The sequence below is a fragment of the Theobroma cacao genome, chromosome 9 (assembly GCF_053813885.1).
Source record: "Theobroma cacao isolate CCN51 chromosome 9, ASM5381388v1, whole genome shotgun sequence".
Taxonomy (NCBI): Eukaryota; Viridiplantae; Streptophyta; class Magnoliopsida; order Malvales; family Malvaceae; genus Theobroma; species Theobroma cacao.
The window spans coordinates 38926950-38999038 of NC_142647.1; the positions used below are offsets into that span (position 1 = coordinate 38926950).

The 72089-nt window shown below is 34.4% G+C and overlaps 3 protein-coding genes across 4 annotated transcripts; 2 read left to right on the top strand and 1 right to left on the bottom strand.

Annotated features, from left to right (window-relative positions):
- The first annotated feature begins 9541 nt into the window (after window positions 1-9541).
- ARP4 (actin-related protein 4) lies at window positions 9542-24811 on the top strand. Its single transcript, XM_007014818.3, has 20 exons — window positions 9542-9765; window positions 9891-9982; window positions 10105-10260; window positions 10365-10519; window positions 10604-10664; window positions 10741-10790; window positions 11317-11371; window positions 12525-12602; window positions 12719-12772; window positions 17761-17814; window positions 17896-17956; window positions 18337-18388; window positions 18655-18721; window positions 19968-20030; window positions 20134-20196; window positions 21627-21689; window positions 22901-22965; window positions 23959-24027; window positions 24226-24303; window positions 24382-24811. Exons 1-19 carry the CDS (start codon window positions 9753-9755, stop codon window positions 24269-24271), a joined length of 1317 nt encoding a protein of 438 aa, XP_007014880.3. The 5' UTR covers window positions 9542-9752; the 3' UTR covers window positions 24272-24303; window positions 24382-24811.
- A 1413-nt stretch (window positions 24812-26224) lies between these two features.
- LOC18589723 (beta-glucosidase 12-like) lies at window positions 26225-30702 on the top strand. Its single transcript, XM_007014820.3, has 13 exons — window positions 26225-26383; window positions 26562-26631; window positions 27151-27209; window positions 28029-28104; window positions 28457-28534; window positions 28637-28724; window positions 28835-29090; window positions 29181-29296; window positions 29453-29670; window positions 29784-29815; window positions 29929-30031; window positions 30206-30314; window positions 30407-30702. Exons 1-13 carry the CDS (start codon window positions 26225-26227, stop codon window positions 30594-30596), a joined length of 1554 nt encoding a protein of 517 aa, XP_007014882.3. The 3' UTR covers window positions 30597-30702.
- Window positions 30703-46989: 16287 nt separating this feature from the next.
- Window positions 46990-52765, bottom strand: LOC18589726 (linoleate 13S-lipoxygenase 2-1, chloroplastic-like). 2 transcript variants are annotated; one of them, XM_088809593.1, is made up of 9 exons: window positions 52368-52765; window positions 51917-52185; window positions 50515-50752; window positions 49477-49797; window positions 49160-49245; window positions 48725-48835; window positions 48326-48627; window positions 47980-48246; window positions 46990-47899 (listed from the first exon to the last, which is right to left on the bottom strand). In XM_088809593.1, exons 1-9 carry the CDS (start codon window positions 52708-52710, stop codon window positions 47131-47133), a joined length of 2706 nt encoding a protein of 901 aa, XP_088665719.1. In that variant the 5' UTR covers window positions 52711-52765; the 3' UTR covers window positions 46990-47130. The 2 variants fall into 2 exon arrangements, with proteins under 2 accessions (XP_088665719.1, XP_017983404.2); XM_018127915.2 differs by having other exon boundaries at window positions 46990-47890; window positions 52368-52762.
- Window positions 52766-72089: the final 19324 nt, after the last annotated feature.

Genomic DNA, 72089 nt, shown 5'->3' on the forward strand with positions numbered 1-72089 from the left:
GAAGCCAGCTGGGAGTGTTTTGTGGACATCGATGTCCCGTTATTTGAGAGCCAACAATGCATGCCAATAGGGCACATGGAGGATCGGGCGAACTAGGGCTTAGGTGTGAGGGAAATAAGGAAAAACTTGAAGTAGAAAAGAGCCACTAGTGCCATGAAATGGAGGTGCACTGCCGCTGTTGGAGTCAATGAGCTGTCGGGCCCCAAGTTGATGAAAGAAGGGGACAACCATGGCAATGGCAGTGAAGAGCCAATAAGGACGGTTCTAACAGTTTGTGTTCAACAATTTCATATGTGATTATCGAATAACATATCTGTATTTGCAGTTTGACCATGCGACGATAACTCCACAACCACTGAAAGGTCCTCTTTAGACTCACAATGCTAACGAGCCTTCGATAAGATCGGTTCTAATGGTTTGTGTTAAAAAATTCCATATGTGATTATCCAATAACATATTTGTGTTTGCAGTTGGACCATGCAATGACAGCTCTTCAACCACCAAGAGGTCTTTCTTAGACGCACAGTGCTAACGAGTCGTCGGTAAGATCAGTTTTAATAGTTTATGTTTGACAATTCCATATGTGATTATCGAATAGCATATATGTGTTTGCAGTTGGACCATGCGACTACAGCTCCTCAACCACTGAGAGGTCATCTTCAGACGCACAGTGCTAACGACTCGTCAATAAGATCGGTTATAACGATTTGTGTTCAACATTTCCACATATGTTTATCAAGTAACACAGTAATTTCTATTATTGCAGTTGAGGGAGTCGACGATAGCTTCTTAACCACTGATTGGTTCTGCTCAATCGCACAATGGTAACTAGCCGCCGGTAAGGATATTAAAGTTCTAATAGTTAATGTTCAACAATTCCATATATGATTATTGAATAACACAGTAATATATGTTATTGCAGTTGACCCATTCGGCAATAGTCAATGACGAAGTAGTCACGAAGTGTCAGCTGCGACGGATCATGCGCTAGTATAAAAAAGACATATTGGAGCTGATGGCTTCAATTCAGTCATTGACTCTGGCAACGCAGACGTTTGAGAACTGTATCGTTGCTCGGATTCTAGACGGCCTAAAATCACAGGTACATTATTCTATCTTTGCTCATATATTGGTTATTTACGTTTAGTACGTGTAGTTTTATTTTTTGTTTTTGGTTTATGGTTTGTGGTATTTTATGAGCTAACAAATTTTCCCATTTGTCTCGTTCTGTAGGGCAGTCCTTTGTTGGTTCCATTAGTTTTTGATGATAATAAAACATTTTCATTTCATTTGTGTCTAACATTTCTACCTAAGTGTGCAAGACAAAAAGTCATATGAAAATAATAAATCAACCTTTCAAATGTATATATCAAAATTCATGAAAATGAAGAAAAACGATTGATCAACCAAAAGAAAGGTCTTTAGTTAAATAATGAAGAATGTTGGTTGACTAAAATTCAAATTGGAGAAATGACGGGCTGAAGAATATTGAGAAACATAACCAACTTAGTAGACCAAGATGAGAGTTAGTCGACTAAAGAGCTACTGTCAAAATTTGGACTTCAAGACAGAACCAGCTTAGTCTACCAAAAAATGAGTTAGTCGACTAAATGCTCTCTGCTAGATTTTGCGACCAGAAGACAGAACCAACTTAGTCAACCAAGAAGAAAGTTAGTCGAATAAGAGCTCTCTGTCTGCAATTTGAACCAGAGCACTAAAAGACAGATTAATGGCTAGAACCAACTCGCAATTATTTTTAACAGTCATAAATTGCCAAACTGCCATCAGAGTTGTTTCTCCTTGTATAAAAGGGTCTTTCAATTGTTAGAAATTAGTTTTTGGAAGTGTTGAAGAGATTTGAGTCATATAGAGCTAAAAAACCAGAAAATCTCCTCTGCACCTTTCTGCACTTAAACACCAATCTTTTGTATTTGTATTTTGCACTCAACCTTGTACCATTTAGATCAACCTTGTGATCATAGGTACTTTCTTTTACTTCTCTTTTTGTATTCTTAGAGTGAGTGAGTCACTCTAAGTGTTTGTTTCAAGCTAGGATTGCTTGAATGTGTTAAGGTTATAACTTAGCCTTGAAAAGTTAGGTGTTGGATTTTAGTTTAACCCGTGAAAAAATATTGTGAAAGGTTTTAGCTGAGCTTGGCAAAAGCCATTGTAAAGCTTGGTGGAAGCTTGTGAATTTCACCGTTCATAGTGGATTAGTTTGAAAAATTCTTGGTTGAATAATCAAGGTAATGGATGTAGGTCTTGGACTGAACCACTCTAAATTCCTGCGCATTGTCTACTTTGTTTTTATTTTTATTGTTTTTAAAATTAGTTCCCCATCTTGCCAAGATCCAAAAAGTGCTATTCACCCCCCTCTAGCACATTTGTTTGGGACCAACATCCTTCATCTCACAATGATGCTGATGATGGACAACATGATCAACCTGGTGTTCACATTCACGATGACATTGTTGATGCTGACGGAGACCCTATTCCTGAGGTCAATTTGGATGATGCTATGGCAAAGGATGTGACCCTTCAATCAAATGATACTGAATGAGACCCTGTTCTTAAGGCTGATTCGGTTATCGATGCATCTACGAGAGGTGAGGGGGACCTTCACTCAGTCATGGCTGAAGGAGAGCATCTTCCTCAAGCTGATGCATTAGTCGAGGCAACAACGGTAGGTGATGGGAACCTTGCATCACTTCAAGCTGAAGGGAACTATCTTCCTCAGAGCACTCTTAAAGCCAACGGGTCACAATTGCGGTCATTAGAGTTGTCTGATGTCCATCATCATGCTGTAGAAATTTCAAACCAACTGAGCGGGCACGGGTCAAAATGGTAAGCAAATACATGGCAAGCCCGTACGTCGACCTCTCATTGAGCCGTCGGGATTTAAAGAACTCAATGGTGGAAGCATACGAAGCTTTCAAGAAAGACGAGTGTAAGAGGCAAGCTCATAAATAACATTACAAATATTGTTTTTTAATGAAACATTAATCCACCAACGCTTTTGAAATTCATTCTGTTACATATGGAGGCGTAACATCTGGATCTTAAGGGATCAAGGGGATGACTTTTTCACAACATTAGAGGATCCCAAAGAGGAAATGACAAGTGAACAAATAGACGCATGCCTCAGTGTACTCTGTAAGTGGATGATAGGGCCAAAGTCCAAGCTGTACAATACTCGTGCATGCGTGGTTGACACGATATTCTTCGTAAGTTTATTTGAAACTTTTTCAATTTTGTAAATACTAAGTTTTTGATTGCATTAAGTGTAAGCTAATGTATACATGTTTTACAGGACACCATCCATATGCTACAGACCACATTTCCAACTGAAGATGGCCAGTCCACTAAACTAAATAGCAAACTTTTTATGAAAATTAATTAATTAAAAGCCTATGATTTATAATATCCCTTAACACTTCATTTGAATTTTATCTCTTTCTCTTGACTTGCTTTTAATAAACAAAGTTACTAACCTAGAGATCCTAAATTATTTATCTGTCTCCGTCGAGTTTTTTATAAAAAATATCCCTCTCAATCAAATTACTATAGGTCTATGTAATTTAAATTGAAAAAAGATTTATTAAGTTTATGCTCCAATCTTAGTTACATATAATATATAGGTATATGCCTATCTTATATGCTAATAAAATCAATCATCTCATGCAATTGATATCAAACATATGCTATTCCATTCATAGTCTACACCAAACTCCCTCTATCAAGTTGCATTTAGGTTTCTAGATCAATCTAATTGGTAATTAGGTAATTAAATGTATTAAACACAAAATTAAAATAAACAACTCAAATTCCATAAAACTTAAACAAAGAAAGATTAAAAATTTAAACTAAAATTTGAGTTTAATTGTAATCTTAGAAAAAGTAAATTAGTTCTCCATAATAATTAAAAACCTCATTTGAAAAAATTTAACCATAATAGCAAACAAGAAAAGTATAAAGACAATAAAAGAAGAAAGGACTCGAAGGCTTGTCAAGCCTTCGATCTTCAATCGCCAAGAATTTCTTTAGCCTTCTTGCTTGCTTATTTGGCTTTTCTTTAGGGAAAAACTTATATAATTGTTGCTTAATTCATATTCCATAAGTGCTTTGAAAGGATGCTTAAATAGGCTCATGATTATGTCAAAATAGAAGTCCAAGGGCACAATAAGTCCTTTCCTAGGTTTAATCCTCTTTATATTTTTTTTTTTTGCTTTTTCTCTTCGGTGCTGTTATACCTCCTGGAAGCCCTTACAGCATTGTTGGACATCAGAGCACCGTGGCATTGGTCCCATGGTGGCCGTGACGCCGAGACGTCTGACTTGGTCTTCAGGCTTAGTTGTAGTGTTCCAAATTCCAATGCGATTTTCTCTAACTTCAAGGCCAAATTAGGTAGAATGGTAATTATGAAAATGATAGCTCTACCTCTTATCTTTCCATAAGTCAAGAATCACATTAATTGGACTTCTATAGTGAAAGATATGCTTAAAATACCAGAACATATCCAATGGAAGTCTTCACCTTAAATGCATTTCCTTCAAAAATTAAACCTCTTTTGCATTGGTTTCCTACAAAAGCAACAATTCTTAAGTAATAACAAATGCAAATAACAAAATAACATAAAATAACTTGCATTAAAAGAACTTAACATAAATTACCAAATTAAAATAAATAAATAGAAATACTCAATATTGAAATTAAATCTCAAGGACTTAGCTACTTTAATAGTCAAAATTGTAACACAATAACTCTATAAAATAGAGTTATCATGCATAAGGTGTCTTTTTTCCTTCTTAATAAAACCCACATGTTTCCTTCTTAATAGAATCCCTTTTTTTTTATGCAGATTCTATCATATTAGTAAGATTTACATTGGCCTATTGATTTAATTAAGTTGTTTTCTAAATAATTAGATTTTTCAATGTGTTAGTTCAAATGTCCCAAAAGGCATACATGCACTTTTTATCTATTAGTTCAATCAATTCAACACCATAGATCAGACACACAAAAAACAATCAACTTAAACATTAACCAAATGCTCTCGTGAGGTTCAATTTTTTTATTGGAGAAAGAACATTTTGAACCAACTCTAAATATGCTCAAGTGTCTTTTTTTTTTCATTGTTTGATGTTCTAAGCTTGCTTTGCTACAGTCCTATTTTTCTTCTTTGTTTAATGTCTTGGGCTTACAGTTGTGAGTTTCAGTTTATTTGCAAATATATATATATATATATATATATATATATATAAACAAATGTTTGTTAGGTGCTCAACATTTAATATTCGTATTATTTATTAAAAATCTAACTTGACATATATTGTTTTTATTATTATATATGTTATATATTGAAAAAAAGCATATTGTGTTTTTTTGTTAATATTTAACATGGGGTCAATAATAAACTATAAATGGGCTACGCAAGGTATTTTGTTTAAAACTAAAATGGCTAGATAAAAGTGTATATAATATTGTAATATATATATATATATATAAACAGCATACTATAAAAGGAAAATAGAAATTTATCTAAAATGGATTGTGGAGCAATATAAGCATCCTTATCTAGGATAGGCACTAGGATGTTGGTCTTTCTTTTCATAAAATGATTAAAAATAAATGTTTCTTATTTGATGTACCATAAAACAAACCAACCTTATAGATTGGTCATTGACTATTTACAACGCTTGTTTTATTTGTAGATCCTATCAATTATTACCATTGTCATGATATTGATGAAAATATAAAAGAGGCTGAAATTAAGTTCAACAAAAGTGTTGAAACTTACGTAAACATCCAACAAAAAGCTCAAGAGTTGAATGGGATGTTAAATCAGATAGAAGGATATGGAAAGGGTTCTTGCTTCAATCAAACTTCTTGAATCTCAAACTCTTATGTTTGTGTTTTAGTATTTCACCTGATCGAAGACTTGAATGATTGAGAATGTTTCTTACTGACCGTTGAGCTCGAATAGTGTTGAAACTTATTGTGAAGGTAAGTTCATGAAATTGCAACTTTTTGACACTTGTGGTTGATATTGATGTTAACTATGAGGTTCATTGGTTTGAAACTTTTTGAGCTTATTGTTGTGCTATTTGGTTGAATACCCCATAAATATTTGATGGTTGATTTTTGCTATTGTTGGTAGTACAATGATCAATTTATGCATGATGTTATTGGTGCTACCTTGTTGGTTTTATGTTGATTTTAGAATATGTTTAGGAGATGGCTAGTTGTTTATCTATTGTGACATAGTTGTCTTCAGGTGTAAGACGTAAATTAGTGCAAAAGGATGACTATTCATCCATTTTTTTTTCCAAAGCCAGTGTATTTTTGTAAACTGGACCTTGGCTTTTGTATCTTGAATTTATAATATAATGACATGTGGGGGTGTATGTATTGAACAGATGGTGTGGAATTTGGTGTTGGTGTCATATGTATTAAACAAGTGACTAGTATGTGCTAGTAATTGTTAGTGTAAGCCCTGCAAGCCAATCGGTTTTGTGCTTGTAAAATAGTACATTAATTAGTCATATTTCATGTTAAATACATTATGGATATTTTATATAATGTGTAAAGTATTTCTTTATCCACGAGTTTATTTATAAAGTGTTATGAGAGACTTATGTAGATAAAGCCCTGGGAACATAATAGCTTCGCAAATAATTATAAGGGTTATAATTATGAAATTCTTGTGCATCAAAGCCTTCTTCCTAAATATGTTCCTAGTAATTACATTGTCAAGAATAAAGGCATTGACAACGCTCAAAGACTAATACATGCTAAGCCTCTTTACATTGGAAGTAAGCAATCGATCTCATAGGTTGAAGTATGTGAGATACTTGGGGATAGTATGTGGGTGCTTGCTAAATAACAAGTTCACTGAATATGACTCACTATGAGAGTTCCATTTAGTATTTCATTTAAGTGTATGTGGAAATACTTTTATGTGTCAATAGTGTAAGTAATCCTTAAACTTGTGATACCGGATCATCTTGTATGTGAATTGTCATGCTTTGATTTCACTCGTATGTGTCTAGAGGTGACTATATGCCTAAATAAGGTGCTTTTAGGTGAGGTATGAAACATGCGAAGATGAATAAGTAGTCTAGAGAGGATTTATCACCCCAAATGATTTGAAAGGAATATATTTTATTTGCTCTTGACTTATATTGATTGAAAGTCCTTAACCAAGGCAATCTTGACAGGTCAATATGAAAGTTGCAAGACTAATATAGATATGTTAGAAAATAGACACCGTGCCAGGGTTTTTATCTATCAAAGATATATGATGAAAGGATTGAATTACAGAAAGATACTGTACATTGAAAGATTAGTCAAACCATATTGACTCTTTTAACATTTGAATAGTCATGACATGTTGCTAGATGTTGTTCATGATCTATAAATATAAATATAAATTCTTAATTGAATTGATTTATATTTATTGTCAATATGTTAGGGACCTAATAAGTCACACATAATAAGATGATAATGTGAAATTAAAATGGGACTGATATTTAATTGAAAATTAGGAATTCCAATATGGACTTAATTAAATTGTTTAATTAAATGAAAGGATTAAAATGGAATAAACCAAAAGTTAGATTAGCATTTTAATTTAACTATAAATGCCTTTTATATGTGTGCCGCACTTGTTAAGAAAGTAGAGAGAAAAGACGACAGAAAAATAAAAGAGAAAAAACCCAAGCCTTAGTAGCCATTTTCTTAAGAAAAATTGTTCTTGTCATCTTTTCAAGCCAAAAACAAATCATTTTTGAGAGGTGAGAATTTTCAAAAAACTTAGCTACTTGCATAGCATCACAGCACCACATAATCCCAAACTAGTGTAGGTTTTCAATTGATAGTTGTGTGGACACCATTAGAGGTTGGAAACATAGATAGCTTTGGTTTGTGACAATCGGGCTTTGGTGTACAATCAAGTGAAGGGATTTTGACACGTGATTTTCAAAAATCACTTATCAAGGTGTATGGCTGAACATATTTTTGTTATATTTGCTTTAAATAGATAAATAAAGTAACATAAATGATCCAAGGGTGGTTTTGGTTTTGCATGATTATATTCCGCTGTGTTATATGAATGTAATTTCTTCTTTGAGCACGCCCTAAATCCTTTAGTAACAAGGCTGACTTCATTTCATGTGCAAATCAATTTGATGTGAATTAATATGTTACAATTATGATTTTGCTGTATGACACTCTACTGTTGGAAAAAACTTGGATTGAAAGAGATGGATTTGGAATATGAGAAACATTTAAAGGTAGCCTTTTATGGCTGGTTGATGATTGACATTATGGATTAAATTGATGTTATTGCTCGGGCCACAGTTCTAGGGTAGTGATGGTGTTATCTTAATTGAATTTCAATCACAGTAATGAGAGACCTTCATGGTGCACACCTCGTTCTTCCATCATTTTTTCTTTTCAACTTTTTCGCTCCACTACTTCAATTTATACTTTCTTTCATGTGCTATCTAATTTTTTTTTCTTGAGAAGATAGGATTAAGAATTGTTCTATTTGGTTATAAATATATATATGTTCTACCTAAGGAAAGTAGATTTAATATTAAAATTTTCCAATCATGTAGTTGTTGTATACTAGTAATTTTACTACACAAGGAGTAGTCTAATCAAATTGAATGGTGTGGAAATGGTTATTTGAAGGGGGACGGGAGGGAAAATCTTGGCATTGCTAGCACAATGACCGCCGTCTCGCTCTAATAAATAACCCAATGTGGTTTTCACTCGACTATTGTCTTAGTCAAATACATTGACATTTTTGGTTCTTGTCTTCATATTACACAAAGTTTTTTAACCTTTCTTATTACTTATTTGCCCTTTTTACTGTTATTCGGTAACTAACAAGTCTAATTTTATCACTATTAATCTATTTTTAACTTGTTGCACTCATTAATGAAAAGTGAGCACAATAATTAAATTCTAATTAATCAATCATAATTATAAATAATAGAAGAATTAAGTAATCATAATTTTATCATTTGGCATAAATATGTAATAAAAATATAATCAAAAGTAATTTTGTCTATTTGTAAAAATATGAGAGTAAATTATAATTAAGATTATTTCTGACATTTTAGGATAAATATGTGATTAAATTATATCGAGGGTTTAAATTATAATCAAGGTAATTTTGTTTTTTACAAAAATAAATTCTATTATAATAAAGGTTTTTTTGTTATTTTTTCATTTATTTTTTTATTTTAATGCTATTCTTACTAACCATAGATTGAAATAAATCATAAAAGTAATTCTTACCTTATTATACTTCATAAATCAAATTATATAATAATTATTTTATTATATTCTCACATAATACCTATTGTATCCCAATCCTACCTGTTTTGCAAATTCAACTTTAACTTGTGTTAATTTTGCAGCAGAACCTACAGTAAAGGCCGTAAAAGGGTTCAAAGAAAAATGGTTTGGGCCTTGTTCTGAAAGACTGCGAAGTCAAAACCTAAAAGCCCAAATCGAAATCAAAGAAAAATAAAGAATACTTTCTGCCCCCTCGCTCTACGCGGCGCCTTTCTTCCCAACGCTGCCGACGACCGTTCCTGCGCCGTTGCTCCCTTTCTCTCTCTCTCTCTCCCGTCTCCCGTCTCCCCCGTGCCTAAAGACGGCTCCTGACTCTGCGGCTCTTCTCTCTCCTACGCGCCTCTCTCTTCCCGCCGGTTTCGCCTCCGTCACTGTGAGTTGCAGCCATGTACGGAGGGGGTGAGTATGGACAAATTTTGTTTTCATTTTGCTTTGTATTTGTTTGTTACTGTGTTACTGTGTTGGTTTACTTACAAATTTATTAAATCTTGAAATTGAGTAGTAATACGTTATAATATCCACAGATGAAGTGTCAGCTATAGTCATAGACTTAGGGTCTCACACTTGCAAAGCTGGTTATGCCGGCGAAGATGCTCCCAAGGCTGTTTTTCCTTCTGTAAGTCGAGTCCAAGCCTCTTTCTGTTTAATTTTCTGCATTGCGATTTTCGACCGACCCACATTATTCTTCATTGGTCATTTTTCATGTTCATTTATTTTTTTTGGTGTTTGTTTGTTAAGGTTGTGGGGTCAATCGATCAAATGGATGCCGATGATGACAATGAAAACAACGATTCTAAGACTAACAACAATAATGTTGACTCAAACAAACCAAGAGGGAAACGCAGATTGTATGTAGGATCTCAAGCTTTAGGTTTTCGCCGTGACCATATGGAGGTCAGCTCCATTCTTGCTGCTGCTGGTTTTACCTTATTAGTATTTCTTTCTTTTTTATTATTTTTTTGGTGATTAGTTAGTTAACAGCTGCTTGCTTAATTCAGGTGCTGTCTCCTTTAAAGGATGGGGTGGTTGTTGATTGGGATATTGTTGACAGCATATGGGATCATGCTTTCAAGGAGTGTTTGCTCATTGATCCTAAGGAACATCCGATGCTACTTGCTGAGCCTTCTTTCAACACTCAACAACAGAGGGAGAGGTCAAAATTTCCTCATACTCAAGCTTAATCAATCTATTTGTTGTATCTGGATATATGATGTTTGACTTTGATACTATCTAACAGGACAGCAGAACTTATGTTTGAAAAGTACAAAGTTCCTGCTTTGTTTTTGGCCAAGAATGCGGTATTACTATTTTCCCAATTTCCAATTCCTTCTGCTTTGTTATTTGGTTTCTAATTGTAATACTTTTAATTGCCAGGTTCTCACATCTTTTGCATCAGGACGTGCTACCTCTGTAGTTGTTGATAGGTAGGATTTATATCCTTAATTTGTGTATATTTACATATATACATATGTGTATCCATTTGGCAATGCATTTTGGTTCATTATGTTTTCGCACAATTTACATATATTAGAGAGTGAACTTGCTTGAGCATTGAGATCAGGGCATTTTACCTTAATGCTTGGTTGATCAGGTTGAATAGTATTTGCGTCAAATCATACTCCTAACTTTGCCATCCTTCTCTTTCGGCTTTCTTTGGGACTTGTGCCCAGCTGCCAATAGTAGTCTGTCAAATGTTGAATATAGAACCACAGGAGGTTTCATGGAAGAGTAACAATCATTCAGCTTAACTAGTAAACAATAGGAAAGCAAGAGAACCATGGAAGATTACTTATTTTCAAAATTTGGACACTTAATTTTGAGAAGTTGAGTTTTGTTGATAAGTTGGCTTTGTCTACTTCCGTTTAAATAGAGTAGAGCAGAATCTTCACTACTTTTTTTCCCCTTTCTGTGTCCTAACATTTTATTATGTGTAATTATCAACTCTTTTAGTGGTGGAGGATCAACTACAGTTGCCCCGGTGCATGATGGTTATGTTCTTCAAAAGGTATTTCTCTTTCCTGGAACAAGGAAAATGAATGATTTGCCAATTAATATAACTTGTTATAATATTCTATTGACCTATATGCTAAACTTTTGTCCCAGAATTGCTTATTAAAGAAATTGATATAAAATTTTTAAATGAAGTCATTTTAAAATGCATCCATCATTTCAAAGTGCGTCCTTCATATCAAAATGCATCAATTTAAAATGCAATTGTGTTGTTTGCATAATTACCTTTTAGAATGAAATGTTAAGTATTGGAAGTTGATGAGATAAAGAAAATAATTCTTATAAAAAAGGAACAATGATATTAGTCGATAGAAAAAGAAAAAGATGGAGAAAACATGTGATATGGATATCAATAGATTTGTGAAAATGGGTAGATGCTACTAATGATATGAACAAAAATAAAAAATTATTTTTAAAAATGAGTTTTTTATGTTTAGAGTGGACAAAAAAATACAAGTTACATCAAAAAAGGAAAGAGAATAAAAGCTGATATGCTGGTGAATAACCAAGGAATTTTACAAATTCCACCACGTGAGGTATCATTTGAAATGAGAATTTGGGCTCTTCAAAATCCCTCATCCAAATATGAAGAATTTGACAATTCTAACTTTATTTTGCCAAATAAGGTAATTTTATTTAGAATTTTGAGCTTCTCCCTATGAATGAAATCTCTCATCCACACTCTAAGAGAATCAAATTTTGATATCAAGTTTGGTACTTTTGTTGTGGCTGTAGGAGATTTTTTGGGAAATTTTCTAACTTGATGTGCTTCATCGGAACTAGAATAAAACTTTTTTTCTTTTGAACCCACAATTTGACAATGCTTTGGTAGCTATGTTGAGTTGCAAATTCCTTTTTTTAAAATGTTTATAACTGAGTCGAGAATATGCACTGTGGCTTTATAAGTTGATTGTTGCAGCCTTCCAGTTTTTTATGCCAAGTATTGATATGCTAGAAAAGTAAAATTGTTCAATGTTGCAATTGATTATTCTGAAAATGTGTTTTCTGTTTGATGGAATAATATTTCTCTGTGACCTTTATGCATTTGAATTGCTTCTTAGTTCTTACCACAATGTTAGCTTTTTCTAGACTGATGATCCCTTTCTTTGTTTCTCCCCTTTACCCTGTTATCTTTTTTGCAAAAATAGGCAGTGTCGTCTTCTCCTATTGGAGGAGAATTTCTTACTGATTGCTTGATGAAAAGCTTGGAAAGCAAAGGTATTGTGGTAAGTGATGTTGTATATGAGTTTTTGCTTTCTTTGAAAGAAAAGTAATTGGTGAGATTTGCTGTATGATTTCTCATTGATTCAATTTAAAAATGTTTCGTCACTGGTGTTTGTAGATAAAACCTAGGTACTCTTTTAAGAGAAAGGAGATACAACCAGGGGTGTTCCAGGTATTTTATAATGTCACTGGCATGTATTTGAGGTTCATGCCATTCTTTGCTTTTGTTTCTCGAATTTCATGCATACATATCAATCCCAAATTGAACTTGTACCTGTAGGATCAGTATGTGTTGAAACATAATATAAAAATTCAATAATAACTTATAAAAAACCTTCTTTGCTAGAATCGAGATTTGTGTCCATTACTATTAAGTAATCAAATTTTCAATTGTGTTTTTGTGTAATGGGTGAAAGGAAAAATGGTATTTCTAGTCTAGTCCAGATAGCAATGTTACATGGGCTTGGTATGAGTATCCGATATGGGTATGTGTACATGTGTCAGACTCATCGTTTGCTAAAATGTTTGGACTAACGGATTTGGGTAAGAAGTGTCTAAAAAAATGATACAGATACGGGGATCCTTCTAAAGTTTGTGGGAAATATAATAATACTGCTTGTATAAGTTAGAAAATTTGAAAAATCAATTTGACTCAATCATAACCTTGTGTTTATAGGGTCCTAATATGAGAAGAGTAAAAACAAATTGGGCCTATCTTACCCTAAAACCAACTTAAGCTCATATTCTTCTTTACTTTCATTTTCTAAATGGGCTTATGATGACATAATAACAATGCTATATGGGCTTGAATTGTGCTTTTCACCTATCTAACAGAAACCCAAAAACTAATTATAAGGCAAAAGCCATAAAAACCAACTATGTGCTCCCATCTGTCATATGTCTGTCTAGAATTTTCTTCTTGTCTCTTAATCTACCTTCTCTTCTCTATAACAATTTCATTTCCTTATTATTTTTCTTTTGTTTTCCTCCTTTTCTTAATCTTCTTTCTCTCTTTTCCCAGAATGCTTCCTCTTATACTTACTCTCGTGCTCTCTTTCACTGTGCCATTTGGTTATCCTTTTTTTGGTCAATTTGTGGATTGGGTTTTTGTCAATTTGCTTCTTATGTGAAAGAGCCAAGTCTGAATAAGCAGTGCTATATCAGACACGTATTCTGCACCCGAATCCATGTTGTGTCGCGTTGACTCAGGTATGTTGCTCCAGATTGCTGAGTCCGTGTAACACGTGGAAAAAATTATGGATTGGAATGCTCAAAATGATTTCCATTTCTCAAGTTTTACCCAAAGAATTGGAACGGAGAAACCTCAAATCATAAACTGCTCCAATGGCCGTTTCTGCTACGTAGTTTTTAATCCCACTGTCCACTTCGTCCTTGTCAAGCTTCCACCAAGTCTAGGCATAGTACTTCCTCAACCAAGATGAACATCACCCTTCAGAATCTTGTCTCACTTCTGCAAACTTATTCTTCTGAAACTAGAAAATTTTCTAGTCAGTGTTGTTTCAAATTTGCATATTCTTTTCCCAGATATTGTTATAAATTTGACAAGCCTGCCTGGTGTGAAGGCCTAAGATAATACAATCTCTTTGTCACTTTGTTTTGTGCCAATGAGCATATGTTCTTCTGGACTGAAAGAATTTGTAGACTCAATATTGCTGCAAATAGATGGGTCTTGTTTTGGTGAGATACTGCCTGGTGCTTTAGTGCCACAGATGATTGAGTGGGAGGAGTTGGTGGTTGGTGGTTGTGGAATCCCTCATGCTGCTTGATTGTGGCAACTGGGAGATTGCATTTCTTCCCTGCGATTTGTGTGATTAAGACATATCCAACCTACTGAAGTCAAAAATAGCAAAAATATAATGCCTTTTAGAAGTATTAATATTAACTAGTACTGAGTAGTAGTTAGAAAAAAAAAAAAAAGAAACCCTGGTAAAACATCCCTTCTGTTTCATTTTGTTATGGTATGAAAAAGATCCGTTACATAAAAATATATAATATCTATAACTCTATACAAAAGGAAGCCCTGTTGGTTTGGCCACGTCATCATAAGGGGGTGGGGATTCGGTGAGTGAGTTCATGATAGGTGAAAATGGACTTACAATTGAAATGGTCTAAAAGGATGAGAACCATGTCGAGCTCCCTTTCCCAATGGGGATTCAAAGAGATTGAACTCAAGTGTTCCATGTATTTCTAATCATGCCTCTCCCTTTTTTATTTATTATTGTAATTTTGGTGAAAGCTTCTCTCGTTGTCTTTTCATTCTTTTTGTTTTTTGTACAGTTGGATAGAGTTAATTTTAAAAATAGAATAATTATATTTTATATTAGATATATAAAGAGAAGGAAAGAAATTGCTTTTCCTTATTAGTTATATTAGTTTTATATTGCTACATGAGATAAAAAAAATGGAAGTAATAAAAATAATTTTAATTGTAAAATTGTAATAAAATAATGAACTTTAATTAAATGAGTGTCCCTTTTCATTGACGATACACCTCATCTCCTTAACTTTTTCTACTTAAAAGTAATCAAAATTATACCATCACCATTGGTAATGATTATTAATAATACCATAATTCAAAGGTAACATTGCCAAAAAAAAAGAGAGTTCTAAAACTAGAAACTTATTTGGAATAATTCACATATTATCAAATAACGAGAGAATTAAAGAGAAAGATTACAAGATTATAATATTGATTTGGTTCCTTGATCTTAATTCACTACCTTAATAGCTTTTATTAAAAATTTTAAATTTCAACTATGTTTATATCAATAAAGTTAATAGTGTCAACCAAAGTTTTATCATATAATTTATTTCAAATCCAAAAATCCAAATATGAATGACATGTTTAATTCGGGGAATGAAATTGTCATTCTTCCTTATTTTTTATTTTCTTTCTATAATATTGTTTATTTCAGGAAATGATCATTTGTTAGAATGATCTAAAATAAATTTCGATTGAATTTAGCTCTATAAATTATAACGTTAAAGCTGCTAATAATCTAGATAAGTATATTCAATCGAGAAATTTCACATTTATAACACATTTTAGACAATTCTAGAGATTTTCAAAATATTGAATTTGAAATTCACATGATTGAACAGACTTTACTTGAATTAGGGTTTAGGATTTAGGGTGGAAGTTATTTATTTTTCCAAATCATATTGAATATGCTTTGAGGTTTAGAGAGGATATCATGATATTTTCTAAATAAAATTGCTTTGACTTAATAATGCCAATATAGAATTGCTGGATAGCCCTTACTACATATCAGAAGGAGATGAAGAAGATGATGACATGCCATTGAATACTGATGTTGGGAAACCTGATAGGGGAGGAAGTGCTGACGCGGAAGATTCACAGCAAGAGCCAAGAGGGAGATAGAATGATGGAGATAATATTTGAGACAGATAGCTATTTGCAACTTAAAAAATAAGATAGCTATTTGCAAAGAATTGACCTAGCAAAAATAGTTAGGAACATGGTGAGTAGGGATACTTGCACACATAGTAAAAAAGATTTGGTAGTTGGTAGAGATTTGAAAGGCCACTCGAATGTGAAAAGATTTGAAAGGCGACTTGGATGTAAATAGAAGGGAAGCTATAAGAGTTCAAATGGGAAGATGAAACAAAAAGTATTTTGTTTGTACCATAAATACTATTGAAACTAAATTTTTTTTGGGTTCCAAATTAAATATCTATCTTTATCTAGACAATGTTGAAACTAAATTCCTTGCGTTTTGTTAAAAGCTTATGATTTTTATTCTTTCAAAATTTCATATTTTTATCTTTAACATTAATGAAAGGAAGCTCCATAAGCCATGGCTCTTCCATCAAAGGTTATAATGTTTAACAAATCGGACTATCAAAGTCTTGCTTGCTTGGTTTCTTTACTGGTTGAAATGCAGTCGTATCAAAGTCTAACATTCAATTCATTATCAATGTCTAACAGTCAATTCATTTTAACATATTTATCTTCACTCATTAATGGGCATTGAAAAAAGATCACTTGGTAGATTTTTCTCTTAGGGTTCATTCTCTTCTTGCTTCAAACCTAATGCTTGATATGGCCTTGATCTGGGGTACTACGGTTCCAAGCATGATAGATATCCTTGATACTTCTTAATTATATCCTTGATTTGTAATGTTATGTTTTCAAGCATAATGCTTGATATCCTTTATCTGAGGTGCTACAATTCTAATTATAATGCTTGATATCCTTGATATGTCGTGATATCTACTTGATATCCACTGTTTAATTAATTATCTTTGATTTGTAGTGATATGATTTCAGGCAAAATGCCCAATATCCTTGATTTGAAGTCTCATGGTTCCATGTATAATAGATGATATCCATTACTTAATAATATCTTTGATCTGTAGTGCTACGTTTCCAAGCACAATGCTTGGTATCCTTGATCTGGGGTGCTGCAATTCCAAGCATAATAGATGATATCCTTAATATAGGGTGTTATGGTACCAAGCATAATGCTTGATGTCTTTAACCTATAGTAATATAGTTCAAATAATTATACTTGATATCCTTGATTTGTAGTGCTACGCTTCCAAGCCTAATGTTTGATATCTTTGATCTGGGGTATTCCTGTTCCAAGCATAATAGATGATATCCTTGATACTGCTTAATTATATCCTTGATTTGTAGTGTTATGTTTTCAAGCATAATGCTCGATATCCTTGATTTGAGGTGCTACAGTTCTAATTATAATACTGGATATCATTGATTTGTCTTGATATCTATTTGATATCCATTGCTTAATTAATTACCCTTGATTTGTAGTGCTTGATTTGTCGTGATACCTACAAAAAGTTGTAGAATGAAAAATATGATAAACACTACATGTATTATTGTATCTGTGTGCAACGCATGGGTACATTTCCAGTAGTTATAACTTAAATCTAACTTCACAAGAGTTGCACTTACAGTGGAGAACTATGCTTGTCTTCTCTTCTTAGTTCAATTAATTTGCCAAAGTGGAAGATTTCTTCTCTTGAAACTGCAATGTTCTCTGGTTGAAATTTACCCCAGCTGCTGTTGCACTTTTTCTTGTTCCTATTAATTTCTAGGTAATTACCTACATTGCTTTTTGACAATTCTCTTTATTTTTGTTTTGGGGATCTCAGACTGTAGATATTGATTTTCCAAATACAACAGAATCCTACAAGCTTTACTCCCAGGTCTGTATTTGATCATTGTTACCCCCTTGCAAGTGGACAAGTTTGTGCACCTAATACCTGGTGTTTATCGTTTTCCAACAGAGAGTAATTGCAAGTGATATCAAGGAATGTGTGTGTCGAGCTCCAGATACTCCATATGATGGTTTGTGTTACTTCATCAGTTTCTTGTTTTGTTTGTTTACCATGTGACCTTTACTTTGTCATCCTATATACATACATACACATACATAGATGCATACATACATATATATATATATATATATATATTAAGTTGATAATTATAGAAACCGCCTCCAATAATATCTCAAAGATCCTTGTTTGCTGTAATAAGATCCTACCAATGATATTAATGCTTTTTAAAATCTTTTTTGAGTTAGGTTGTTGATGTTGTTTCTTCTACAGCTTTATGGAATTTCAAAATCCTGCTAGTTTTCAATTCCTGAATAATTCTAAACATTTGATTTTGAAGTTTGCAAATGCTGACTGCTCTTAGCAATTAATATGATTGCCTTTTCTTTGCAGAAAGTGCATATTCAAATATCCCAATGACCCCATATGAGCTTCCTGATGGCCAGTAAGTTCTTTACAAGTTTATTAGCATGGTTTCATTATGTCATGATTATGTTGCTTGCTATGCATCCTTAATTTGTTGAGTGATAAACAGCTTTGCTATTTGCTAGTTGCTTCTTTTTGTTTTGCATTATAACACTGCATTCACCAGCCAAACAGGTGCTTTGTCTAGCCCTGTTTAGCTACAAGATAATTGTCTTTGGGTCATTGCTCCCATTTTATTATTACTAATATTTAACTAAACCTGCATTTTCTATTATGTTTATTCAGGACAATTGAAATTGGTGCTGATAGATTTAAGATCCCTGATGTTCTGTTCAATCCACCTTTGGCTCAGGTGGGTGGCCTGCATACTTGCAGGATCCTAGATTCTTTTGTTTTCTTTCATACTGTTGGAGCACTTGTCAGTGTCTTTTTTTTTTTTAAAAAGTTAATATTTATCTTTATCCAAACTTTGTTTTTGGCATTTGGCATGAGCATGTGATGTCAGACATGAATGGGTAAGAAGCTCAAAACAGAGATCAGCGGAAAAATTAGAGATTTAAGAAATTAGGGAGAGCTAGAGGAAATTGGGGAAGAAATTGAAGAATCAGGGAGAGGATACCAGATAGAATGAAGGTGGAGAGAATTCTCAAACTCAGTATGTCAAAATGTCAATAATTCATAATTCAATGCCAACTAGAAATTGAAGTAGCATAGGTAGCCAAACCTGAAACCCTAATTTAGATGCAAAATGCTAATATAACACCAAAGCCCTAATACTTAGGAAATAAGTATAACACTAACAAATTTAAAATTGCCTACGTTCTCTAAGAAATCCTAGATCTAGTTTTTTAATACAATTAAACTCATAAAATATAATAAATAAAAAATGTCTTGAGGAGTATAATCCATCAAGCAGCTTCTATCCATCATGCTTCATCAGCATGTTTCTTGTCAATTGATGTTCTTTTGGATGTGTTATATTTGCAGTTTTTTTTTTCCCAAAGGTTTATGCATTTTGCATATTGTTGATGGGAATTATAAGATCTTGTCTATTTTTTTAAGCTGTTATTATAGATTGATCAATGTATGTGCTTTTGAATTTTCCTTTCTTTCTGTTGTGTTTGCTTGGCAAGATTCTTTATTCTTGTATTGGTGGAATCATTGGAGTTATTGGCTGTAACTTGACTGGTCTACAATCCTTATTCCTCTGGGAATGATGGGTAGCCTTCGTTATCCTTGCTGAATAATTAGGTTGACGGAGTTGTGGAATGGTGATCCTGGAAATTGTTGCTATAGGAGCATAAAATTTGGAAGCTTAGTTCTAAGTGCTATCAACAGGCCATTATATCTTTCAAAATTTTATTGATTTATTGATGTCATTATCTGGAACTTCATTGTGCCCTTGTCAATTGTTCACTTCTGGTTTTGCAGCGGAGCTGTAATTCTTGATAATAACATGAATATTGCAATCAAGTTGTTGGATTATTTTGTAGTTTATTTAATATTTTTGCAGACATAACCTGGCTATGTTGTTTCGTTTCTAATCAGAATTTCTGTGTATATGTTGATATCATATCTAATTTCCTGTTTATTATTAGACAATTCCCGGGATGAACAACTTTGCAGAGATTTCTCCATCGTTTCGTGGTTTGCCACAAATGGTATGTTGATTCTTGTTGACCTCTATGCATTGGCCTTTAAATCTCTCTCTTTCTTGTATTTTTATAAGGATTAGTTAATTAAGCATTTTTGTATCTTTTGCAGGTAATAGAAAGCATTAATAGATGTGATGTGGACATTCGGAAAGAATTGTTTGGTAGTATACTGGTAAAGTCAATCACACCCAAGCAAGCCTTTACTTGAGTGCCGGGATCATTTTTCTGATCCACTGTTTCCTTTTTTGAGTATTAATATTAGAGGTAGCAATTGGGCAGACCGGGCTGGGTTTGGGCCGGGTCACTTCGGGTCGGATTATTTTAGGTTGAAAGAAGTCTGGGTCATTTTTGGGTACGGGTCATTCTGGTTTTAGGTTATTTCAAGTTCGGACATCAACGGATTCGGGTCATTCAGGTTCTAATCATTTTAGGTTCACGTGGTTGACTTTTAGAGTAAAAGCAATTTAATTTCAGGTTGTTTTGGGTTAGACTTTCAGGTCGTTAAAGTTTAGGTCATTCAGGGTTCAAGTCAATTCGAGTTCAAGTAGACCTGACAATTCGTGTTAACGTGTCGTAAACGTGTCAGACACGATTAGATATGAAATACGTTAAGGCTAAACACGAACATGACACGTTTAACATTCATGTTTTAAATTTGAAACACGTACACGTACACGTTTAATACACGTGTAATACGACACGATACGATTAACACGTTTATGTAACGTGTTAATGTACGATACGATACGATTAATAACATGTTTAACACGATTAACACGTTTAATACAATTAAATAAAAATATTTACAATTAAATATAATTTTATTATTTGAATTTAAAATCTATAATTATAAAAATAATTATAATAAAACAAAAATAATAATAATATCAAATAATCACTAAAAGTTAAAAATTAGAATTGAGCATGTATAATTACATTATACCCTTTATAAAATTAAAAAAATTTATTAAAATAATTATTTAAAATTATTTATATAAGATTAAAATAGTTTTTAACTATTAATTTTTAATAGGTTAATAAATGTGTCACATATACACGTTTAAACACTATAACACGATTAAGTAAATGTGTTTAAACGTGTTTGTCGTGTCAGACACGTTAAGACACGGAAATTTCGTGTCTTAATGTGTCTGACACGATTAGACACGAAACACGTTAACACTAAACCCAAATCCTGTTTAGCCTGTGTCTTCTCGTGTCGTGTTAACGTGTCGGGTTCACAATTGCCAAGTCTAAGTTCAAGTTGTTTCAGGTTTAGGTCATTTTAGGTTGGAGTCATTTCAGGTTTAAGTCATTTTCGAGTTTGGATTGTTGCGGGTTCAGGTCAAACGTGTTCTGATTGTTGATTTTTCTTGGTCAAATCAGGTTGGGTTGGGTTCAGGTTAAGACCATCTTTAGGTTTTGAGTCAGGTTTTTCAACTCTAATTATTATATTAAAAATGAGTAACTTATTCATGTATGGTGAGTGGATGGAATTTACCTGCTTATTAATAAGCTAATTCATAAACCTGAATTATATTTTAATTCCTTAGTTCTTTCTTGTAGCTGATATCGTTACTTCTATTCTCCCTTATAATGCAGCTTGCTGGTGGCACAGCATCAATGCAACAGTTGAAAGAACGTCTTGAGAAAGACTTGCTGGAGGTAATCTTTTCCTTGTTTTTCATTTATGCACAATGTCAAGTCTTGTACACTTGTTTAGACCTTAAAGCTTGATTTATTATGTTGCAATTATAATTTCTTTTGCACTACTAGTTTTTGATGGTTTGATGTAGTCCACTAAAACTTGGTTTCATATTATCATAGTTTATGGTTTTGTTCACCTTTAATGCCATCCTTTAATGCCATTTTTGTTGCTGTAAGGGAAAAAAATGGAAAAGTTCATTGTATCATGAGTTAGGAAGCAACGACACATGACAGAGGTACAATGATATGGATATGGTGATGCAGCAACTTTTAAAAAATAGGATATGGCAATAAAAATACACATACAGACACAGGCACACATTTGTGTGTGCAATTTTTGATTAATCTTAACTAAAGATACACTTAAGTCTTCCATTAAGAAAAAGTTCTTTCCAAATTAGTAAAATTAAGCTAGTTATTAAGTAATTTATTATCTTGCAAATAGGTTTTCTAGTTTGAATAGCTTTTAGTTTTGGGCTCTGTAGAAACTAAATGCAGATGCTAATATATGAGCTCGGCTCAATGAGCTTAAAAATACACCCTGCCTAAGTTAGATGCCCAAAGTTATTTTAGTTGTTGCAAGCTTCTGTCTTCTCTTGCAGACACAGCTGACTTGCCTTCTCCCTTTCAAATCTTGTCACCACTGTCCAGTGTTTCCTCTATCTTCTCCGATTTATGCTAAGATCAAAATTATGGGAGGAAAATGATGATGACCGTTGTGACACCCCTGCCAGCCTTTCTTCTTTCCCCTTCGTTGCTTTTATTCCTCTGCATGCCATATTTGTTTCCGAATAAAGGATATAATTTATTTATATTTTGTCACTGTATCCATCCACGTTGGATATGTGTCCCGGTATGTTGAACTTGTATCCATATCCGATGTGGATATGACACTGGTATGAAGGGGGCTGCAACTGGTCCTTGTGTCATAGATCATGAGGTAGATCTCTCTTTCGCTCTGTCACAAACATGCATGCACATGCTATCACACAAATTCACTCACTCTTGATACTTAGAGGCCTGATTTGAAATGAGTTGTACCAATAATTTTCATGGAAAAATAATTCTCATGTTGAATGTATGAGGGAGATTATTTGAGGTTAGATTGAATTTAGTAGAACAAACTTAATTTTTAGTAAAAGAATAACTCTATTGTTGTCTCTCAATAGGAGTCTCCTCAAGCTGCTAGAGTTAAAGTATTAGCAAGTGGAAATGCAACAGAAAGAAGATTCAGGTTGGTTGGGTTTTCTTTTATCTGTTTTTTTGGTGTTTTTTTTTTAATTTCATTTCTTTTTTTGCTTCTACATGTTTTACTTTGTCTTTTGCTTGGCCGAGTTTCTAATCTATTCAAGTCCTGAGAAATGTTTTTCTGAGCATGGGTTTATTGCTTTATTCCATGTATGAACTCACTTCTATCAAATTCTCTAAATTCTTTTATACTGGTCTGGTAAATATGTCAAAAAAGGATGGTTGTGTATTTTTTTCCCACGGTTGAATCTGATCAGTGGGTTTCTGTTAAGTGATTGCAGAAAGCCTGAAATGTATGATGCAGGTTGGCTGTTGCCCTTGTTAGAAACTCAAGACTTGTACCTTAAGATCGATCATATGTACTCTTGGTAATGCTAGAGCCAGTAACTACTTTCTGACATTTGATTTGGCCATCAGCATGATTTTAACTAAGAAACCAACCAGCAATTGGAAAGATTTAGCGAGTGGGAAGACGAATAAGGTTCCATTTCTTGATTTATGTTGAGTGGAGATGGTCAAGAAGATAAACTTGGGAAACCAAAAATAAAATCTGCTATAAGTTTTGAAGTGGGTGCATCCACCATTATCATTGCTAGGGTGTGGTGCATTTGGCTATATTAACTGGGTGAGTTGAAAATACAGGGAAAAGCAGCTATTGTCAAGAAGTTGCTGGCCCCATCTGTGAGGATTTTATTGAAAATGGAAGTGAGAAGAGGAAAAAGAAAAAACAATGAAAAAAATATTTAGAGTTGTTGCAGCTATAAGATGAATGATTTAAACAATAGTGATTTACCATCTATTGATTAACATTGCCAAAGCAAACAGCATTTTGTCCACTCATTGCCAGATTATAAGAAGGTTATACCTTGTCTAGTTTGCTACATTGTCTTATGCATAACCTTGTGTGCTTGTGTAAATTTTCTTAAAAGAATTTTGTTTGTCTTGCTCTCATTAAATGCTGCTAACATGTATAAAACAGTGTTTGGATAGGAGGCAGCATATTGGCATCTCTTGGTTCATTCCAGCAAATGTGGTTCTCCAAGTCTGAGTAAGCATCATGTTTCACATTCAGATCTCTTTTGGACAATTGCCCCTTTTTTTCCTTGTTGCAGATGCATATTTGTCTAGTTTTTCTTGTGTTCTTGTCATTGCAACCTGTATCAAAACATGTACCGGTAAATACATAGTTGATAATAGTTTTATCTTAAATTATTTCATTTTAATCTTAAGTGGGTGCATCTGACAGGTATGAAGAGCATGGAGCTTCATATATACAAAGAAAATGCCCTTAAGATGACTCTAATTGGCTGCATTTCTTGTCATGGTAAAGTCAACGCTTTAGGAACAAATAAAAACTTTTGTGTCTCCGATTTGCTAATAAGCTCTTTTTCATCTTTTTTAGGTATGAGACCCGTTTTGGCTCCTAAGTTGGCCCGTTTGTGCTTAACAGTAGTCAGATGGATGTTGCTTGTAGGTCTGTAAAGTAGTTTACGTACAAAAGAACTCATTAGCTTACACTGTGCCATTATCATCCTACTGCAGCTGATGTCCCTGTTTTCTGTTAAATTATTTAATCCTGTAGCCTTAATGACCATCTTTATTATTATGTGATGAGCTAACATATTTTGCATGAACTAAAAAAGTGGAAATCAGTTAAAAGAGTGTAATACCTACTAGCGTTGATGGGCATCAGGAGAGAGGGTTTTTTCGTATTCAGTTTTTGTTAGTATCTAATTTATGTTGATACCGGTGTCTGCTTCCGTCCTTGTGTATTTGGGTTTGTGTATGTTAAGCATGGTTTATTTTGCACATAATGATGGATGGTTGGTTAACATTGTGGGCCTTTCATTAAGAACCGAAAGTGATTGAATACAAGTGATTTATGAACTTGCATTAATTAGTTTGTGTTGAGCAGGTAAATAGTCATAGTGATTCAATCACCTTCCCCCTTTTTCATTGTGGGGAGGGAAACAGGAAAAGAAGTTATTTGTACTAGTTTCTTTAGAAAATGATATGGCTATTATTTGTATGTTGTTCTAATAATACTGGGCTCACTTTAGATGTGGCTTGCCTGGGCTGGGCTGGGCTGGGCTGGGCTGCACAACAACATCGTTTTTAAGTTAAATGGAGGTGATCTTTGTTTTCCCATGCTTTTTGCAAAGCCAAGTCTATCAAGAGTTTTAGATTCATTGTTTTGCTTATGGAATATATAATACTAGCTGTGAGCTTCCTTTTGGGCCTTGTTGATATATTAAACAATTTTTTCCCCTATTTTAAGACTAAAGTCAAAATATCTTAACTATTTTACAAGCATAAAGAAATGTTATACACTGGCTATTCAAAGGGATTACAATATTAGCAAAATTAAAGATAGAAGAAATAAATAGTTGGTAGAAAATTTGAATGTGTATTTGTTTTTAGGATGATGAAAATTAAAATATTGTTGACGGCAAAACACGTCAACACAGAATTGGATATAGTTTGAATTCTTGAAAAAGGAAAAAGAGGAATGGGAATGAGTAGAAAAGTCACGCGAAATTGGGCAAAGCTGGCTGGTAAGCCTCATATATGGTGTTGATGAGCACAGGATAAGATCCTTTGATTTTTCTTCTTCTGTTGTAATTTTGAAGACCCAATTCATTTGGGAATGAAGCTAGTGGCAGTAGCACGTAAACACTTCCGAATCTAACTACCATTCTTTTTAATGAACTTACATTTTCAATTAAAATAAATCAATTCTCTATACATATAACATAATTGTTTTATTTGTTATCAAAAACTAAATAATTTAATAAATTAACAACAAATTAAACGAAATCATACATAAGAGAAACTAAGATCATGAGATATCTTAAAAACATCAAAGACTCTTTCTTCGTCATGGAAACAATGTGCTAAGCCCGAAGGAGGAGAAGTAGATAGATTTGGTTTTTTTTTCAAAAGCTATTATCCAAATAATCCAAGCAATTCGATGGTAACACGTAAACATGAAATAAAAAGCTTTCTACTTATGACTAGTGGCACAATTTTTGTTTCCCAAGTTGAAGAGCAATTAAAGCAAGGCGTGGGAATTCCACCTTTCTCAAATCAAATCTGACCTTTTCGTGGGAGCTAATTAAGCCTGTTTTTTTTTATACCAAATTAAAAATCCTTCTTCTTCATTCCAATAGCCTAATGTTATTGTCTCTTCCTAGCTAGGTAGGAGCTCAAATAAATAAACCCATCATTTCTTAAGTAGTTTTAGAATGGAAAGTGAGGGATATCAATGCCTCTACATCCTCCTACTTGTTCTTGGATCAATCACTCACATCAATGCTGTAACACCTCTTAACCTCATCGCTTCCCTTAATCGCACTAGTTTTCCTGACGGCTTTATTTTCGGAACTGCATCCTCAGCTTACCAGGTGAACCCTTGTTTTCTTTTCTTTTTTTGTTAATAAATTTTTGATTGGTATATTATTTAAACTCGACAATAAGTGTATATATATAATGTAGGGTACGAGACTATTTGATAATTTTCTCTACATATTTTGAGCTGTCATGAATTAATTATTTATACGTCCGTACGTATATATATTTCAGTACGAAGGAGCAGCAAGTGAAGGAGGTAGAGGACCCAGTATATGGGACACTTATACTCACAAATATCCAGGTACTCTCTTTCAACCATTAATTTTTGATTTGTGTATTTGGGCTACAAAAAATGGAATGTTTCTTTGGAGTATAAAATGAAGCGAATAAAGCGTAGAAGTATATATCGTTGTTGTTTTAAAAGAAATATGTGATTTTGAAAAGTAAATGAACAAACCATTTTTCATTTATATTTGTCTACAAACAAGGTATATAAAATATTGTTCTTTATAATTTTATGAAAGTATTAGAAAATACAAATTTTGAAAGAAGAAATGAAAGTTGTTTCAAGCTATGTATTTATTGGAAAATTTAAGTATTATTGTTATATTAAAAGAGGATAATATATATTATATATTTGAAATGGAATAAAAAATAGAATTACATATAACAAAAAAAAAAGAATGTAAGTGTATGACTTTGCATTTGATGAAGCTTAAGTAATAATGTGTTCCATGTCTTTTTTAAAATTAATACTGGAAAGTAATACTGTATTCAATCTTGTTAAAATGTTTGAACATAATTAATTAGCTCTTTGCAGATAAAATAGCTGATGGAAGAAATGGAGATGTAGCAGTTGATTCCTATAACCGTTACAAGGTAAGACATATAGACAAGTAGCCACAAGTGGTAAGATCATATATTAGGAAAAATAATTTAAACTTAAGATACTATCTCTAAAGAGAGAAAATAATAATAAAAATAATAAAAGAATAAAATTCAGCTAAAAAGAGCGAAGTTTCTATCGGGTAACTTGGACTTGCCACATGCTAGCTTTGAGAATAGTCTTTTAATCCCAAACGTGCGTACCTTGTTCGGCTTATTTTATTAATAATTATTAAAATTTAATTTAGAAATATATTTTTAAAATATTAATATAACTTATTATTATTATTATTACTGCTTTAAAAATAAAATGATACTTAGATGGATGGGCGAGATAAATCATACTGATCTGGAACTTGACTTTACAAAAGGAAGCCGTATAACCCCGAACTGAGTGAGAGCCGATCTTGATTAATCATGAACATTTGTAATTACAATAATTACAATAGTAGTTTAGTCCACTTAGCTTATATTCAATATGGTACAAACATTTAAATGGTTTGTCATATTTGGGCATGTTTTTGCTTTAGATTTACCTCATTTAAGGCAAACTTGAGGTTTAATCCATCAGATTTGGGGTCTAACCGATTAGTATGCTTGAATTTTCTGGAGTTGTTTAATTTACTGTTTATTCTTACATGATAACTTTCATGGGTTATTCTTTGTGTTTTACTTTGCTACCAAAATGAGAATCACTAATTTATTGTCAAATGAAACAATGTTTGAAATTCTATATATGCAAAACAAATTGAAACAATGTTCACTTTCCTAATACGTATTTAATTTTTCCTTTTGTATTATATTGCTTTACAGGAAGATGTTGGGATTATGAAAGAAATGGGCTTAGATGCGTACAGATTCTCGATCTCATGGTCCAGAATTTTGCCAAGTAAGCTAATTGTACATGGCTTCAATTAATGCACCAAGGCACAGAGTATAAATTGAAAATTTGTGGAGGTTATAATAAATATTTTTCTTGAAAGCTATTGATGGATTCCATTAACTACATCTATACAGTACACATAAGGGGGAGAAAATTTGAAACTTTTACATTTCCACTTAATATGATACTACAAAAGCTAGCTTGCTTCTAATTAATTAATATGATCAGAGCTTGTTGCCTGTGGCTCAAATATATATATATATATATATATATATATATTGGTCATAATTAATACTATGTTAACTGATTAATAATACCAACTAAATTTCGATTTTTGGTTTGTTTGACCTTGTTTTAGATGGAAAGCTGAGTGGGGGAGTCAACTTGGAAGGAATTAGATACTACAACAATCTCATAGATGAGCTCTTAGCAAATGGTCACGATTCACTCATACTCAAAATTTTCTCATCTTCTTTCTACTGTGAACATAGCTTCCTTAGGCTATTGCTATAACCTAGTTCATGCTTCTCACCTGTAGGACTACAGCCTTATGTGACTCTTTTCCACTGGGATCTTCCCCAAGCCTTGGAAGATGAATATGGTGGTTTCTTGAGTTCCCACATCGTGTAAGCATATATAGTAGTTAAAATTAGCAATCATTTATTAGCTTTTAGATTTTATTTTCATGTGGACAATCTTAACATACTAAATTAAGTGCCAATTGTGTTAATTTCAGGGACCATTTTCGAGATTATGTAGAGGTTTGCTTTGACGAATTTGGTGACAGAGTGAAAAATTGGATTACATTGAATGAGCCTTGGAGCTATAGCAATTGGGGCTATGCAGTCGGTTCGCTTGCACCAGGTCGTTGTTCTGATTGGCAACAACTCAATTGCACGGGCGGAGACTCGGGGATTGAACCATACCTCGTGTCACACCACCAACTTCTTGCTCATGCAACTGCTGTAAAATTGTACAGGCAGAAATATCAGGTTAAACAAGGCCCTTATATTAGTGTTTGAGGGGGTAATTATACTTTGTTTTTGACAATATTAATAAAGGAGGGTTGAAATTTTTCGCAGGCAACTCAAAAGGGTGTCATAGGAATCACACTAATAGCTCACTGGTTTGTACCATTCTCTAAAGAGAGGAACGACAAAGATGCAGCCCAACGAGCACTTGATTTTATGTTTGGATGGTGAATTTTACCTATAATTTCTTTTCCCTACTTACTCATAATTTTGTTTATGCTATTGGATATATAATATAAGTCTTTGTTACTTTTCATTTTTTGTTTCATAAGATAATTTGCACGTACTAATTAAATTTGGTATATTTTATTATGTCCTCGTAGGTTCATGGATCCAATAACTAGCGGGGAGTATCCAAAAAGCATGCAATCCCTTGTTGGAGATCGGTTACCCCGATTCTCAAAAGAAGAATCAAAGATGCTTAAAGGGTCATTTGATTTTCTTGGATTGAACTATTACACTGCCAATTATGCAGCTGATGCACCTAAGCATGGTCCTGGAAAGCCAAGCTACTTGACTGATGCTTCTGCTAAACTTTCAAGTATATATAATTTGACACATGTAGCACACATTTTTAATTTTCTTAGTTACTATATATATATATATATAGATATATCCACTCTGATGAGAGCTTTGCATTTTTCATTGTGGCAGCTGAGCGCGACGGAGTCCCAATTGGTCCAACAGTATGCATATTCCTTGATCAATTTTTAGGTTTTCGACGTACTTTAAATCCAAATTATAAACTAAAATGACGCCGGTTTTTTTCTTCTATATATATTCCATTGAAATATTGCAGACTGCTTCGGATTGGCTATATGTATATCCAAAAGGATTTTATGAGCTTTTACTCTACACAAAGAGCAAGTACAATAATCCAATCATTTATATCACTGAGAATGGTAAGTGTAATTTTTTTTTCTACATAATATAAAATCAACCATGCAAGTTCTAACGTTATCAATATGACAAAGTTTGAACTAAACTCAAGTAGTTCTAAGCTATTTTAAGTGATAGTAATTGATGGAATGAGATGTTGGTTGGACATTGAACACCATTTGTGCTACATATGGTAGGGGTGGATGAGGCGAGTAATGCCACATTGTCACTAGAGGAAGCCCTCGTCGACAATATGAGAATAGAGTACTATGATCAACATCTTTCTTTCCTCCGAAATGCCATTGGGTAAAATGCTTCTTCCTATCCTTTTTTTTTTCTTTCATGAACAAATAAATGTGTGTGTGTGATATGATTTCCCTGGTTGCTTATGATGATAGGGTTGGTGTGGATGTCAAAGGATATTTTGCATGGTCGTTGTTGGACAACTTTGAATGGGCTAATGGTTACACTATGCGCTTTGGGATTAACTATGTTGATTATGAGCATGGCTTGAAAAGATATCCTAAACTCTCAGCCCGTTGGTTCAAGAATTTTCTAAAGACCACAACCACACACAATGCGGTTTGAATTCGTTGAGCCGGCTGGGCTGGATAATAGATTGTTCTCTACTATTATTTTTTATACTTTTGAATTTATTTATAATTATTTTTAATATATAAATAAATAAAATAATTTTAATCCAAATGCAAAAATTTCAAAATTAAATTTAGATATAATATTTAATATTGTTGCATGCTATTTACGTTTTCGTTATTCGTTTTTCATGTTACCCTGTGAGTGTTGTAAGTTTTTATTTTTGAAACTATAATTTTTTTGTCAAATATATGATTTTCAATTTCTTGAAAATTATCAGCTTTTTTTATTATAAAAATGTTTAGAACAAAAAACAAAGTTCAACAACTATTAATTTTATGTAATGATTTAGATTTTTTTTATTTTAGTTTTTATATTATTATTATTATTATATTTTAAAATTTTATTTTTATTTAATAATAAATAATGAAAGAAAGCCTTTGTATTGATTTTTTTTAAATCGTCTCACTTTTGATGGAGTTTTAGAAATTTTGTTGGTTTAAAAATTGATGACAGCTTTCTCCCTTATTCTCCTTCTCTCTTTCCTTACTTTGAATGCCTCCATCCCTTTCTTATGGTCTTCGATAAAATCTGAAAGACAATTAACTTGTCCTCGTCAGAAAATGTGCTATTGCGTAGACTAACAATTGTCAAGTCTTGGAAGAATTTTCAAGCTTTCTATGCGCGGGGACAAGAATAATGAGGAAAGTTACCCTTTGGGTGAAGAAGTGAGTGAAGCCTTCTAGAAAGCATAAAGCATATTGCAGAAAAGGGAAATTGTGAGAAAATGACCTCTTGATAAGGCGATTTCAAAAATAACTCCATATATAAAGTTATCTGTTTCTAGCCAAAAATAAGCATGAGAAGACCAAAATGCCCTTAAAAATATCGTTTCAAATAAATGCTTAGTTGTTTGAGCTATCTGCCTCCCGCTAAAGAGAAAATAGAAAAAAATAAAAATAAATGCGCTCAGCTGTTTGAGCTCGGTCATCTTTCTCTCTCAACTCTCTGAATTGTCTCAACTCTGGCAAGTCTCTGTTGAGCACCATTGTCGTCAACTCTCTCAGATCTCTGAACTGTATGAGCTCTGTCAACTCTCTATTGAGCACCATCGTCATCGAGCTGTGGTCTATCTCTCGGCATTTGGCCACATTGTCGTAGATTAACAGACCCTATAGCAGAGATGACATCAAGGTACCTGTTATTGGGTTTATTTTTGCAACACATTTAAATTTCTGAAACATTTGGTGCAAATTAGAAGATGGATTAGAAACATTGCCCAGAGTTGTTACATGCCATGCATTTATAACATGTGTTAACATTATTTTAGCGTCACGGCTGTTCCTGGCATGTAGTGGGTTAACTAGTTTTTTGGGTTATTAGCGTGTCACGGCTGTTCTTGGCGTGTTGTGGATAAAATGGTTTTTTGGGTTTTTAGCGTGTCACGGTTGTTGGTGTAACGAGTCGGTAATTACAGTGATTGACGTGTCAGACTATTGGTGTAACAAGTTAGTAATTACAATGATTGGCATGGTACGACAGTGATGCATAGCGTGTCACAACATTTGACTTGATATGCATGGCGTGTTATAACATTTTACGTTATATGCATGGCGTGTAACAACATGACTGATAAATTTTTGATCAGGGCATGTATTGTGTAAAATGATTGACAATATATATTTTTTTTCAAAATTTCAGTGGGGTTCCAATTGTGCGACTTGTGATAAGACACGATGGTCAGTGGGTGGATGGCATTTATAAGGGTGGTGAGTCACGAATGCGGAAGGTTAAGAGTGATTTGTCGTATGAGGGCTTGATGAAGCTGGTTGAAGATGTTGTTGGGGTAAACTCAGAAATTGACGAGATTGAGTTACATGCATTAATCAGTACACCTGGAGAGCTATCACGGCCAATTATCAAGGATGATGAAGATGCTGCATTAATTCTGCTAGAACAGAGGAATGTTCCGGTTGTGTATGTCAACATTAAGGGATGCCAAACAAATGTTATGTCACATGAAGAAGTTGGACAACATGGTAATCAACTCAATCAAAATGAGATTTACAATGCTTCACATATACCACAACATTCGATCTAGAACCCACAACAATGGCAATTGAGGTATGCACAAGACAAGAGTTTTTGCAGCGCGGTAGACAGACGACATTCACAGAACAGTTGGCTGCACAATTCTGATTAAGATGTGCATCAAACCAATTTCTCGCTTCTCTAAAAAAAATGCAACGATCGGGTGAAATTGTAGAGTGCGTAATGCCATTGTCAAATGAGAATACGACACTTGAGGATAACAATGTGAGGTTAGAGGGTGACACTGCGACACTGGAGGATAAGACTGCATTTGATGAGGGAAATGAGGATTTGTTCGTTGCCGGTGAAGATAGATTTGATGACACTTCAGATGATGGGCTTGAACAATGGCAAGATGACAGTTCAGACGATGATTGCCTTTATGATAGTGACATTCCAATTTACAATAATGTTGAAGGCGAAACGGAATCTGTTAGAGGTGTTGATATAAGAGATGTTCAATGTGATGACAGTGATCAAGAAAAGGGAAATGCAGGGATATCTCGTACGTGGGTAATTGCAGGTGTAGAAAGGTTCTCCTTCCAAACAATTACCATTGAGGAGTCGACATGTGCCGAAGATCGCTTATACAAAGGAAGAATGTTTTCGTCCAAGGCCGAGTTGAAACAAGCTTTGAACATGTTGGTTATAATAGAGAAGTTTGCGATAAGAGTAAAAAGGTCATGTAAAGCTCGTTATGAGGTTGGTTGCAAGGACAAGGCATGCAAGTTTAGTGTGCGTGCAATGAAGTTACCTGATAGAGGAGAATATTGGCAAGTTCGGACATTCCACAAAGTACACACCTGTACCGTTGATGATTTGCAAAGGTGGTTTCCAACTACAAGTGCGAAAATGATTGGTGAACTTATGTCACACAAGCTTCGGGCTAATGGAGTAGCATTGAGACCTAAAGACATAATTTGTGAGATGAGGGTTCAGTGGGGATTGGAATGCTTGTATGGTAAGGTTTGGCAAGCGAAGGAGTATGCAGAGAGGCTTGTTTTCAGTCCACTAGAGGAGTCATTTCAACTACTACCCTCGTATTTTTATATGTTGGAACAAGAAATTCCTGGCACAGTGACTGTAATGGCTACTGATGAGGAAGAAAGATTCAAATATTGTTTCTGGTCATACGGGGCTTGTATTCGGGGGTTTAGCGATGTAATGCGTCCTACAGTTGCAATTGATGCGACACATCTAAAAGGCAGGTTCAACGGTGTTCTCTTTGTCACTGTATGCAAAGATGCGAACGAGTGCGTATATCCAGTTGGGTTTGGCATCGACCATGTTGAGGATGAAGACTCGTGGACATGGTTTCTTAGCAAGCTGCGTGATGTGGTTGGTTGTCATGAAAACACTATGTTCATTTCTAATCAGCATCTCATCATTAAGAAAGTAATCCAAAATGCATACCCAGAAGTGCACCATGGTTGATGTGGTTACCACTTGAAAAAAAACTTTAAAAACAAGTTCAAGCGCGACTATGTTTGTATGCTTTTCACCCTTGCTCGAGATTGCTATAAGGTGGCCAATTTCAATAGACATATGAACCAGTTACAGTAGATTCACCTTGGAGCCCACACTGACCTTATGAGAATAGGGCCTGAGAAATGGGCACGTGCATGTTCACCGGCAAGGCGATACCAAATGATGACATCCAACATTGCGGAATGTGTTAACTTATGCTTGAAGCATGCAAGACAAATGTCGATCACTGTTTTGATCGAGTTCATCAAAGACATGTTCCAGCGTTGGTTCCATGACCGGTACGAGGAGGCCGTCAAGGTGACCAAGCCCCTCAGCCCTTGGGTTGCCAGGCAATTGAGTAAACGGTTCAATGATGCACATCGCTTTGTAGTTAAGCCTATCAATTGAGTGAAGTTTGAAGTTAAAGACGGGAAGATGGACCGACTTGTAAACCTGTCTAGGAAGACGTGTTCATGTTGTGAGTTCCAAACAGATTTACTGCCATGTAAGCATGCCATTGCAGCAATAAGATCAGAATATCTTTATTTCTTATTTGAACCATAATTGACATAGTATTTACATTGTGCTTGAAGATTGAGTTTATTGTTTTTTTCAGTAAATGCAATCGTGAAGCCATTGAATTCTGCGCTGACTACTACAAGACAATCATTTTAGTGGAGCGTTATTCAAGATCCATTAGGCCGGTAGGGCATCCTAGTGAGTGGGACATCCCTTTTCATGTGAAATAAATTATTGTCTTGCCGTCACCTTGGCAAGGCCAAGTGGGAAGACCTAGGAGAAGAAGGATTCCATCAGCTAGTGAAGGCAGTCGAGCACAGAGATGTTCACAATGCAAGAGGTACAGGCATAACAGAGAGAACTACCCATCCCTATTTGTAGTTCCATCCACAAATCCAACACCATCTCCAAGTCAATCGGCTCTTCCATGAGTGTGTCGACCCAAAGCATGTTCAAGTTACAGATAAATCGGTCACACACGCAACAATTGTCCAATACGAAGGATAATGTATGAAAATGTGGGGTGTGTCATGGATGAAGACAGCTTGTCTGCCTAACTAAATGTGTCTTAAAATTGTAGTTGAACTGGTTTTGCTTTACGGATTTGTCTGCTCGGTCATTTTATGAGCCACTTTTAGTTACAGACTTTGCTGCCAAACATTTCAAGCAAATAAGCCTGTCAAGGCCTCTGTCTGATCAAGATAGTGTTAAAGTACATTCTTACATTGCTTGTAAGAATGTTTCTGATTACAATCTCCGTCAGACAGGATCTTTGACAAGCTTAGCTACCTAAAATGTTTGGCAATAAATTTCGTAACTAAAGGTGGATCATAGAATGACCGAGCGGACAAATCCGTAAAGCAAAACCAATTTGACTACAATTTAAGAGATAAAGTCCCTATACTGTTACCCCATTTGTCACATTTTATTACCACTTGTATTAAACAATTAATGATTTGATTTAATTCCTTTCTATTTCATTTGATTTAACCGTTCATGTTGTTACAATGAAATTCCTTTCTATTTCATGAGTAATTAAATTTCGCCAATATCGGTTAGTCGACTAAGAGCATTCTGCTTGCAAGTCTTGTGGTGACATGCTAAGTGAATGCAGACTTATGATGTGACATGCTGACCTGTTGTAGTCTTGGCGGGTGACACGGCAAGGGCCAATTGTGGTGACACGCTGAGTGCAAGCAGACTTATAGTGTGACACGCTGAGTTAATTCAGACTAATGGTGTGACACGGCTGACTTGGTGTAGTATCGTCAGGTCACACGCGACGACCCAATTGTTATGACACGCTGAGTGGAAGTAGATTTATGGCGTCACACACTGAGTATCTGCAGATTTCTGGTGTGACATGACAAGGCCCAATTGTTCTCACATGCTGAGTGGAAGCGGATTTATGGGCTGACACGCTGAGTGTTAGTGGATTTACAACATGACACGTTGACTTCTTACAGATTTATGGGGTGACACGCTAAGTGCAAGCAGATGTATGCGGAGACACGCTGACTGGTAGCAAATTTATGGCGTCACACGCTGACTTCTTGCGACTGTGTATCAAATTAAATATATTGTGTATACAAAAGAAAAAAAATTCTTCGTATAAAATTAATTGTGTATAGGAAAAAAAATTATGTATAAAATATATTGTGTATACAAAAAGAATTAATTCTGTATACAATGAATTGTATAAAATAAATTATGTATACAAAAATTTTGTGTATAAAATTAATTATATAAAAATAATTCTGTATACAAAAAAAAAGTACAGATAAGGGTCAATATGTTCAAGGTTCGCTCTCACAACTGTTGGCAAAAATTTCTAGAGTGTATTGCCGGTGCATTTTTGCAATCATATTCTGTTTAACTCTGATCTGTGTCGATTGCAAAATAGCATCCATGTACCCTATCATGAACATACTGCAGCTGACACTATCATTTTGCCGATGCACTTTAGCTTTTGGCAAATGAATATCCAATGGCATCGGCGTCAAATCCCGTCTCTTTCAACGTGCTTTGTTGAAATAACCGGCTTGGTGGCAGATGATTGGCATCATTGTCATCAAGGGTGTCATCTGAGCCACACGAACTCCGTTATCCTTAGCATCCGAAGTTCTTGTAGAGTCCATCACCTTGATCGTCCACCTCACTAAGTCGATCTTTGCAACCACCCAATGCCCTACAACGTTGCAAGGTGCAAGGATGAAATCCACATCTTCTCATTTTTTACCGTATATCAGCCTTTCACCCTCCATGAACCCCCGCAACTCATATGAAATTTGCATTGTGCCCCGGGCATCTTCTGTTGGAAATTTCGTGTGTAGCATACGGATGGCGTCCTGTGAAACATGTAAACATTAGCTTACACCTCATGCAATCAAAAGCTTAGTATTTATAGAATTGAACAATTTTCAAATAAACATACGAAGAATGTCGTGTCAACCATGCATGCACGGGTAGCGTACAGCTTCAACTTCGGCCCTGTCATCCGCTTGTCAAGTACACTGAGGCATGCGTCGATATATTCACTTGTCATTTCCTCATCGGGATCTTCTAAGATTATAAAAACGTCAGCCCCTTGATCCCCTAAGATGTCGACGTCACGCCTGCATAGATAACAAAATGAATTTCATAAGTCTTGGTGGATTAATGTTTGATTAAAAAATAATATTTGTAATGTTATTTATGAGCTTACCTCGCGGACTTGTCTTTCTTGAAATCTTAGTAGGCTTCTACGATTGTATCCTTCAGATCTCGACAGGTCACTAAGGGGTCGACGTACAGGCTTGCCATGTATTTGCTTGCCAGTTTCAACCGTGCCTGCTCAATTTGGTCTGAAATTTCTGTTGCACCATGATGGATAGCAGATGACTTTGGTGAAGAGGACCGTGTCTCAACTGCATCAGGAGTGCTCTGATAAAGCACCATAGCTCCTGCTACTACCTCGACGAATGCATCGGTCAGAGGAAGATGCTCTCATTCAGCTATGATTGAGTTAGGGTCCCCCTTCCCTCCAGCAGATGCATCGATAATGGACTCGGGCAAATGAGCATGCTTTCCTTCAGCATCATCTGATTGAAGGGTGACATCCCCTGCCACAGCTTCATCGACGATGTCATCAACATGAGTTACGTGCTCTCCGTCAGCACCAAGAACGTCATTTTGAATGTGAACACCAAGTTCATGATGCTGCCCATTATCAGCATCATCGTGTTCCAGACCAGCAACGTGAGATAAAAGACCACCCTACAAAATGGGAAAAATTGTTAGTTAGCTCATAAAATACCACAAACCATAACAAGTAAAATGTTGTGACATGCCATGCATAACAAGCAAAATGTTCTGACACGCCATGGATAACAAGCAAAATGTTTTGACACGCCATGCATAACAAGTTAAACGTTGTGACACGCCATGCAACACAAGCAAAATATTCTGACACGCCATCTATAACAAGTGAAATGTTGTGACACGCCATGCATAACAAGTAAATTGTTCTGACACGCCATGCATAACAAGTAAAATGTTGTCACAAGCTAACGTTGACACGCCAATAACTAACTATAAAACAAATGTCCTAACCTGCTAATTACCAAAAACCAGTTAAACCACTACCACTTAACACCAAAAACCATCAAACCAGTAAGAAAAAACAGTCTAAACAGTTGCTAAACGTAAACCACCAAAATACAAGCAAAGATAGAATAACGTACTTGTGATTTAAGGCCTTCAAGAATCCGAGCAACGATATGATCCTCAAGAGTCTACATTGCTAGAGTCAATGACTGAATTGAAGTCTTCAGCTCCAACATCTCTTTTTCATGCTTACGCATGATTCGTTGGAGCTGACGGGTTGTGACTGCTCCGTCATTGACTCTTATCGACTGAGTCAACTGCAATAACATATATAATTGTGTTATTCAATAATCATATATGGAATTGTTGAATATTAACCGTTACAACTTTAATGTCCTTACCGGCGGCTCGTTAGCAGTTTACGATGGAGTCGGACCCATCGGTGCTTGAAGACTTATCGTCGCTTTTGTAAACTGCAATAACAGAAATTATTGTGTTACTCGATAAACATATGTGGAAATGTAGAACACAAACCGTTAGAACCCATCTTACCGACGGGTCGTTTCCACTGTGCATCTGAGGAGGAGAGGTGGGTGGTTTTGGAGCTGTCGGCGCATGGTCCAACTGCAAACATAGATATGTTATTCAATAATCACATATGGAATTGGAGAACACAAAACCATTAGAACTGTCCTTATCGGCTGTTCACTGCCTTGACCATGGTCATCCCCTTTATCCATCAACTAAGGGCTCGACAGCTCATCAACTAAATTAGTGGTGGTGTGCGTCTGCTTCATGCCACCAGAGGCTCTTTTTTCTTTCAAGCTTCTCCTTTTTTACCTTGCATCTAAGCCCCAATCCGACCGATCCTCTATGTGCCCTATTGGCACATACTCATGGCTCTTCGATAACGGGACATCAAGGTCCATAAAATACTTCCGGCTGGCCTCATCCGTGGTGGGTTCCAACGTCTCCAGTGCCCACAACTGCAAATAAACAAATAAAATGTTGTGATTATCGAATAGAAAAAATTATTATACAAATATAAAGTAAAAATTAGTAGCTGTTCACTCACATGCTCAGATGACTCTAACTTCTGAATTACCGTGTAGAAGTCTTTTGGCTTTTGATTGCAATCCCATTTGCACATTCGTGGGTAGACGTTGTCCTTCCGACCAGATGGGGTAACTATTTTTTGTAAGGCTGGAATTGCCTCTATTGCCCATAACTGCAAGTCAAATGTAACCATTATCAGACCATATATCATAAACGAGTGCATCCATAAATTATTAAAGCAAAAAAGAAACTGAAAAATGTTACGTGATAGTACCTGTATCACCCATGCGAATCTGTAAATGTTGTAGTGTAACCTAGTTTCCTTTGTTACGCTTGAGTCAAACACTTTGAACCCCTTCAAAAGGTAGTCCAAGGTCAGCTTCCAAACATAGTACCCCCATGGGAAGACATTCCAAGCGTCGATGTCCTCCACCAATGATAGCAACCAAGGCGTCACCTGTCTATGGTAGTCTTGACCAAATAAAATGTTATTGGCTATCAAGACGAGTGCCATCTTGGTCGTGTCTCCTGGTCGTTGGAAGTTGCCCCCGCGGAACGTATCAAGCAAAGCCTGCAGCTTAACGCTCTCTTGCCCATTCCAGTATCTAGCATGAATTTCGTCTGCAACAACTTAGTACGGTCGTCTGAACACATCGAGCATTGGACCAAACTTTAGCCAGGTGATGAGGCAGAACTCCTGCTTTGATAGCCGCTCCTTGCTCTTGCCAATGGCAAACCATAGCTCGTGGTCCATTGACTGGCTCTCAGTGATCCGACGAATCATGATGCTGTGCAGGAGACCGATGCAAAAGTACCCTTGTGTATAGACGTCCAAGATCCTTCTGAAGCACATACTCTTCACTGCATCATACTCCCCCTTCTGTTGGAGAGTCTTTGTGATGTAATGCAGTTGCGACCACTTATAGTGGGTGTTAATTGTGACGTTGAACCCCCACTTCTCCCTCGGCACGATCAACAAACTGTCAAGATCCTTATACTGTCCACACTAGATCTGTAAAATATGGCACACATGCACCAATGAGTTAAGCTGTAATGTGCAACAAGGTATACTGAAGACATAAATAAGGAATAAATGTTGTGAAACGCCATGCATAACAAGCAAAATGTTGTGACACGCCATGCATCGCAAACAAACTGTTGTGACACGCCATGCATAACAAGTAAAATATTGTGACACACCATGCATATCAAGTACAATGTTGTGACATGCAATGCATAACAAGTAAAATGTTGTGACACGCCATGTATAACAAGTAAAATTTTGTAACACGCCATGCATATCAAGTCAAATGTTGTGACACGCCATGCATATCAAGTAAAATGTTGTGATACGCCATGCATATCAAGTAAAATGTTGTAACATGTCATGAATATCAAGTCAAATGTTGTGACACGCCATGCATATCAAGTCAAATGTTGTCAAACGCCATGCATATCGAGTCAAATGTTGTCACACGCCAAGCATATGGAGTCAAATGTTGTCACAAGCTAACAATGCCGTGACACAGTAAACACCAAAAAATCCCTAATATCACTACGACTTAACCCAAAAAACCATCAAACCAGTAAGAAAATACAATGTACATATTTGCAAAATAAAACAAAAAATACGAACATATCAAACAAACCCAGCAAAAAAGTAAAAAATTAAAGAACATAAGAATGTTTTAATTTGAGACTTACTGACCTCTTCACTCATAGCCGACATTGTTGCTGGTGCTGTGCTGTCGTTACGCTTGCAAAAGCCTTCTCGAACACTCCGGTACCGACGGGAATGAGAAATGAATCACACAGACGTTAGGAATTCTGAAAAATAACTGTTTAAAATGAAAAATGCCCTTATAATATTCTTATTCGTTTCACTAAGGGAGTGGAAGTTCAAACGATTACCACAATAACTACCCATTTGTTTTTTTCCTCTCTCTATTTCAAACCATGACGTGTCAGCCGTTCAAGAAATGCCGTGTCACACACTCTAAACCAAGCAATGCCGTGTCACACACTCTAAACCATGGCGTGTCAACTTAACAAGCAATGCTGTGTTACACACTTTAAACATGGCGTGCCACTAACTCTGAACTCTAGCTTGTCACAACTTCTCTCCATGGCATGTCACCAACTCTGAACTCTAACATGTCATAAATTCCTTCCATGCTGTCTCACCAACTCTGAACGCTAACGTGTCACAGATTCCCTCAATGCCGTGTCACCAACTCTGAACTCTAGCTTGTCACAGATTCCCTCCATGGCGTCACACCAACTCTGAAAGCTGGCGTGTCACAGATTCCCTCCATGTCGTGTCACCAACTCTAAACTCTAGCGTGTCATAGATTTCCTCCATGTTGTCTCACCAACTTTGAATGCTGACGTGTCACAGATTCCCTCCATGCCATGTCACCAACTCTGAACTCTGGCATGTCATAAATTCCCTCCATGGCGTCTCACCAACTTTGAACGCTAGAGTGTCACAGATTCCCTCCATGTCATGTCACCAACTCTGAACTCTGACGTGTCACAGATTCCCTCCATGGCGTCTCACCAACTCTGAAAGCTGGCGTCTCACAGATTCCCACCATGGCGTGTCACCAACTCTTTACACTAACGTGTCACAGATTCCCTCCATGGCGTCTTACCAACTCTGAACGTTGACGTGTCACAACCGTGTCACACATTCCCAACATGATGTTTCACGAACTCTAAACCTTGTCTTGCCACAGCAATCTCACATATGGTCTGCTATAGCATGACCATTTTCTGCTTTGGATTCACATCTTTCTCCTTTCAATTCACCACCGTATCAAGGATTTCTGGTTTCACATCATTAGCCAAGCTTTCCATTCATCATGAATGGTTCCTCGTTCGGTTTAATATCACTTTTCTCCTCTTATTTGAATGCCATGACCCAAATCTCTAAAAAACCATCTCATGCAATATTATTTCTTTTTGCATAACCTTTGGAAAAAAAAAAGAATGTTTTGCACAAAATTAGATGTTCGTAAAATTCTTTGCATATTTATTTATTCTTTCCCATTTTTTGCCTGTTTGAGAGTGCTCGCTAAAGAAGATGGCTCATTAAAGGCATTTTTATCCCAAAATCTATTTGGGTGGCTAAAAACAGTTAAAATTATCCCAAGGGTTATTTACAAAAACATATTATTTTCAAGGGCTAAAAAAAAAAAAAATTCCCCTACAGAAAATGCATGGACAAGTCAAGGCTAACCTTGCGGACAATGGGCATGTGAAATTAAGGCTTTTGGTTGTGTTTCAATGACGTTTTTTTTCTTTAGTCATCAAAATAGATCCACTCAAACTAATTTAATGACGTAGATTATGTTAGTAGATGACAAGCAATTTTTGTACGTTTCTTATTTAGTTGGAAGTTTTATTAAGAATTATAGGTATAATAGAATTTCTTTTCTTATTTTAATGTACTTGGAAGATAAGTTTAGGAATTTACTTCTCTTTTACACTAAGGAAGTCTAAGGTAAAATACTTCCTTATTTGAATTTATTTTACTTGCACTCTAAGTTTAGGTCAAGTAAGATTATACTATTATAAATAGCACCCTTAGACTTAGTTGTTAGACAATTTTAATTTTTTGAATTATTGAATAACATTATGTTTTCTTTCAAATTTTGAGTTTAAGTTTCGACGTTTAAAACTTAATTATCAATTTTAAAAACTCTGTCGAGTGCTAGCTTTTGTTTTCATGCTAGCTTACTAAGTCGATTGGTATCAGAGCGAGAAAAAAAAAACTCACTTAATCTATGGCAGGTGACATAGTCATGGTTGGTGGCGGTTCTCATAGCGAAGATTATTGAATTGAGACCTTGTGATCTACAATGTAAGATTAAGGGGTGGTGTTGAAAGCTTTGGAGTAACAAATGGATTTCAGATTCTAACGTTTAGAACGATGCTTTGAAGAAATTGCATATCGATTTGATGCTTTAGGTGTAAATGCCAATAGAAATTGAAATGACGAAAGGCCATGTACTAAACAACAAATCTATTGAACAAGTCTACATGGAAGATTCAAATAAAGAAATTGATTATTTGGTAGAACTTGTGAAATACACTGGATATGGAAGGAATAATTATGGTGATTGAGATACCAGAGATTTCAGATTAAAGGTGAATATTCCTTGCTTTAATGGGAGTTTAAATGTTGAAGAATTTCTAGATTTGATTGTAGAAATAGATAGATTTTTTGAATAAATGGAGATTCTAGAAAGAAAAAGGGTGAGACTTCTCACTTGCAAATTGAAAGGTCCAGCTTCTGCATGGTGGGAAAGGTTATAGTTCAGAAGGAAATGTGCAGGGAAAACACCAATTAGAACTTGGTATAAGATGAAGCAACTGTTACAGAAAGATTTTCTTTTTTTTTTAATTATGAGCAGAATTTGTTCTAGAAGTACTAGAGATGCCATCAAGGTCAGCAAACTATACATAAGTATATTGTAGAATTTATGAGGTTAGTTGAGAGAAATGACTTAAGGGAGATTGAAGGACAATGCGTTGTCAAGTATCTAGAGGGGTTGAAATACGTTATCAGAGACAAGATGGGGGTATAGATATTGCGAAATTTATCTAAAGCATGAAATATTGCTTTAAAGGTTTAATTGATGTTGTAGGAAAAGAACAAACTTGATTATTCTTGCGAGAGTTGGAACAAGGATAATTATAAAGCATCTAATGACAAGAATAAATCAATTCATGATAATTCTGCATGTAATGACCAGTACATGGAAGAGAAGACGGTTGGAAAGTAAAAGGTGACAAATGCGAAGGAATGGCAGAAAGTTGTAAATCCCTATGCTAAACGAATCCTAGGAAAGTATTTTAAATGCAATCAACCTGGTCATAGATCCAGTGACTATCCTCTCAGAAAAGTAGTCTATGTAGTGGAACGAGAAGAAGAGGATGATGAGATTTTCTATGGTCTAAATGGGGATGATGACGAGTATGAAGATTATAACAATGACCAGAATTATGTGGTAAGAAGAATGATGTTGTCTCTAAAACAAGAGGATAACACTTAGCGGAATTAGTTATTTTGAACTAGGTGCACTATCAGTAACTATTTATTTGATGTGATTATTGATAGGGAAGTTGTGAGAATATTATCGGAACGGATGTTGTGGAAAGTCTAAAAAACTCTCCAATCCATACCCTATTGGTTGGATACCTTTTTTCATTGGCAAATACAGGGATGAGGTATATTTTGATATTGTGGATATGGATGCTTGTCACTTGTTATTTGGTAAACCCTGGTAATTTGATGTTGTAGCGCAACATGATGGGAGAGAAAACACCTACAAATTAGAGAAAGATGGCATAAAGTTTACTTTAGTGCCAATGAAATGAATTGTCAAAACTAAAGCTTCTAAATTGGAAAGGCAAACTTTCTTTATCCTTACTCATTCAAGTAATGAGATAGAGGCTATTTTCAAAGAGTCAAAAGAAATGTATGCTCTGATTATGAAGTAGGTGTTGTCAATTGAAGAGAATAAAAAAATAGTAGTGCATCTAGGAGCAGTCAAACTGTTACTAAAAAATTTAGTGAGGTGATGCTAGAAGATTTACCTAACTGTTTACCACCTATGAGGGATATTCAGTACCATTTTGATTTGATTCCTAATGCTTGTTTACTAAATTTGCCTTATTATAGGATGAGCCCAAAAGAAAGTAAGATTCTCAAGGAGAAAGTGGAGGAATTACGATACAAAGGACATATATAAGAGAGCATGAGTCTATGTGCAGTTCCGGCCTTACTAACCCCAACAAAAGATAGAAGTTGGAGGATGTGTGTAGATAGCTGAGCCATCAACAAGATTACTGTTGGATACAAGTTTTCAATTCCTAGACTTGATGACATGCTTGATAGATTTTCTAAAATGGCGTACTTTATATCTGGCAAGAAGACTTCAAATGCAAGCGAAATAGTCAAATTATTTTTCAAAGAGGTTGTCTGTCTGCATGGTGTGCTTAAAACCATCACTTCAGATTGGGATAGCAAGTTTCTTAGCCATTTTTTAAGGACTTTCTGGAAGATGTTTGATTCATCCTTGAATTACAACAGTACAACTCATCCACAAACTGATGGTCAAATTGAATTAGTGAACAAAACCCTTTGGCAATCTAATTCGCAATATTTGTGGTGATAGACCGAAGTAGTGGGACTTTGCATTAGCACAAGCAATGTTTGCTTATAATCGTGCTGTTCATAGTACCATAGGAAAATCTCCAATTTCTATTGCATACATAAAGTCGCCACAACATGCTCTTGATGTGATCAAGCTACCTAAAATTCCTGGATTAAGTGTAGTTTCAGAAAATATAATATGGCTAATTAGTTTCAAGATGTTCAAGCTGAGGTAAAATAGAAATTAGAGCAAGCTAACGCCAAGTATAAAAAAGTTGTAGACCAACATTGTAGAAAGTAGATTTTTGAAGTAGGAGATTAGGTGATGATATTTCTATGAAAAGAAAGGTTTCTAGTGGGGACTTATAGTAAGTTATAGCCTAAGAAGTATGAACCATACTATATTTTGAAGAAGATCAATGACAATGCATATGTTGTGGATTTGCTAGACATAATGGGAATTTTCGAAAAATTTAATGTAACGGATATTTACTCATTTCATTCATCAAATGAACCTTTATATTCAGTTGTACAAGTTAACTCGAGGTCGAGTTTTTTTCAAGTGGAGGGGATTGACGTAGATTTTGCTAGCAGATGACAAGTAAGTTTAGTATTTTTCTTATTTAGTTAGGAGTCCTATTAAGAATTATAGGTATGATAGAATTTCTCGTTTTAATTTAATTTACTTGGACAACAAGTAAGCATAGATTTAAGAATTTACTTTTCTGGTACTCTAAGAACGTCTAAGATAAAATATTTTTTTATTTGAATTTACTTTACTTGCACTCTAAGTTTAAGTCAAGTAAGATTAAGCTATTATAAATAGTATCTTTAGGCTTAGTTGTTAGATAATTTTAATTTTTTTAATTATTGAATAATATATTGTTTTGTTTTAAATTTTGAGTTTAAGTTTCTACGTTTGAAACTTGATTATTAACCTTAAATGCTCTGTCGAGTGTTAATTTTTATTTTCACGTTAACTTGCAACGTCACTAAATTTGAGAGCAAACTTTTAATAGAGCTTGTAGGTTAGAGAGAGTTGTCGGAAGGGCCAACATCAAGAGCACTACTTAATACTAGCCAGAGCTAGATACAAACTTTGGAAAAACAAAATGAGCAAATACTAAGCAGTACCTTAACCATATAAATGAGCACAGAAGCTGAAATAAGGCACTAAGATCTGTAACTTTCAACAATCAGCTCCACACTGAACAAGCACTAGAACCATATTTCTTATAGAGATTGTTTTGTTTATTTTTATTTCAGCTAGCTGATGTTCAAGCAAGAATATTAGATAGCTTGTCTAAGTTGGCTGCCATATTAATTAATGAAGTGCCATGTCAGAATTGGTGATTAAAGAAGGAAATATTAGTCCTTACACTCGTTCAAACTACTTTGTAGTTTGCTGGATAGTTTGCCTTGTTTCATTGCAGGCAAAGCCAGCTTTGTTGTGCTAGCTAGTAGCATATCTTTCCTGCTGCTTATTTTGGAAAAGTAAAATCACAATTTTCCAAAAATAAAAAAAGTGTCCAAATAACTGAGATGAAAATGTTAATGGGCAGTTATGGCAGATACATTCGGGAATTTCATTACATCTCTTATTTATTTTATGGTCTCTTAAGAGAAGTTCAATGAGCATCTTATACTTCATATTGAGATGCTGTACGGAACTCCTTTTCCTGTAACACCAGGCTCAGAAAATGGCTTCAAAAGCTCATATGGTACAATCCCAGCTCCACTTCTGTTTTTCCAACTGCCGTTTGCATTCCTTTCATCAATGATCCCTTCAATCTCCTTCAATTTCCCATTAAGTTTTTCAAATGCTGCCTTTATAATTGGATCTTCACCCCACGATGGCTCCATTTTCTCTCCTAAGTACTCCTCATCCGGTGAATGATTCGATAGCACATCCAAAACAGCCATCACTTTAGTAGCTTGCATTCGAGAAGGGAAGCATTGCAGAAGCACAGCTTCTGGATTTTTCTGAAAAAGATTCCATTCTTCGTCGGAGGGGTCCTCAGTGGGCATTTGGGTTCTAGCAATGGTAGGCTTATTAGGAAAATAGCCTGCATACGCATATTGTCCAAAGTTCACTGCTGCATGGTGACCTGAGGTTACCCAAATTATAGTAGTGATGATATCAATCAGGTCTTGTGGGGTTCTGAGAGTAGGCCACCATGGTTCATCCTTTTTGTCAGCATGACCAACTGTACGAATTTCTGTCCACCATTCTTGAAGCTCTTCATCTGACTCCACAAGACTTGCATTTGGATAGTAATGATTCACATAAGCAGAAACCCATTGTTTGAGGGCATCCCATATAAGTAGACCATCATTGGCGAAAGGATAGTCGTTGATTGTTAGTCTTAGACCGTGAGGTGCATTCGGATCCTCCTCAGCCATCCCTCTAGCATCAATGAAGTTATAAAAAGAGATATATCAAGATTAGGGAAGAGCTTATAGGCATTTGAGTACCCAAATTTGCAGCTAGATTACCTGCTAACTAAATCTGCAGGTAGAGCCTGATGATCAAATCGCCACTCTAAGTCATAGGCTATAGCACAAAGCTCCATGGAGTACTTGCCAGGGGTGAATGAGTTTTCAATTATCCCATCAGCATTGATCAGTGATTCTCGAGCTAGCGCATTAATCTCTATAGTGTATCGGAAATGAGGATGTAACAGCCTATAGATTGGGTGCATCACGCTGAGTCGCCGATTGGTTGCAATAATATAAGTTTCGGTGACACAATGAGTTCTTAACCTGAAAACAGATCAAAGGGGTTTCAATTTAGTGCCACATAAAGAGCCCCCATTCAAAGAAAAGAAATGCACCTACGTACCAATGACTGACTAGTTGATGATAGCCTGCATCATGAGCAAGGACATGAGCTTTAGCGAGCCGCCAGAGCCAACAGGCTGTCGAATCCCAAGAAGGTGCATAAACTTGTTTCCACTGTGGCTTTCCGTCCGATGGTGGCCGTACCAACTCAATGGCTAGTGGCCTCAATGTGTCATTAGAGTTTAAGAAAAATAGAGTTCTTGATCCATACAATGTCGTGCCTTTAAGCTCTCTGACTTTCTTGACATATGGTAAATATAAGTCATGGTAATCTAGGATGAATAACTTTTTTTGTTTTATAGCCTGCACAAAACCAAATTCCAAATTGATATACAAATTAATTGATGAGATATGCTGGTGCTTTTAGTTGTCTAATCTTCAACTAAGTCTTTTATGGCACCTGCTCTACCGTCATCACTCCGACGATCTCTTGCTCAATCATTTCTGTGGTGATTGCGGACTCTGCCGGACCATAGATCTTAGGATCCAGTTTGCTCTTCAATGGCCATTCCTGCAAGAAGTTTATACAATTTTAAAGCTTGGAAGGAAAAGAATATTGCTTGTGCTAGCCAAGCTAAACCCCTTCCCTCCCTTTTAATTTTTTTTTTTATCTAAGTCCTGTTTTAATCAGATGCTTTATAAAGCAAATGTTAGGTGATATTCTTTTGCAAGATATGCTTTGAACAATATTATGGTCTTTAGATGAGTTTGTCTCGGATAGCCTGCTAAATGTTTGTCTATTATGGGCCCTTGAGCCTGTTAGATCAGTGGTTTCAAGCGTAATGTTGGTATCAGGAAGTGTGTTGGTATATAGTATAATGTTTGCATATCATACCGTAACTAGCCGAATGCTATATGGATTTAGACCAGCAAGTGTTTGCCGAGCAAACTCCTCATCCCTAAACCAGAAGAACTTGTCCCCTGCAAACACAAAATCAACATATATAAGTACATGTGCCTTCCAATTTTTTAATAAGTATAATTTTTAAAAAAGAGAGAATTCGAACTCAGCTCTTTGACCAGTACCATGGAGCCAAATGCTCAAGTGCAATAAGCCTAAATTTAAATCATATCCTCTAGGCTTAGTAGAACTACCCTGTACATATATATGCCTTTATGTGTGTTTATCATTAAAAGATTGAGAATGCTCACTAGCCATTGTGTCAGGGGCCTCGAACCGTAGCACATCCTCACTTCCCTCACTGATAGCCTTGAAAAGTCTAGGCAGGACAGTGTTCCAAATTCCTTGTTTCTGGAGGGGAGGCAAGTTAATTCCTTCGCTGAAAAGTGAGTCCACAGCATTGATGTGCGGAAATCCCATATCGGGGTCGACAATTGTGTTCTCAACAGTTGGTATCAGGCAATGCATCAATGAGTATACAGTCTTTGCCGAAAATGTTAGCTGCTTTATCTCTGAGAAGCATTCATCTCTAGGTACGTAGAAGTGGCCGGTTCTTTTCTCCGACAATGGATCTGCAGCAACACCAGAGGTTATTGCATTGCAACCAAAACAGTAATAAAGTTCAACTGGTCGGAATTTGATGATAGCTTATAGCTGAATGTAAAAAGAATTTTGAAAGGAATAATCATTTTATTAACTTATCATTAGAGGCGCCCGAGTACACAAGACTAAGCTACTAAGCACGGAAACAGATCCCCAAAGAATCTATAACCAAGCGCTTAAATCTTTACCAGCACCTTGCTTTTGCCCGGGACTGGGAGTATTCAAAACCATCTTTAATCCTTTTTTTTTTTTTTTGCTTGAAACGAAAAAAAAAGAAGAAGGAAGTATCCATTCCAAATTTGACTATAAGAAGCAAATACATCTGCCTTGCTAAATTTAGAAAGTTTAAATAACTTCATTAAATTTTATGACGAAAATTAAAGAAAGTTCCATAACTTCATTAAAAAAGGTCACTTGATGAATTGTATATTTTATGGAAAATGTTCGGATTAAATCTTTTATTCTTGTTTCTTTTCTTTGTCTTTTTTAAATGATTTTTTATGCCTTTTGTTTTTATTTTTTTTATTTTTTTAAAATAAATAAAATTTTTTGATATGTATGTGTGTGTGTGTGTATATATGTATGTATGTATAAAGAAGCTCTTGAAATCATTAGGGTAAAAGAAAACGGAAAAATTAAAAAGGCCAACTTTTAGTTGTAGGTGTAGCATTTGGCATGTAGGATACCTGTTTCACATGGAGGCCTTCCAGTTCTGCAGCGTCTAGGGTAGGGAAAGTGTTTACCACCCAGTACAGGTCTTTTGAGGCCGAGATCTTTATCAGGCTCTCCAAGATCATTGTAAACGTCATAATCATATATCCTTTCGTAGCGTTGGCGCTCTCCCATGCCATTCCCTCGCAAACTCGCAAGTTCTTCCTCTCTTAGCCTCTTCAGTCCATTTGGAGTCTCTGATGGCAAATACGACTGCTTCTCCCAAATACAAAACATTACTTATGGATTTTACAAATTCTTAACAACATTTGAGATTGTTGTTTCCTTCTTTTATTTTTTATTTCTATTACCCGATCTTTTATTTTTGGTATAATATTTAAAAAGTCTCTAAATTATTTTAAAAAATTTAAATAAATCTTTATTCTTTTATTACATTCAATCAAATTTTTATACTTTTATTTTAAACTAAATAAACTCTTATATATATTTTTGAGCTAAATAAGTTTTTATAACTAATATTCAATTTAGTTAAAATATCATTTATCATTGTATGCCACGTGATATTGTTGACATACTATAATAGATGATAATGTGACATGATAATATAATCATGTAACATTTTTTACTATCCACATCAACACTATATGAGCATAAAATTATAAGTGACATTTGACTTAATAATAATTAGTTAATTATTAGTTATAAGGTTTGTTTGATTTAAAATGAAAATATAAGAATTTGATTGAAAATAATAAAAAAATAAATATTTATTTGAATAATTTTAAATAACTTAGAATTTTTTAAAATTTTTAATAAAATAAATATAAATTATCACTGAAATGAAACCTTAGCTCGTGAGAATGACAAGTCACAGGCCTTAGTCCATTGTGGTACCAAACGTTGGACCACCTAGGACCGAAGAAAAAGACGCATATGTACACCATCACAAAGCAACGACAAACGAGCAGTACCAGGATTAATCCTCGCTTCCCTTCCACAAAAATCATCACAAATTATCTCATCTGCTGTTTCCTAGATCTTACAAATTGTTAGGCCAGATAATATTATTTACATTCATAATTTGACATGTTATTTTTTAAAATTACTTTCTTTTAGCAAATCATCAGTGAGCAACTTTCAAAATAAAATACTTTGACAATTAGAATTTGACATTTTTTAATGTGAAAATCTCTGATTCAAATCATTTAAGAGTGATGGTGTTTGTTGAAACAAACTTATAATGTAGCTAATATTAATGAAAAGTATAATTACAAAGGCGAAAGAAAATTTATTTAACTTAATATATATATTAAATTTATGTTTAAGCATTTCAACGAAAATTTTCATCAAATGCATTTAAAAGTTAAGGTGTTAAATGATAATGTGCGAATGGTTTGAAGGAGCTAAAATCCAGACCTTGTTGGTGAAGAAGACTCTCTTTTGAAGATGCTCAAATTTAGAGTGAACCCAGGAAGCACAGTTCACCTTGACGGGGCCACTGGGAAAGCCATCAATGACTATATCATCCACATACATCTCTCTGTGGTGCTCATTCTCCACAAAAACTGCTCCAAGCTCCCCAAACTCCATCGGAACTTCAAACTCTGCTTCGTACTTCACATCCTCACCCTTGTTAGCCATCCGGTGCGCGAATGCTTTGATCGTCTTCCTTTCTAATCCCGTGGCTACACAGATTAAAGCAATAAATCAATTCCCTCACCCCATATACAAGATTATTATTCATTTGCTTTTATTTTTCTCTACTCTTAACACTTTTTAGAAAATTCTTTTCATCTACCCAAAGCTGAATAAAATCCACAACCGTACGTTAACCATGCCAAAATATAAAGCCATAGCAAATACTTACTAGGGTCCAGCTCCTTGCTAACAAGCTCCAATAGAATTGATTTACCAAGCAAATCTTGTATATCATCTAGCCCTCGGTCTAGCCTTAGGTGAGTGACTATGTCACCTACACTTTCTGTGACATTGACAATGGCCTTTACACGAAGACATTTCTCTGTAGCTGTTGCAACCGCTTTTACTTTCCTCAAGGCAGCGGTAACTCGAACAGCTCTGCTTGTTTTGTTGAACGACGGCCAAGAGTAAAGGGGAAGCAGAGCCCGGTCACTTCCGTGGAGAAATAGGTTGCGAAGTGGGAATAAAGTTTTGATGGAGTAGTGACGCTGGTGAACTTGTGATTTTAACATTGTTTTGGGCTTGAGGAGATATGCAAGCTCTGGATTCTGAGCTGTTCGTTTTATACAAGTGGAGGAGAGAAAGACAAAGAGAAGCGTGATTTGATTTTATTTTATTGCCAGTATGGTAATTAAATCTGACAGATTAAATCCCAGAGATGGAAATGTTTCTTTCTTTTTAAAAGGAAGATTTCACATTGGGTCTTTTACTTTAGAAAAATATGCAATGTGATATTTGTATCAAGAGATGTTTAATTATATGATATTTTAATTTTTATTTATTAATTTATGTATTTTGAAATTTAACACTGATGGTATATTTATCAACCAATAAAAATTTGGCATGTGATTATATAAATGACAAATCATTGTATGAATTATTTTGATATGTACACTGGCACACCTGTTTTATATGTAATAAAATAATTAAATATTTATTTTTGCGAAATTTAATGTATTGATTTTATATATTATCAATAAAAAATTATCATTTTATTAATCAACAAATTTAAAAAATTTAAAATTTTCGAAAATACGTATACAAGACTGTTTTTGTGATCAAGAAGATGAATTTTTTTGGGGACTAACTAGCCTAGTCTGTCGGGGAGTTGTAGAGATCCCTCAAATCATCACCAACTCCAAAACCAAACCAAACCATGAAGTTTCCCTTTTTCTTCCACTCAACTTGAATTGCTGGGTTTGAGTTCTTCTCACACAAAAACCCTAAACCACCCTCATTGTTTAATTACTGTTTATATTTAAGGTAAAATTTTTGATTATAATTACACGCGAGTTTATCATTTTTCAAAATAAACACTCCGTCTTAAAAAAATATCTTCTACTAGATGCAAAAGTTTAGTATTTAGTCTACTATTAGTATTTATCTTAATTTGATGACGTAATAATATTAAAAGGATAATATTACTCTTCATGAATTTTAAAAATTATTATATTATAAATTTTTTTAAAAAAATACCTCCCATCTATCGGATCTAACCGAACAGCGTCAGATCCAGGAGTACCACGATCTGGTGCTCTCAAGGGGAGCATCATGATCTGGTGCTTCTTGGGGATTAGTAATTTGGTGCTCCCAAGAGAGCACTGGGAGCACCAGATCGACGCTCCCCAATTCTAGTGCTCCTTTGGAGTGATTGGTCGAAATAAGGAAATATTGTTAACCGGTTGAAAAGAAAAGAAAAGATTAAAAAATAAAAATTTTTTTTTATGTATTTCATATTTCAATATTATCGTCATTTATCTAAAATTTTAAAATTCTATCGCTTTAACCTTTCTTAATTTATCTACGCCTGTAGCCCTTCTCACCGTTTGCAAGCTAGTCAATGAAAACTCAGGAACATTCTGGATTTTCAAGCTTATGTGAACAGCATAGTGATGGGTTTTTGGTGAATTTCATTCTCCAACTATTAATATGGCGTTTGGGGTTGTGGGTATTTGATGATGATGATGATGATAACGAGCTTGTACTCAAACAAGTTGCTTTTACTGCAACCATATCCATGGGCCTTTATTTTTTCTGAATTCGCAATCAAAATTTTGTTGAATATGGGAAATCGTTATCGAAGCTTGGTATGGGATTTGTCTTTTGCACGAGCAAGACATGCATTCTTGTGCTCGACAATGGATTTAAATAATGATGAAAACTATTCTGAATGTAAAGAAAAATGCACTGATCTACGGTTCTTTTCTTGTGTTTCTGGTTGATGCCCAATAAAGGAAAATATTTTCCTATACTATTTTCCTTTTGGCTTTCTAGAGACGATCACATGACATTTTATTAGTCATGTCTTAATTTTTGTCTGGTTGATGGACAAGTCAATAAACTTTTTTGATGGTGTTAGTGGTTCAGTTATATTGATATATATTTAGAATAAAAGTTGAGATATGATATTAAACATTTCCTTAAATTATAAAAATTAAATGTGATACTATCAAACATTGAATTATATATGACATTTATGATTAAAGTAATCTTTCATCTCTCTCTTTTTTTAAAATCCAATTAGAGCCTTTAAGGTTTACTAATTATTAAGATGTCTTTTCAAGACATTTATGAACAAAATATGTGAAGCCGAAAAAAAAACCATTTTCTTTCTCAAGTTAATATAAGGAAAATGTACTTTACACCTTAAATCATGGGTAAAATAATAAGCTTAGGAGTAAAATTTTTAAGATCTTGAGGAAAGAAAAATGAAAGAAAATGAATTCTATCTGCTTAATGATCAATTTGGTTAATCCCATATTTAATCTAAAAAAAGAAAAAACAAGGAAGTATGCCTTGGTTTCCTCAGTTGAACTAAGTATTGGTTAAGTTTCAATTAAATAAATTTTAACATTTTTAGTCATATATATGTCTTCATCGGATTTAACAGAAAAAGCCTCTCACTAAAATATTTGTAAGCATAAACTATAAAGTGAGAGCATTATATAAAAAATCCAAAGTATGTTTATTCAATGTCAGAAAAAACTGGTCCTACAGACTCCTTGATATGATAACTTTTATGTCTGCCACTGCATAACATATAAATTAAATTTTCTATTTTATCACAAGCACAAAGATACGGACACCATGTGTGAGAGACTATGACAGCGACAACATAATGGCCATTTGTCATACTAAGCTCAAATTATTAATGATTGGAAATTTCAGCTGCCATTTTTGGATGACAATCAGAGACGATGAGCTCGATAATTTTGTAGTTCCCCTTTTTCGGGCTACCCATCGTGGATCTTAATGGAAGTCTTGAAGATGGATGATACATAAGTATATTATTATATTATTGTTTAAGTTGCACATAAAAATTATAGAGTAAAATAAGAGTTTAGTCTATTTAGGAATTGTAAGAATCTCACATGAGAAAATAAAAAAACTCTTTTTTTTAAGAATAATTATATAAAGTCTTATTGGATTAATTGTTAGATAATCAAATAGAGAATAAATTAAGAATATTGTTTTTAAATAAGAAATGCCTATTTTTTCTTTTCTCTAGACTCTTTTAAAAAATGCAAAAGGTTCTAGTATCTTTGGTTTGACCAACCAAAATGGGAGTTTAGTTATTTTTCACCTTAGTGAGTTTCTAATCTCGCCAAGATTGTTGTTCATCTTATTGGGGTTTTGACACAATGAGTTAACCTGAAAACAAAGGTTAGCACTCGATAGAGCCTTTAAAATTATTAACCAAGTTTCAAACGCAGAAACTTATTCTCAAAATTTGAGAAAAAATATAATATCATTCAATAAGTTAAAAAAAATAAGTTATCTAATAACTAAGCCTAAGGGTGCTATTTATAGTGGTCTAAATGTACTTAACCTAAACTTGGAGTGCAAGTAAAGTAAATTAAAATAAAAAAGTATTATACCTTAGATTTCCTTGGAATATAAGAAAAGTAAATTCCTAAACCCATATTTACTTGTCGTCCAAGTAAAATAAAATTTTAAAAAAATCCTAAATAAAAAATACTAAATAAAAAATATTAAATATTAAATATTAAAATTACTTGTTAAACTATTAGACTATCTACGTCATTCTCCTCTACTTGAGAAAACCTCGACCTCAAGTTAACTTGTATATCTGAATATAAGGGTTCATTGGATAAATAAAATAGGTAAATATCCACCACATTAAATGTTTTGAAAATTCTCATTGTGTTTGGCAGATCCACAACATATGAATTGTCATTGATTTTCTTCAAAATCTAGTATCGTCCATATTTCTTAGGCTACAACTTACTATAAGTCCCCACTGGAAACCTTTTTTTTCATAGAAACACCATCATCTGATCCCCTACTTCAAAATCTGCATTCTGCGATGTTGGTCTGCAACTTTCTTATATTTGGCATTAGCTTGCTCTAGTTTCTGTTTCACCTCTGCTTGAACATCTTACATTTGATTAACCATATTTCCAGCAACTACACTAAATCCAAGAACTTTAGGCAACTTGTCAAGTCAAGAGCATGCTGTGGCAACTTTGTGTACACAATAGAAAATGAAGATTTGCCTGTGGCATTATGCACAACACTATTATAAGTAAATTTTGCTTGTGCCAATGCAAAGTCCCACTAATTTGGTCTATTTCCACAAATACTGCGAATTAGATTACTAAGGGTTCTATTCATCAATTCAGTTTGGCCATCAGTTTGTGGATGAGCTGTGCTACTATAATTTAAAGATGAATCAAACATCTTCCACAAAGTCCTAAAAAATTAGCCAAGAAATTTGCTATCTTGATATGTAGTGATGGTTTTAGGCACACCTTCTAAACGAACAACCTCCTTGAAAAACAATTTGGCTATATCGCTTGCATTTGAAGTCTTCTTGCAAGGGATAAAGTGTGTCATTTTTTAAAACCTATCAAGCATGTCATCTAGCCTAGGAATTGGAAACTTGTATGGCTATCCACACACATCCTCTAACTCCCATCCTTCTTTGGGGTTAATAAGGCGAGAATTGCACATGGACTTATGCTATCTTGGATATGCTCTTTACGTAGTAATTCCTCCATTTTCTCCTTGAGAATCTTGTTTTTCTTTGGGTTCATCCTATAATGAGGCAAGTTTGGTAAATAACACCAGGAATCAAATCAATATGGTGTTGAATATCCCTCATGGGTGGTAAATCGTTAGATAGATCTTTTGGCATCACCTCACTAAATTCTTCTAGTAACAGTTTAACTATTTTTGGATGCTCTGCTATTTTTTGATCCTCTTCAATTAACAACACTTTCTTCACAATAAGAGTATGCACCTCTTTTGACTCCTTGAAAGCAGCCTCTAACTCATTCTCTGAATGAGTAACGGTAAAGAAAGTTCATCCCTCCACTTTATAAGCTTTGTTTGTGACATTTCTTTTCATGGGCAATAAAGTAAACTTTATGCCATCCTTCTCCAATCTGTAAGTGTCTTTTCTCCCATCATGTTGTGCTGCAACATCAAATTGCCAAGGTCTACCAAATAACAAGTGACAAGCATCCATATCCACAATACCACAATATACCTCATCTTTGTATTTACTAATGAAAAAAGGTACCTTACATCGTTCTGTTACCAAAATCTTCTCTTTTGCCTTAATCCAACCAATAGTGGATGGATTGGGGTGCTTTTTAGGTTTAAAACCCAAACTCTCCACAACATCTTTACTAATAATATACTCTCAACTACCATTATCAATAATCACATCAAAAAAACAATTAATGATAGTGCACTTGGTTCAAAATAATTGATTTCGCTGATTGTTATCTTTCTGTTTTGGGGACAACATCTTCTTCTAGCCACATAGTTCTAGCAATCGTCATAATCCTCATACTTGTCATTATCCTCATCTGGATCATAACAAATCTCATCATCATCTTCTCCTTATTCCTTCACATGATTTGCTTTTTTGAGAGGACAATTACTGGATCTATGACCAGGTTGATTGCATTTAAAACACTTTCTCGAGGTTGGTTTGACAAAGGGATTTGTAATTTTCTGCCCCTCTCTCATATCTATCACTTTCTGCTTTTCAATTGCCTTCTCCTTTCTGTATTAGTCATTGTGTGCAGAACTATCATGAATTGATTTATTCTTATTGTTGAATGCCCTATAATTATCCCCATTGTAACTTTATGAGAATAATCGTATTTGTTCTTTTCCTACAACATCAGTTTAGCCTTTAAAGCAATATTTCGTGCTTCCAATAAATTTTGTAATACCTGTACCCCTATCTTTTCTTTGATAACTAGCTTCAGCCCTTCAAGATACTAGGCAACCTATTGCCCTTCGGTCTCCCTTAGGTCATTCCTCTTTGCCAGTCTCATAAATTCAGCAGTATACTCATATACAGTTTTTTGACCTTGATGGCATCTTTAGTGCTTTGGAACAAAATTTGCTCATAATCAGGAGAAAGAAAATCCTTCTGTAACAGTTGCTTCATCTTGTACCAAGTTCTAATTGGTGTTTCTTTTCACAATTTCTTCTAGAATGTAATCTTTCCCACCATGCAAAAGCTTCACCTTTTAATCGGCAAATGACAAGTCTCACCCTTTTTCATTTTAGAATCTTTATATATTCAAAAAATTTGTCTATTTCTGTAATCCAATCCAAAAATTCTTCAATATTTAGATTCCCATTAAAGCAAGGAATATCCACATTTAATCTGAAATCTTTGATATCTCGATCACCATAATCATTCTTTCCATGTCCAGCGTATCTCATAGGTTGTGTAAAATAATCATCTTCTTCATCTGAATCGTTCATGTAGACATGTTGTCTACATCTATTTTCAAGAACAGGTTTTTTGATAGGCTGTCTGTGAGCTACATCATCTCCGGTACATGGCCTTTCGTCATCCTAGTTTCTGTTGGCAATTTTGCCTAGAGAATCAAATCGATTTGTAATTTTTTCGAAACGTCGTTTAAAACGCTAGAATTTAAGATCCATTCGTTGCTCCAAAGCTTTCAATGTCACCCCTTGATTTTGCATTACAGATCACAAGGTCTCAGTTCCATGATCTTCGTTATAAGAATCACCGTCTACCATAACTGGGTCACTTGCCATTAGGTTATGGGAGTTTTTCCCTGCTTTGATACTAACTGATGCAGTGAGTTAATGTGAAAACAAAAGCTAGCACTCGATAGAGCCTTTAAAATTGATAACCAAGTTTCAAATGTAGAAACTTACACTAAAAATTTGAATACAAATATAATATCATTCAATAATTCAAAAGAAAAAGTTATCTAATAACTAAGCCTAAGAATGCTATTTATAATAGTCTAATCCTACTTAACCTAAACTTGAAGTACAAGTAAAGTAAAGTAAAGTAAAATAAAGAAGTATTCTACCTTAGACTTCCTTGGAGTACAAGAAAAATAAATTCTTAAACCCATATTTACTTGTTGTCCGAGTAAAACAAAATTAAAAGGTAAAATCCAAAATTTAAATACTAAATAAGAAAAATATTAAATATTAAAATTATTTGTTAGACTATTAGACAATCTATGTCAGGTTTCTAACCTCTCCAAAATTGATATCTTCACGACACCCCGACGTTAGTTTGGCATTAAAGCTAAGCTGGATTATTGTTTGTTGCGTAGTTCGGGTTCTTGTTGCTATTAGGTTTTACATCTCCTTGTTCGAGGTAATTTTGTCTCTTTCATTGTTTCATAGTTATATCATTTTTTTTGCATCATCATATCGTCATCACCATATCATCAATGCCATAATTGTCGTTCCTTATATGAGCCAACAAAATGCTACCAAGACATCAAAATGTTTGTCAAATAAATGTTCATGAGGTCAAGATTGATGAATTACATTGTCAAGTTCAAGAATTACAAGAGCAGCTCGCAAGACATGATGTTGCTCAAATCAATAATAGTAGCTCCAGTGATGAAAATTATATTATCAACCCTTTCCATCAAAATTTGTTAAATGATAAAGAAGTGCCTATATGTTGTCTAAGAATTGCTGTTACTAGAGATTTAGGAATCAAGGTTGACATTCCTAAGTTTGAAGGAAACTTCACCCTAATAACTTTTTTGATTGGCTATGTACAATGGAAAGAGTTTTTGAGCTCAAAGATATTCTTGATGAAAAACGCGTAAAGCTTGTAGCAACTAAATTAAAGAAATAGCCTCTATTTTTTTCAAACCTTAAATTTATGTTTATGGAATCCTATTCATGCTTATATGGCATATTCCTTTGATATTCATTAGCCATGATTGATTTTTACTGCCAATACGCTTACATGTGACGGATAAGCCGTCCTCCATTATTATCCTTTATAATATTCTTGCCACCTTTATTACTTAATGAAATTCCATGCAAACTTAGTTTTTCCAGTTCCTTTTACGATCACCTAACTCTTATAAAATTTCATGTGTGAATTATCAAAGATCGCATGGCACTTTTTTATGCGCAAATGCAAGTTTTCCTTTACATGCATGCTATTTGTCCCTTGTGGCCGGCCACATTCACAAAGAAATGTCCTTATCTGTGTTTAATTATACTTATCTTAAATTGTGATTTACTAACATATGCATTTATGCACATGTGATATATTATAATATAATATACCATTAGATTCATATACTCTTATTAAATTAATGTGCATGCATTATATTTATAAAACATGCATATCACAACTACTCCCCCACTTAGACTAACCATACAAATCACATCTTCATGTAAGCATGGCTAATTTGGCATTTCATAAAACAGTATTATTTTGTTATTAAAATATTATTTTATTTTCCATGTCACCTTTTTCACTTCTACATATCTTTTCACATTATCAATATCTATAACTCATCTTAATTGGCAACATATTTCCATTAAATTAACATTTCAGGGGAATGGGATGTTATAGTCTCAATGTTGAAATTGCAGATGTTGTTTTGTTGCTCCATTAGTTTTTGATGATAATAAAACATTCCCACTCATTTATGTCTAACTTTACTACTTGAGTGTGTAGGACAAAAATGTATGTCATTAATAAATTAATCACTAAAAAGCAAATATCAAAACTCATAAGAATGAGGAGCTAAAATTGAGCCACAAAATATAAGCTTCTTAGTCGAATAATCAAGGGAGTTAGTCAAGTAAAACTCAAAAATGAAGATGGTCGGTTCAGAGACAGAGACGACTTAATCAACTAAGAAGCATAGTTAGTTGACTAAGAGCTTACTGTTGGAAACTAGGTTCAGAGACAAAGACGACTTAATCGACTAAGAAGCATAGTTAGTCGACTAAGAGCTTACTGCCAGAAATCGGGTTCAAAGACAAAGACAACTTAATTGACTAAGAAGCATAGTTAGTCGACTAAGAGCATTTTGTCTGAAAATTTGAATTTGAATGCTAGAAGACAGATTAACGACTAGAACTAACTCCAAACTATTTTTCAATGGTCAGAAACTGTCAAACATCCATCAGAATTGATCTTTCAAGTATAAAAACCCTCCCTAATGGCTAAGAACAGGATCATATGCTTCTTAGATTAAAAAGAGCTCAAAAACAGCAAAAACTCTCTGCATACTTTCTGCTCTTCACTCTTATCCTTGTAATAGAGTTAAACACTTCATCTTGTACCATTCAGATCAGGTTAATGATCATAGGTACATCTTTATTTTTGTTCTCCCTGTTTACTTAGAGTGTGCGAGTCACTTTAAGGGGATTAATCGAGCTTGGGTTGCTTGAGTAGTTGTATAGGTTCTAACTCAGCCTAGAAAGGTTAGTTTTGGATTTTGATTGATCCCGGGAAAAATCATTGTTAAAGGTTGTGGCTGAGCTTGTGAAAAGCCATTGCAAAAGCTTGGTGGGAGCTTGGGAATTTCACTGTTTATAATAATTTGGTTTGGAAAATCCTTGATTGAGCAATCAAGGTAGTGGATGTAGGTCTTTGACCAAACCACTAGAAATCTTTGTGTATTGTCTCCTCTGTTTTAGTTTTCATTTTCATTCTTTCTTAAATCATTCCTTCATCTTGCATCGAACTTCTCATTATTGACCTTCAACTTGCCCCTAATTAGAAATTAAGTTTAGTGAGAGCTAAAAAGTACTATTTGCCCCCTCTCTAGCACATTTATTTTGGACCAATAAGTGGTATCAGAGCTTATCCCTCTTTTTTAAGGCTTAACAACTTAAGGGAGATTTTAATGGCTCTTAAAAAATCAATAGTTGTTGAGGGATAGTTCACAAATAGACCATCTCTGTTTGATGGCTCAAATTACCCTTATTGGAGCATTAGAATGTCAATCTATATAAAGGCAATAGATTATGAAATGTGGGATGTCATCATGGATGGACCCTTCATTCCCTCAACCATAAATGTAGTGACCAATGAAATGATTCCTAAGCCAAGGTTTGAATGGACTGAAGCTGAAACAAAAAAGGTCTAGTCAAATTTTAAGGCAATAAACACTTTGCATTGTGCTTTAACTCTTACTGAGATTAACAAAGTGTCAAGTTGTACCACTGCTAAACAAGGATGGGACAAACTTAGAGTTATCCATGATGGGACTTCACACGTCAAGGAGTCCAAAATATATCTTCTAACTCATAATTATGGAATGTTCAAAATGGAATCTAGTGAGGACATCACCAGCATGCTTGATAGGTTAAAAAACATTACCAATAAACTTAGTCAGTTAGGCAAGCCATTCCCTGAACATGAACTAGTAAAAAGACTTCTTAGAAGCCTACCTAAAACTTAGAAGCCAAAAGTGATTGCCATTAGAGAAACTAAGGATTTAAATGTCATGACACTTGATGAAATATGCGGGTCTCTTCTTACTCATGAGCTAGAGTTGAAAGAAGAAGAAGAAGAAGGCAAAAGAGAAGTAAAAAAATGAAGAAAAGCATTGCCTTAAAAGCAAGTACTCTTGAAGAAGAATTGGATAACTTATCATGTGATGATGATGAAGAATTAGCTATGGTAGCAAGAAGATTCAGAAAACTTATGGGACAAAGAGATAGGAGGCTGGCTAAGAAAGGTTATAGAAGAAAACAAAGTTATTCATGGAAAAATAGAAGTAAAAATGAATCCAACAAGAAGAAAGATGTCATTTGTTATGAATGCTAGAAGCCTAGACACTTTATATCAGAATGCCCTATGTTGAAAGAGGAAACTCCCAAGAAAAATAGAAAATCAAAGAAAGCTATGGTGGTTGCAACTTGGTCGGATAGTGATGCTTAAAGTTCAGATGTTAAAGAAGAGAAAGTAAAGGAAAGAGCAAACTTATGTTTGATGGCTAGAGATGATGAATTCGAGGTATTTTCTGCTCTTTGTGATATTTTAATTAATGAAATTCAAGAAGAATATGAATGCCTCTATGATGAATTTGAAAATCTGGCATCAAAATATAAGGCTTTAAAATGAAAGACTACATCTCTTGAAAATGATTTGGAGTAGTTAAGACATGAGTTCAACTCTGTTTTTGAACAAAGAAATTTTCTTCAAACTAAATTAGAACATTCAAAAACAAATTTTGAAGTTCTGAAATTGGAATTGGATAACAGAATTGAAGCTTTACAAAAAACAATTGATGAAAATATTACTCTTAAGAGTTTGAAAAATGAAACATCAAGAAGAAACAAATACTTTAAGAAAAATTTTGATAATTTCTCATCTAGATGTTATGTTTGTGATATACTTGGTCATCTATCTTATGATTGTTATAGAAGAAAAAGCACACAGAAAACAAAAAAGATTTAGGTTCCAAAAGGATCTTATGTAGCTGCTAACCTTCAAGAACTTATCAAGGTATAGGTACCAGTTAAGAAAAATTGAAAATCTGTCTTGCAGGTTGAGCCAAACTAAGAAGACATATGTTCAAGAGCTCAACTGAAAGAGAAGTAACCATAGTACATGGATAGTGGCTGTTCAAGACATATGACTAGAAAAAAGGAGGTACTGTATCTTTTGGAGATGATTCAAAAGACAGAAATTATGGTATAGGAACTATTGGTAAGAACTCTCATGCTCAAATTAATCATGTGCTGTTTGTTAAAGGATTAAAACACAATCTCTTAAGCATTAGTCAATTATGTGACAAAGGATTTCAGGTATGTTTTGATTGACATAAATGTAAAGTCGTAGATATTAGTACTAACAAAATTTCATTCTAGAAAAAAGAATAAAAAACATGTATGTCATATTTCTTGAAGATCTTGAATTAAATTATGAAACATGTCTTATTGCAAATGATGGAAATGATAGTTGGTTATGCATAGAAGACTTGGACATGTAAGCATGCATACCATCTCAAAATTGATCAGAAAAAATCTAGTTATAGGATTGCTTGAATTTAAATTTGAGAATGATCAGATTTGTGATACTTGTCAATTAGGTAAACAAGTTAGAACTTCCTTCAAAACCAAGAAGATTATTTCAACCTCTAGACCTCTTGAATTGCTACATATTGATTTATTTGGTCCAATCAACATAACTAGTCTAGGAGGTAAATCATATGGTTTTGTGATAGTTGATGACTACTCTAGGTACACTTGGGTCTACTTCCTTTCTCATAAAAATGATGCGTTACCTACATTTGCAAATCATTGTAAGAAGGTTCAGAATGAAAAAAGACTTGTCATTGTTAGTATTAGAAGTGATCATGGAGATGAGTTTGAAGGAGATGATTTTCAAAATTTTTGTAATGAAAAAAGGTTAGATCACAACTTTTCTGCACCTAGAACACCTCAACAAAATGAGGTTGTAGAAAGGAAGAATCGAACTTTAAAAGAAATGGCTAGAACTATGCTTTGTGAAAACAATCGACCAAAGTACTTTTGAGCATAAGCTGTCAACACAGTAGCCTACATTCTTAACAGAGTTTCTATAAGGGCCATGATTTTTAAAACCCCTATGAATTGTACAAAGTTAGGAAACCAAACATATCTCATTTTAGAAGTTTTGGCTGCAAATGCTTTGTATTGAACAATGGAAAACATTCTCTTGGAAAGTTTGATGCTAAGAGTGATAAGGCAATATTTTTAGGATATGCATTAAACTCAAAAGCTTATAGAGTTTTTAACAAAAGAACCCTAACAGTTGAAGAGTCTATCCATGTAGTTTTTGATGAATATAATGCCTTGCAAAAGGAAGTTCTTGCTGATGAAAATTATGTAGAGGACTTTAAAAGACAAATGGAAGAAATGAGTCTAGAAAACAAGAAAAATAGTGTAAAAAACTCCCTCGAAAGAGAAACAGAACCTCCATCCTTAGAAACTCTACAAAGGACTGGATGTCAATACAATGATCTTCCAAAAAGCTGGAAGTATATCAAAGATCATCCACAAGAGCAGATCATTGGTGATATTTCACAAGGAGTTAAAACCAGGAGAGAAATTGAAGAAACATGTGAATTCACAGCTTTTATCTCACAAATCGAGCTTAAAAGTTTTGAAGAGGCAGAAAAAGAGGAAAGCTAGATATTGACCATGCAAGAAGAACTTGAACAATTTGAAAGAAACTGTGTATGGACACTAGTTTCTAGGCCATTCAATCAACCATTTGTTGGCACAAAGTAGGTGTTCAAGAATAAGGTAGATGAGCAAGGTAATGTTATTAGAAACAAAGCTAGGTTAATGGCTCAAGAATAAAACCAAGAAGAAGGCATTGACTATGATGAAACATTTGCTCCTGTTGCTTGAATAGAAGTCATAAAATTATTGCTTTCATTTGCATGTTTCATGAACTTCAAATTATTTCAAATGGATGTAAAAAGTGCATTTTTAAGTTGTCTTATTCAAGAAGAAGTTTATGTCAAACAACCCCTTAGATTTGAGGACTTTAAAAAACCTGATTATGTTTTCAAATTACATAAGGCCTTATATGGATTAAAACAAACTCGTAGAGCTTGTTATGAAGGGCTTTCAAAGTTCATAGTTGAAAAAGGGTATATTAGAGGAAGCATAGATACAACACTATTCATTAAGAAATATTTGAATGATTTAATTGTTGTTCAAATTTATGTGGATGATATTGTATTTGGTGCTACTAATGAGGTTTTGTGCAAGAACTTTGCTAAAGAAATGTAGGGTGAGCTCGAAATGAGCATGATGGGTGAACTAAAATTCTTTCTTGGCCTTTAAATCAAACAATGCAAGAATGGTATCTTTATCAATCAAGAATGATATATTCAAGACATGTTGAAAAAGTTTGATGTGATGAAGCTGAAGCCAATCAGCACTCCAATGAGTCCCTCTACCAGGCTTGATAAAGATGAAAAAGAAAAGAGTGTTGATCAAAAGCTTTATAGAGGTATGGTTGGATCTTTGCTTTACTTAACTGCTAGCAGGCCTGATATTCAATTTAGTGTATGCTTGTGTGCACAGTTTCAATCACAACCTAAAGAGTCACACTTAATTGCAATAAAAAAAATCTTTAAGTACCTATTGGACACACAAAGTCTAGGACTATGGTATCCAAGAGGATCATCTTTTGATTTCATTGGATATTCTGATGCTGACTTTGCAAGAAGTAAAACAGATAAAAAAAGTACTAGTGGCACTTGTCAACTTTTAGGAAACATGCTTGTATCTTGGTCAAGTAAGAAACAAAACTTTGTTGCACTTTAAATAGCAAAAGCTGAATACATTTCCTTAAATAGTTGTTGTGCTCAGATTTTATGGATTAAAACAACAATTAAAAGACTTTGGAGTAACCATGCATAATGTACCAATATTTTATGATAACACAAGTTCCATAAACATCTCAAAGAATCTAGTTCAGCACTTTAGGACCAAACATATTGAAATTAGACATCACTTTATTAGAGACCATGTGATTAAAAGAGACATTAAGATTGAGTTTGTTAGCACTTTGTAGCAATTAGCTGATATATTCACCAAGCCCCTGAATGAGGAAAGATTCTGTGAAATTAGGAGAAATCTAGGAACGGTTAATGTGCAAGAGCTTTAGGAAAATTTATGATCTTTTCATTCATAAGATAGTAGGTGCTTAGTTGATTAAGAGAATCGCTTAACCAACTAAGAGCATTCTGTTTCTTTTTGTTAATAGACTTAGTCGGAAAAGAGCAAAACTTAGTTAGTTAAGAAACTGAAATAAAAATGATAAAATTTAAGGAAAAATGATAGGCATACCAAGTGAAAGAGAAAAGGAAAACTACTAAACTAAAAATAAAAAGAGAGGTAAATTTTTGAATTTTGAAAATGAGGGTAACTGACAGCATTTAAAAAGGGGAGCTTGATGGTTTTTAAAGAAGAAAAACCACTCTTAACTTCTCACCCTCTCCCCTCATTCTCTCACATCAGAAGCCACACCTCTCAAAACCGAAATCGCCTTCCTCTCAAACTCTCAAAACCCTAAGTTTGAAACTACTCAAAATCGATGGCCAAATTCACAATACCCAGTAATGTTTTGGAAAAGAAGAAAGGAAAACGACCCATGGAAGAGGGTCTATCGTCCGAAATTCAAAAGAAGAGGAAGAAGGATGAGTCAGCTTTAGTGATAGAGAAAACTAGGAAAAAAAAAAGAGAGAAAGAACAGAAATCAGAGAAAAAGAATGAAAAAGAAAAATCCATCAGAAAAGGTAATCCTCTATCCACCAAATTTAGAAATAAAACTCAAGAGGATAGATTTAGGAAGATAGAGAATGCACCCATTTCATGTGGAAAATATATTGACTAGGACAGCTTTAATGAGGTTTCAGATGTTGGCTCAATTAGTTTTTGATGATAATAAAACATTCCCATTCATTTGTGTCTAATATTTCTACTTGAGTGTGCAGGACAAGAATTGTATGCTAATGATAAATAAATTATTCCATGGGACATATCAAAAAGGCATATGAATAAGAAGCCACAACTAATAAACAAAACGGAAGCTCCTTAGTTGAAAAATGAAAGGTTAGTTAGCTAAAATTCAAATCAAAAGTTGGCAGGCTCAAGTATATTGAGAAACAGAAAAGACTTAGTCGACCAAAAAATGGGTTAGTCGACTAAGAAGCTGTTAGACCTTGTCAAGCTCGATTAAAAGACGGTATTGTACCGAGTGGTACAACTAAGTTAAATCGAGCCTTGAACTAGTTCAAATAAAAATTCTAAGAGGAATTTGAAAATTTTAAAACCCACAGAATGGCTTAGAATAGTGATTTGGAGTTCAAGGTCCAGTTTGGAGTCCAAGGTCCAGTTTGGAGTCCATCATAAAATTGACCAATTAGGGATAAAACGGTCATTTTACCATTTGATGATAAAATGGAGATTTTTAGCCAAGATTTGATCACATTTGACCAAGAATAATTATATGAAATATAATTATGATTATTGGAGTATAAAATTATGTTTAGTAGTGAAAATTTTTTTTTGTGATTCTCGGTATTTATGAAGCGCAAGGGCAAAATGGTAATTTTGCCACTATAGGACTATACGAAAAAATTTTTATAAAATAATTTTTACCCCATTTGGTTAATATTGATCAATATTAGTGTTATTTTAGGTTGAAAAGTAGAAATAATGAGATTTCGGTACATTTCGGAGTATAGGGGCAAAATCATAATTTTTTTGTCCCGAGGGCAAATCGGTAAATTTTTCATCCCAGCACTTGTCAAGACCAAGGGATTTTAATTGTGGTAGGATTGGATAAATACCAGAATATTTGTGGTGGAAAATTAAGAAGAAAAAGTCAAAAAGTTAAAAATTGGGCCAATAAGCATGTGACACATGGCATGCTTGATTATTTTATTATTTTCTATAGAAATCAGCCCATTAAATCCCCAATTCCCTCACCATATTCGGCCTAGGCATCCAGCAACAAGAAAAAAGGAAGAACAAAAGGAAAAACAAGAAAACCTAGGTGGAAATTCAAAGAAAAAGTGAAGAAATCAAGGAAACAAGCTAGGTAAGTTAAAATTTCTTTAATTCTCCTTGATACCTAGCTTACCCATGCTTTTGTTCTTGATTTCCATGGTTGAATATTGAGTTATCATGATGAATTCAATTCTGAAAAATGGGTATGGAAGAGGAATTGTTGTTGGAATAATTTGATTTTAGACTATGTTAGTGTTTAGGGATAGTTAAGCATGGTTATGAATAAAAACACAAAAGAAATATTCAATTTCTCTAGGGTTCCTTGTTGGTCGAACCATGAGGGCTGAATATCAATGGGAGATTGTTTTATTTCAAGGAAAATGGCTTGGAAAATGATGAATTAAGGTGAAACAGTTATGTAGAAAAAATTCGATGCTAGTGCACCAAATGACTAAATTTTTCTATAAGGAACTGTGAGGGTTCTAATGCTGAATTTGGCTTTATTTAAATGTATGTGGTAAATTAAGGTATTAGAGGAGAAATGAATTAATTTAGAGGTGATTTGGACACAATTGTCGATTAATCGGGTGATCGGTCGAATTTAATCGATACCGTGATTAAACGGTAATCAGACGTATTTTTGCATTTACATATCAAGCATTAGTAATTTAAATTAATTTATATCAATTTAGGGACAATATAGTAAATTCCTCGACTTTGTTATTTGTCAAGGTGGTGAGACGTTCGGAAAAGGCAAAGGAATTGCGGCTGAGGACTATTAGTTTGAGTTCACCCGAAATCTAGATTTTCGACACCTGTGAGTGGACTGCCTATCAAAATTATTTTTGGAATATGACTGTTTTGAACAAAGTGTTTGAATGATTTTATGAAATTTTTTTTCTTGAAAATGAATGCCTTGGGAACAAGCGTTTGAGAAAAAGTTTATGTTATGAAATGTGGTTATTATGGATTTCTATGTGGTTGCATTATGTTGAAATACATATATGCTTGAATATAATGTTCTGTAATTATGTTGACTTGACGATGTGCGAGTAGGGAGTGCGAATACGTAGAGGATGACCCGATTATGTGCGAGTAGGGAGTGCGCATAACTCGGTGATGATCCAGCCATGTGCGAGTAGGGAGTGCGCATGAGTTGGTGATGATGATGATGAGCTGGTGATGATGATAATGGGTTGGTGAGATGATGATTATGGGTATATACATATATACATATATACATATATACATATATATACATATATACATATATATGTATATATGTATATATATATATATACATATGTAAATATGTGTGATATAGCAAATTGATGGACAATGATTTATGGTTGTAATGTACATGAAAGTTGACACATTGTACTTTGAGAATTTTCATGAATTTTAGGTTGATTTTATTAGTTTAGTAGGATGGTTTTTTGTTGAGTGAGGAAAAATGGTTCTCTTGTTGCTCTGTTTTCACTGCAGCGAAATTCATGCTCGCTGTAGCGAAAAACTCTGGGGTTTGGAGGGGTTTTAAATAAGAATGAACTAAATTGCATTATTTTGAAACAACTGCATCATGATTTTAAATTTTCCCTAATTGTTGCTTGTTCCCTTCCTTGTTCACTCACTGGGTTTATACTCACCATTTTCAAATTCATGTTTTCAGATCACGAGGCAGCCGATAATTAGGACGAGGTGTCCTTGTAGACCTGTGTCCATCTTTTGGTAGGTGTCTCGGCATTCGGTAGCTGTATATTCATCCGAGTCACTCCGTTGGAAGTCAAGTATTATTTTGTTATGTATAGATGAACTTAATGTAAATTTTAAAAGAGTAATGCCAGTACGAGTTGGCAATGTATATCACTATTTTGATTCAAAGTCATGAAATAGGACTTAGTGATAATAAATAGAATCGTAAGTAAGATAAATAGTAGGCTTGCTTGGGTTTAGTGGATTACGTTCATTGGACCCATGGGCCGGTCATGACCCGAAATTTGGGTCGTGACAGAAGCTACTGCCAGAAATCTAAACTTCAAAACAGAACTGACTTAGTCGACCAAGAAATGAGTTAGTCGACTAAGTGCTCACTGCCATAAACTAGAAATAGAAAACAAAGACAGCTTAGTTGACTAAGACCTAAGTTAGTCGACTAAGAGCATTATGTCAGAAAATTTGAATTGTGTACTGGAAGACAAATTAACAGCCAGAACTGCAACAAAACTGTTTCCAATGATCAAATACTGTCTAACTCACTTCAGAGATGATTTTTCAAGTATAAAAAGGGACTTCCAATGTCTAGAAATGAAATTAAGGCTTCCAAGAACATAAAAGAGCTAAAAACTAGAAAATACTCTTTGCTCATTTACTGCACTCAACTCCTATCTTTGTAATTGTGATATGCACTTCACTTTGTACCACTTAGATCAACCTTGTGATCATAGGTACACTATTATCACTTCTCTCCTTGTATTCTTAGAGTGAGTGGGTCACTCTAAGGGATTGATTCAAGCTAGGATTTCTTGATTGAGTATAGGGTCTAACTTAGCCTTGAAAAGTTAGGTGTTAGGTTTTAGTTGATCCCGGTAAAAACTATTGTGAAAAGTTTTGGTTAAGCCTGGTAAAAGCCATTGTAAAAGCTTGGTGAAAGCTTGTGAATTTCACCGTTCTTAGTGGATTGATTAGAAAATCTTTGGTTGAACAATCAAGATAGTGGATGTAGGTCTTGGACCGAACCACTCTAAATTCTACTGTGTTGTCTACTCTATTTTGTTCTTATTTTCTTTCCTTCTTTTCACCGGCATTTGTACTCACTTAGGGCCAATTTCTGAAAGAGCCAAAATTGTGCTATTCACCCCCCCTCTAGCACATTTACTTGGGACCAACACTAGAAATTAAAGAAGGTTTATCGAATTATTTTGAAGAGAAAAAATTGAAGAAATTGAGCATTTTTAAGAACAGAACCTATAGTGGTAGCCTTGTGAAGGAATTCTATGCTAGCATTGCACTAGATGAAAATGAACTTGAAGAACCTATGGATTTTGTTGATGATGGTTTGAACGTGTTCCTAAATGGAAAGAAGTTTGTGGTCACTGCCACAGATTTAGGAAGTCTATTCAAAGTTAAG

Excerpts from the sequence above, each read along its gene's own strand:
- LOC18589726 (XM_088809593.1), bottom strand. The coding sequence starts at position 52,710 with ATGTTAAAATCACAAGTTCACCAGCGTCACTACTCCATCAAAACTTTA. Across the intron at positions 50,753-51,916 it reads GAGTCTTCTTCACCAACAAG|TCGTATTTGCCATCAGAGAC; the intron begins GTCTGGATTTTA and ends TGGGAGAAGCAG. Across the intron at positions 49,798-50,514 it reads AAGGCCTCCATGTGAAACAG|ATCCATTGTCGGAGAAAAGA; the intron begins GTATCCTACATG and ends GTGTTGCTGCAG.
- ARP4 (XM_007014818.3), top strand. Across the intron at positions 10,520-10,603 it reads ACTCAACAACAGAGGGAGAG|GACAGCAGAACTTATGTTTG; the intron begins GTCAAAATTTCC and ends ACTATCTAACAG. Across the intron at positions 10,791-11,316 it reads ACCTCTGTAGTTGTTGATAG|TGGTGGAGGATCAACTACAG; the intron begins GTAGGATTTATA and ends CAACTCTTTTAG.
- LOC18589723 (XM_007014820.3), top strand. The coding sequence starts at position 26,225 with ATGGAAAGTGAGGGATATCAATGCCTCTACATCCTCCTACTTGTTCTT. Across the intron at positions 26,632-27,150 it reads TTATACTCACAAATATCCAG|ATAAAATAGCTGATGGAAGA; the intron begins GTACTCTCTTTC and ends AGCTCTTTGCAG. Across the intron at positions 29,091-29,180 it reads TGTACAGGCAGAAATATCAG|GCAACTCAAAAGGGTGTCAT; the intron begins GTTAAACAAGGC and ends AATTTTTCGCAG.